General features: G+C 32.7%; 3 protein-coding genes and 2 pseudogenes across 11 annotated transcripts; all 5 read right to left on the bottom strand.

The window, feature by feature from the left end:
* Window positions 1–3,821: 3,821 nt before the first annotated feature.
* Window positions 3,822–10,763, bottom strand: LOC115968209 (annotated as a pseudogene). Its single transcript, XR_004086702.1, has 6 exons — window positions 10,602–10,763; window positions 7,907–7,975; window positions 7,728–7,807; window positions 4,605–4,749; window positions 4,391–4,521; window positions 3,822–4,279 (listed from the first exon to the last, which is right to left on the bottom strand). The product of XR_004086702.1 is annotated as a probable caffeoyl-CoA O-methyltransferase At4g26220 (transcript).
* A 2,042-nt stretch (window positions 10,764–12,805) lies between these two features.
* Window positions 12,806–17,555, bottom strand: LOC115976159 (probable caffeoyl-CoA O-methyltransferase At4g26220). Of its 2 annotated transcripts, XM_031097300.1 has the most exons (7): window positions 17,313–17,555; window positions 15,702–15,952; window positions 14,867–14,932; window positions 14,689–14,768; window positions 13,583–13,727; window positions 13,368–13,499; window positions 12,806–13,256 (listed from the first exon to the last, which is right to left on the bottom strand). In XM_031097300.1, exons 3-7 carry the CDS (start codon window positions 14,930–14,932, stop codon window positions 12,966–12,968), a joined length of 714 nt encoding a protein of 237 aa, XP_030953160.1. In that variant the 5' UTR covers window positions 15,702–15,952; window positions 17,313–17,555; the 3' UTR covers window positions 12,806–12,965. The 2 variants fall into 2 exon arrangements, with proteins under 2 accessions (XP_030953160.1, XP_030953161.1); XM_031097301.1 differs by lacking the exon at window positions 15,702–15,952.
* Window positions 17,556–19,297: 1,742 nt separating this feature from the next.
* On the bottom strand, window positions 19,298–27,618 carry LOC115976160 (annotated as a pseudogene).
* A 3,307-nt stretch (window positions 27,619–30,925) lies between these two features.
* Window positions 30,926–43,006, bottom strand: LOC115976158 (probable caffeoyl-CoA O-methyltransferase At4g26220). 7 transcript variants are annotated; one of them, XM_031097291.1, is made up of 7 exons: window positions 42,797–43,006; window positions 41,093–41,332; window positions 33,263–33,331; window positions 33,084–33,163; window positions 31,732–31,876; window positions 31,517–31,648; window positions 30,926–31,420 (listed from the first exon to the last, which is right to left on the bottom strand). In XM_031097291.1, the coding sequence occupies exons 2-7, from the start codon at window positions 41,144–41,146 to the stop codon at window positions 31,130–31,132; spliced, it is 771 nt and encodes a 256-aa protein (XP_030953151.1). In that variant the 5' UTR covers window positions 41,147–41,332; window positions 42,797–43,006; the 3' UTR covers window positions 30,926–31,129. The 7 variants fall into 7 exon arrangements, with proteins under 7 accessions (XP_030953151.1, XP_030953155.1, XP_030953154.1 ...); XM_031097295.1 differs by lacking the exon at window positions 41,093–41,332 and adding an exon at window positions 34,278–34,615; XM_031097294.1 differs by lacking the exons at window positions 41,093–41,332; window positions 42,797–43,006 and adding exons at window positions 34,278–34,708; window positions 35,942–36,189.
* A 6,879-nt stretch (window positions 43,007–49,885) lies between these two features.
* On the bottom strand, window positions 49,886–56,487 carry LOC115976157. The gene is made up of 7 exons (XM_031097290.1): window positions 56,128–56,487; window positions 55,805–55,937; window positions 55,033–55,136; window positions 53,840–54,011; window positions 53,615–53,755; window positions 53,215–53,461; window positions 49,886–53,097 (listed from the first exon to the last, which is right to left on the bottom strand). Exons 1-7 carry the CDS (start codon window positions 56,157–56,159, stop codon window positions 50,144–50,146), a joined length of 3,783 nt encoding a protein of 1,260 aa, XP_030953150.1. The 5' UTR covers window positions 56,160–56,487; the 3' UTR covers window positions 49,886–50,143.
* Window positions 56,488–57,383: the final 896 nt, after the last annotated feature.

Below are 57,383 nucleotides of genomic sequence, written 5' to 3'. Positions count from 1 at the left end.
CATGTCAAATTTTGTGTTAATCGGATATTATTTACTATATAATCTAAAAGTTTATATTTTATACATAATTTTATATTACAAAAACTTGCAATTTAAAAAATTTATTGATGACATAGCTAGTGTTCTTTAATTTTCTTGAATTTTTGCAAGCATAAAGGATATAAGAAGAAAATGTAATCCAATGATGAGTTTGTTAAAATTCACCTCTAATAAAAAAAAATATTGAATAAGGTTGTAGTCTAAGGCTACAACTAATTTTGTAGCTAAATTTTGTCCCTTAATTTTTATTAAAAATTTTTACTATGATAATCTTAAATCCAAACCTATGTGTTTGGGTCTAAATCCCCAATTCAAATCCAAACCTAGAAATAAATCTAATCTTGCCTTTTGCAACCAAACAATCTCATTCTCCCACAACAATCAGATCTAGTCGCCCCCAACATTTCTGGCTTTTAAATCTCCAACACCATTCAAATTTAAAGAGATTGAAGCACAGGAAGAATGAAGGGAACCATTGGAATGAGACTGTCACGATACTATGAATGTCCTTCAACATTTCTTCCGTAATCTTCTATGAACAATATATATAAATATATATATATATATATATATATATATATATTAGTATTATGCCCGTGTGATGCACGGCTTAATCAAAAATCATGTGTAAATTAATGAAAAAAAAATATTTTAACTAAAATTAAATAGATAATAAAAATAAAGTAATATTTTACTCTATTTTTTTAAACAAAGTTACCTTTTACTTTTAGTTATATAATGAATGATTATTGTGTAAGATTAAGCTTTTATTAATGAATAAAAATCATATATAAGTACAAAATTAATTGAATGGAATATGGTAGATAATTATGCAACTAATATAAAAGGAGATGCCTAAAAAAATTATAAAGTGAGTTTGCATAATTAAAGCCCATATTTAAATGAAAAACCTTGAATTCAATAATTTAAAAAAAACATTTAAAGCATATTTAAGTGATAATCTCAATGTAATAGTTAAGAATTATGAACAACCCAAATTACTAAACATTAGAAAATAAAAGTAGATAAACTTACATAAGAATTGAATTTTTGTCTTTGAAAGTGAGGGAGGAGGCACCGAATTTCACCCTATCAAAACTAAATGTGTAGATATAAGCTTCAAGATATATATATATATATATATATTTTTTTTTTTTTTGGGGAGAAAAACTCAATACCAACAAAATTGGGAGTTTGCTTTTTGAAGCGATGATAGATACTTGGACGTTCAAAATATTAATAATAAAAATCATGAATCTGACCTTATTATTTATAGTGACCTGAAAATCTAAATATAAAAGTCATGGTATAATAAAACTATTATCCATAATCATTCCTATATTTATCCAACAAACAAAATTTCAACCACGGTAAACTTCAAAAAAAAAAAAAAAAGTTGATAAAAATTTGTTTCTATTTAAAACAATAAATTTAAGTTGTGAAGAAGTTGATATAAAAATCAAGTTGTTAATTTTAATTACAAATCTGTTATACCGTAAAAATCAAGTTGTTAACATTATTAGTTTTTTTTTTTTGTTATCCAAAAATTTGATACTTATCCAAAAAAATAAATTAAAGCAAAATATATTTGAAAAAAAAAAGTAGATAATAAATTTATTATCAATTCTCCCCGTGTGTATATCCTCCCAATGAATTTGGTTTTTATTTTTTAAATTCATGGCATTAGCTATACTTCTAGGTACACAATTACACATTTTAATATTTTATGCTTTGGATTTTTTTTTTTCTTTCTATCCTATTATTTTAGGCTTTGTTGATAATATTTAGATAGACGCAATTGTAAGTTGTAGTTGTATGGCACCAACCAACTAGATTTACTTCTCAAAGAAAAAACCCAAATAAATACATGTAGTGTAGTAATTAAACAATAAGAAAGTTGCTACTTTTTAAAAAAAAAAAAAAAAATTTATAATACACTACTCTAAAAAATAAGGATTAGATGAAGAATTTGGATTATAATACACTACACATAAAAAATAAGGATTAGATGGATTAGATGAAGAATTTGAATTGTAATAATCAAATTAAGTTTTTTTATTAACTTAGAAATTATAGGAGAAGAAAAATACTAAAATCTAAAAATCTATTTTTTCTTTTACAATTTGATAAAGTCACTTGGCACAATTACGGTTTTTAAGTCCAACTTTTAATTATTATTATTTTATGTATATATATATTTTTTATGTTTCTGGTACGGGATCAAGAGTCATTTTTAGAGAGATTGCCGAAATTTTGGTCAAAGAATTTCTGGCATAATTGAGATTCAAAGGAAACAACTCACAAAAACTCAAAAGCCGTGGATGACGATGACTTGATTTGATTGGTGTGGAAGAATGAGACTGTTTGGTGACAAAGACAAGATGAATGTGTTCGGTTAGAGTTGTAATTGCCAAATTTTTTTTTTAAAGAATTATTATTATTATTATTATTTTTTGTTGATAATTCGATAGTTGGGAGGAGGGTTTTGAATTTAGGATATTTTCGTTGGAAATATCAGGAAGTGTCAATTAGTTGCGTTGACATTAAATTGTTTAATTGTAATTTTTTTTATAGATACAATAAAATTTCAACTTATGGTAACCAAACCGCTCTGTAATGATTGGTCTTTATCAATTGATTTCGGTGTAGGCAGAATTTATACCCACTATTAATTGAGATGTCTTATTGGGTCATCTCTTAAAAAAAATGTCACTACATTGATCAGTTATATATAATTATATATAGACAAGAAAACAATCGGAGCTAGACAAAGAGAGTAAACCAGACTTGGAGATGTTTTGTACCACTAGTTGCTCTTGTGGATTCATAGAAATGAGACTCTCATGGGATTTCGAGAATTGTGTTCCTCCCCAGATGTTTTGGTTCGGAAAGTAGCTGATTTCAAGATTCAATTCTTGGAACTGAATGATGGAAACATTATAGGGTTGCATAATATGTTTCAAAACTGTGTAAAGCTCTGTACTAGGGCTACTCTTGGGTTGGTAGTTCTGCTATAGGGCTGCAACTTTTCTATGGTAGGACTAGGATGGCGGAATCCACCTCCATCCATTTTTCTTTGAGTTTTTCGTACTCAGGTTGTACAGGTAATATATAGTTTCTGTTGGTGCAAAAATGCTACAACATTTTCTCTTTCAATAAAATCATCTATTGATTTTTTTTTTTTTTTTGAGCAAAAATAAAAAAATCTTAAGTTTCACTGTGCAGGCCATTATATAAATAGAGATGGCTCATTTTCGCTTATATATATATATATTAGTTTAAGGATAATGGAAGATCTCTTCTAATATTAAGTTTCCTAAAAAAACACATGAAACCTAGGACAATTGTTAATAAATCTCGTGTTAATTATTTTCATAAATCATAAGAAGTAGTTAATATAAACAAGGGTCATGTTAACGGATGCGTTCAAGATAATTGCTAATAAACCGTATTAGGAAGGGTTTTACATAACTTTTTTAGGAAATATAAAAAGTTGTCTACAAAATTAATTGATTTATTATTTTTCATAAAATATTTCTAAAAATGGTTCTTAAATCAAAGTCCTTATGTCATTTTTTAACATTTCCCTATAAATCAAACCTAGGTTGTATATTTTGTTAAAACACTTATTATTATTTTATTTAAAGAAGTTGATAAAAACAAATACGTTGTTTTTATCTAAAAAAATTGCTACAATTTAGTGTAATCACTTGGCATAATCACGACTTGTATATATGCCCAAATTTTATTATATAGTATATAATATGACGTTCTTGCGACAAAATTAACCAGAGTATATTCAAAGTCTCTTACAAAATAGTCCAATTCTTTAGCAGTTGTTATTGAACAAAGACTGATGACAAATCATGGTCCAGTTTTTATTTCTGATTTCAACTGGTTCACAGAAAGCCTTGTCTGCACACATTTTTAGTCACAACTGAGTGAATATTTAGCAAATTCACCTGCAGATCAGGACGCCATCACCCACTGAAGCATGAGATATTTCAACACGAGGGTCAGCAGAGATGGAGTTATTGAACTCAATGGTAGATTGCCTCCCAGCTCTTTTCTTTTCTGGAACATCCTCTTCAGGCAAAGCAACATATCCTCCCCACAGTGTGTTATCGTAGATAATTATCCCTCCAACATTAACCAATCTCATCATCCTCTCATGGTAATTCCAATAATTAACTTTGTCAGCATCAACAAAAGCAAAGTCAAAACTCCCTTCATTCTTTGGCTGCAATGTGACATATATAGAGTAAAACATTCTAATTCTTGAAAAGTGATCACGAAAACTAGAACATTTTTTTGGTGAAACTTAGAAAGTGCAACCACTAATAAAGCTTACATCTTGTAGCAGTTCATTAAGAATTGGTAAAGCTCGTGACTCGATAAAGTTAATTTTGTGCTCAACCCCGCTTTTTGTATAATTGGCAATCCTATCTCATATTTTGTTCGATCAACATCTATGGCTGTAATCTGCAATTAGGCATTACAAGGCATAAGGATTTTGCCAAGACAATGTATTTAACATACATACTGATCATGAATGGTTTGCATACCTTGCCATCATCAGGAATTGTAAGGGCCGTGAGGAGAAGAGAGTATCCTGTAAAGACCCCAATTTCAATTGTCTTCTTTGCATTCACTATCTTCAAGAACATGGCAATTAGCTGACCTGCATCTGGTGATGTACCAAAGTATGCCCTGGACAAGATATTTGTCACTCAACCTGTTAGAAGTAATCGCGTGAAAGTATAGCCCAGAGTCAATGAAACCATGGAAGTTCAAGTAAGTTTAAAGAAAAGAACCTTCTAGGACGGTTCATAGTTTTCCAATACCCCTACATACTTCTTTATTTACATATATACCGGGTGTGATTCATTTTTTAATAACCATTAACCATATTTGAACCTAGTATTTAGTAACCAATCTCATAATTACATCACTTATTCACTTTTTAAGGAATTTATTTTTATACTCTAAAAATAATTAATTTAAATCAGATAGTATACATATATATATATATATATATATATATGGTGCATAAGCCTGAAACGGTGCATTGGAACACATCCACATTGAAATTTTCCGTTCCCCTAGTCAACCCTAAACGCCTTTTGGTACGGAATTCAAAATCTTGATTAGAATATATATATATATATATATATATATGGTGCATAAGCCTGAAACGGTGCATTGGAACACATCCACATTGAAATTTTCCGTTCCCCTAGTCAACCCTAAACGCCTTTTGGTACGGAATTCAAAATCTTGATTAGAACCATAAAATAAGGGAATGAAGTAGTTGTAGCAGAAAGTTTGCTCAATCATCTCTATTTAGTTGCAGTTGCGACAGATTATGGAGAGATCTGAATTATTCAACAAGTTCACCATGTCTCCATTGCACAGAGAAGGAGAGAACTTACAAGCTCATGCAAAGGCCATCCATAAAAGGCATTGTGGCAATGGAGGATCACAAAAGACTGGTAATACGTACAAAAGGAGGAAAACTATTGGCTTGTTTGGAAGTTAAAAAAAGGAAGGGGAGTAGAGTAGAAGGAGGGAGAGTAATCCAATTATCCTGTTTGGAAGTTTTTTAAAGGAGGAGGGGGAGAGATTTGGAGGGGTTTCAGCTACCTCTAACCCCTCATTTTTAATTCCTCCAAATTGGAGAGATTTGGAGGGAGAGTAGAGTAGATATATTATTAACTAAATAAATTTCCTAATTTATCCTTTCTAAATTAATAAAATTATAACAAATAATTTTTGTTTGTTTCTTGAGAAAATTTAAGATTATGAAAAACTAAATTGCTAATAAATAGTACTTCACAATTCACACCTTTTGTAGTTGTACATTCGCACCAATAGTCGGCACCGGAACTCTGCATAGAAACCAGCCGGTCGCGCCTCGAACTCACCGTTGGCGACATCTTGTTTGTATTCCGGCGAGGACTAGGCCTCGATCTGAAGCTCGAAGGTGGCGATTCGTTTCTACCGTGACTAATGCGGCTCGTCGGAGACCTTGCTGGCTTCATTACGACGATCGAAGACTTGCCGTTCCGATCGTAAACGAAGTTCTGGTGGCCCATTTGGTTTTTAGCATTCTTCGAATGCAAAAGGCCTTTGAGTTGCAAAGCTTCAAGAATATGCTTCAAAGTCTCCAAATCTTTGGACGGTTCTTCAATCCCTCGCATCGATTCGACGACAAAAATGCACCGTTTGTCGGCGCCGGAACTCTGCATAGAAACCGGCCGTTGATTGAGGGCACAAGACGGTGGCGTCGATGCCGTGGCGGACGTGACGTTGGGACTTTTGTTTGACCGGTTCGGGTTGTGCTTGCTTGACTCTTTTTTTTGGGTAAAGGTGGTTGCTTGACTTGCTCTGAAGCTTCTTGAAAATTTTTCATAAATTAAAAAAATTTTATTTTTATTTTTATCATAATTTTTTTAGGTAATAAAAATTATTTTATAATAATTAATAGTAGTTTTATATTTTTATTAGTGATAAATTTTATTAGTTGTAAGTTCATTTTTAAATAGGGGTAAATTTGTCTATTTTAATCATTTCTTCTCTTCTCCTTTCTAATTTTTAAAACATCTAAACAAGGGGAAGTACTAATTACCTCCTTCCCCCTTACTAATTTTAAAAGCATCCAAACAAGGTGGAGGGAAACTATTCTACTCTACTCTCCTCCCCACCACTCTCCTCCCCTCTACTCCCCCTCTACTCTCCTCCCTCCCTAAACTTCCAAACAGGCCATATAGTTCCAAAAGGATTGCCAAGTCATTGAGGCTAAAAAGTAAAAAATATGTCTTAGAAGGATGGACAAGTATGAAGTATTGTCACAAAAAACAAAAAAAAACAAAAACAAAAAGTTCCAACAAATGTACCTTTATGTCATTCATCAAGGAAAATTAATTCATGTCGGAGGTTGATCGAATCCAAAAAAGACAACATGTAAGAAACCAAAGAAAGGTACCTCGAGGCGAGAGAAGACAAAAGAACCATGAGGAAAAGAGTGTCTTTTTAGAGGGGACGAATGTTATGAGTCTAATTTATTTTAGTTAGTATTGGGTAAATAATGACAGATATGTTTTATTGGTTCCCTCGGAAAAACTAATCAAGATTCATCCTAATCCAAATGGAAGTTAGTATTTATCTTTTATCCAAATGGAAGTATGTTCCTTATAAATTTAGATGTTGACAATAAGTATAGTCATGATTTTTTAAGTTATAAATTGTTAGTTAGTTTAACTGAGAGGACTAGACTCTCAAAATAGTTAATTATATTGAATTTGGAGTTCTTTAGCAACCAATAAAAAATTGTATCCCTTGTGACATTGTTTGTACAGATGCAAGGAAAAGTTGAAAGTCCATTACTTCATATCAATAATGCTTTCAAACAATCTCTAATGGTCCGATTGGATTGAGGGAGAAGGAGGGGGAGTAGAGTAGAGTAGAGTAAAGTAGATTTGGCACAAAATTTACTTATTTTTAGCCAATTTTACTCTACTCCCCTCCACTCTCCCTCCTTCCTTCCTCTATCCAAACAAGCCATAAATGATTTTGATGTGAATCATGTGAAGACAAAAGAAAATGAAGAGAGAGAGAGAGAGAGAGAGAGAGAGAGAGAGAGAGATATTTGGTGGTTTAGCGTAGTTTAAGATAGAAAGAACTATTACAATGGTTGGGTTGCAGTAGCTTTCCTCAGCTCCTTAAGAGGCTCTGGTTCTCGTGGGTACACACTAGTGGCCAGGATGTACTGCTAGATTAATGAAAAATTAGATTGAACGTCATTGACTTAAAAAGAGAGAAAACAACTAAACTCAAGAAAAAATGTCAAGAAGATAATAGACAGTACCTCATATAACTCCTCACTCTGCAAAATTAAAGGGTTTGTCAGATTTCCTTGCTTTTTTGTGTTCTCCATCTATATCCATGTGCACAAGAAATTATGACATTTCTCTAAGCCTTCGTTTGGGAGGAGGGAATGGAATGAAATGGAAATTAATGAAAAAAATAATTTTATAATATTCTTCACTTCCCTTTTTTGAGAGTTTTAATTGAGGGAATGAAAAGTCCATTCCATTGTTTGAGAGTTGGATTTAACGGGTAAAAGGAAACACTCATTCCTCTTTTTTCCTTTAAAATCTCAAATTTTCATTCCCCCGAAATTGGAAGGAATGAGAGAGAATAGAATTAGATTTAATGAATTTTTTACTAAAACTCTTAAAATACTCCTATATATTCAACCATTTATTTTAAAATAGAGGTCTAATAGTAATATTATTATAAAATGAATTCATTTCATTCCTTCTATTTTACCCCCAAACAAGATTACTTACATTTCATTTAATTTCATTCATTTCCATTCCTTTATTTTAAAACATCCAATCAAGGTTACGTAATTCCATTTCATTCCATTCCTTTCCCTTACTTAAATACATTCCATTCAATTTCATTTCATTCTATTCCATTTTATTCACTTATGAACTCCCAAACAAAGCTTTAGGAAAAAAAGTTGCTAGTATAATAACTTTTCTCAAAGGTGTTTAAATTTTTTTTTGCTAAAACTTGTCTACTATAGTACTCCACATTCATGCTAAGAGAAGACACACACATATGACAAATCATAGTCTCTTAATTATGAGAAAGATTTTGGTTTGGGTTTTTTCAAAATTTCAAAATTTTCTTCTTTGTATGAATTTTCAAAATTTTTTTTTTAGTTTTTTTTTAAACAGTGTCATTTTGGAGGTTGGAGGACTGAAATAATCAAATTTATTTATTTTTCCTAGGACACTTTGTGAGAGCTATAGCCACCTTGACGTACTAGCAAGGGGAACAAGTTCAACAAAAGTCACAATAAAGGAAGTTCATTGGGTTTGTGTTTTGCCTATAGTTGATGGTTTGAGCCCAACTCACAAAGTTATAGGACTTGATTGAATTCTGAGCAAAGTTAAGAGGTACAATTTGTAATCTAGCCAAAAAAATTACCAAGCATCTCATAGTCTAATGGCATGTTTGGTTAGGTTGTGTATTAGTGTCGGTTTGTTTCAACATTTTCAACCCAAAAAGCTCGTTTTGAAAAAAGCTGGAGTGGAAAGCCCGTTTGGTTTAGCATAAAACGCAACTTTTTGGAAAAAGTTGTGTTTTGGGCCAAGGCTGAGAACACACAAGCCATTATGGAGCTCTGGAGTTCCATTTTAGAAAAGTCCATGCGCGTTCTCAGCTATCCGTTGGACTCTTCGAGCAATTACCAAATTACCTTTCAATAAATCATGTTAATTTCCTCAGTTCTCACGCTTGTCCCTCATTCCTCTCATCTCATCTCTCTGCTCTGTCTTTTGCCCTAAAGCTCACTCACGCCTCTCATCTCTGGTCTCTACTTTGCCTTCTCCGTGCTGCTACAAACACAGCACCACCTAACTATCACCAGTCTACCACCACAACCCATTTCAACATTTGATAATCCAAACACAAAATCAAACCAAAAATAACTCAAAATCAACACAAAAGTACAAAACAACTGAGAATCAACTCAAACCCATCCCAAACCCAACTCAAAATCAACCCAAAACAAAATCAAACCCAAAATCCACAGAAAATCAACTCAAAATTAAACCATTAATTGAAAACCCATAACCCAAACCCAAAATCAAAATCAAATACAAACCCAATGGTGGCAGAGACTTAAGGGATCTGAGAATTAAGGAGAGAGATGAAGGATTTCCTTATGTTTCAATCCTTCATCTTCATCATCATCATCATCATCTTCTCTCTTCGCTTTCGAACTGTCCCAAAAAAAAAGCACTATTTAAGAGATAAATTACCAAAAAGGACAATATATATATATCATTTTGAGGGGATAAAAACAAAGGACTTGTCTCTTCATATCCTTTACCCAAATGTATACATTGTCCTTTGTTTTTATCCTTTACCCAAAGTGTATATCATGCCTTGTCAAAATAAAAAGTATGATAAATCATTGTTGACAAAAATTCACTCATGTCTATTCCACTGTCTTACTGCATTCCAGTTCTTTTTCCTTCCATTTATATATTAAACACTTAGATTTTTTCAAATTCAAGTTTTAAACTTTAACAAAATATAATTAAAAAAAGGACACCATAGAGAAAAATAAACAAGAAAACAATTGAAGAAAAGTCCCAAAACGATAAATTTTTTATAATTTGACAAAAATATCGAATTTCTTTTCCATTTTTTTTCCTTCTTTGTTCCTTTGAGGTAGCATGTTTTTTTTGGTTTTATTTTTTTATTTTTTTATTTTTTGTTTCCTGAACCAGCTCTTTGAACAAGGCCAGAAGCCAAAACAGAAATTAAAAAAAAAAAAAAAAGTTCATACTATGCTCCATCAAAGTCCCTTCTAAAAATCCTTTTCGCTTCGATTCATTCATCCTCAACCTCTCTCTCTCTCTCACTCTCTGTACATTTACTTATTCGCTAACTACCACAATTTAAAGAAAAAAAAAAAAAAACCAAAGACCCAGTTTTTTTTTTTTTTTTCATCTCCTTCACAACTAATCGATCCTACTAACTCCGATTCTCTTCACAACCACTTCCCTAAACCCATCTTCACCTCTCATACCCATACCCATGTTCATACCCATACAAATCCCAGACCCAGCTCCAGTTTGCTCCTTTAACCCGGTCATATAACTCCTCACTTCCTTCTTTATCATCTCCTGCATCACCGCCATTAACTTAGCACTCAATTATATAGGAAAGAATGGATATAATATAATAAATAAATGAATGAAGCAATCAAACACTTTGGTTTCTTGAACACAAGACCATGTGAGAGAGGGAGAGAAGATGAAGATGATGATGGATAGAGAGTTAATGCTGTTTTATATTTTTCTATTTTTAATAAGAAGAATTAATGACTTAGTTACTAATTTTTAGGGAACAATAAATACATGATTATAAGTGTTTTTTCACTTTTAGATCTAATACAAATCAATGGTCCAAAAAAATGTTTACACCATGTGTAACTTGAACCCATATATATATATATATGTGTGTGTGTGTGTGTGTGTAGGTATTAATTTTAGCAATTTTGTTCCATAAATTTACACTTTGCCCCCTCAATAATATCATTAATTCTTTTGAGAGTAATGCTATAGTAACAAAATTTTCTACAATATTTTTACAAACCGTTAAGTTAGCAAATTCTTATTAGTTCACATCTGAGACTACTACTCAAATCACTTTTTTACATAACAATAACTACTAACCACATCAGCAATTTATAAAAACGTTTGTAACTCTAGCATTTTCATCATTTTAAAGACTAAAAATTTATTTATAGATATAAAATCTAAAACAAAATATACAAGCCCAGAAAATTAGCCTAGCAATAAAAATTACCAATTGCAAAAATAAAAATAAAAATAAAAATTAAGCTTAGTCAACCAATTTTACTCAAAACAAACAACTCGGCCATTAAAAGAAATTTTAACCAACTAATTTTATCCTTACCTAGCAGTACACATTAAAGACACACACCAAAAAAAAAAAAAAACCCTCACAGCTAAACAGCAAATTTAGAAGCCAAAACCAGTCAATAGCAAAACCACCCCCCTAATTCCAAGTCCTGGCTACGTCCCTATCTCCACCCCTCTATGTCTTTGAAGACTTTAGGACGATAGAAATTATTTCGTTAATTAACATCCCATTGAGCAGTCTTTTTTTTTTTTTTTTTTTTTTTAAATATCACTTTGGGAAAATTATCTATTTGTTCCCATACCTTTTAAATGTGTTGATATTGTGTCAAAAAAATGATCCTTAAAGTGATAAATGAAAAATGCTATCCTATTTCTCAAGAAAAAATAATAAAAAACTAACTTGATTAACAGCTAAAATAAAATATTAGTTTCATTTCATGTAAATTTCCACCTGCACTGCCATGTTACGATTGCCTAAATGAAATAAAACCTTGCTTAGTGAGTAAGCTCACGTGCAAACACATGAGGTTTAATTTGGGATCAAAATCCCTCACAAAAGTAGTACGATGTTACTAGTGACTGGACTGCTTCACTTTCTTCAATTATGAAAGAAATTCATTTATTGTCATAACTTAATGACATATATATATGCAATTGTGAGTGGTGGAGAAAAAATATGATCAATGGTTCATCAATCATAGTCACACATGTCATCAAATATGAAAAGTTGTGGCAATTGGCAAAGTGTGTGGTATAGAATAACTGCTTTTATATGAGTCCACTATTGAGACTATTTTATTGTGTATCAATAATAGCTTGACACATTAATTGAGTCATGAGTGTAAAATTTGATGTATCCCTAGATTTATAGAAAATATTTTAGTTTTTCATCATGTATATTTAGCACAAGGAATAGAAAAGTGAAATGATAGATATTAAATTACTATTATGCCCTTATTGCAATTTGAAACAATAAGGTAATGAGGGTAATTTTTTTAATTTCATTATTCATGGTCACTTCTCAAGTTGAAAGGAAACAAATTGGTGGGCGGGTGAAAAATCACCGATCACTATTTTATTTCCAACCAAAAGATAGATAATATTAATTACTCTCTCTCTCTCCAGATTGTAATTTTGTTTATGTTTTTTCTTTTAATTTATTCTTTATCATTTGGGTGTAAAGTATATAGACTGTATATTTAATTAACTAAAAAGGAAATTGGATTTGCAAAATTTTAATTATTTGGTCTTCGATTGAACAGAAGAATCAAAATTCATGCAAACTTAAAGGGATGAAAACAATAAAAAAAAAATTGTCCTTCCGACAAAACCAGAGCACATTTTCCCTAAACATTCCTATGAAATAGTCTGGTCCTTAAGAAATTCATAATAAGCACTCGTGCTTGTAGGGATGAAAAGATTTATTAATGAGTTCAACTAGTTGTCTAGAAATACTTAGCAAATTCGCCTGCAGATCAGAACGCCATCACCCACTGAAGCATGAGATATTTCAACACGTGAGTCAGAAGAAATGGAGTTATTAAACTCAACGGTTGACTGCCTCCCGGCTCTTTTCTTTTCTGGAACATCCTCTTCAGGTAAAGCAACATATCCTCCCCACAGTGTGTTATCATAGATAATTATCCCTCCAACCTTAACCAATTTTGTCATCCTCTCATGGTAATTCCAATAATTAACTTTGTCAGCATCAACAAAAGCAAAGTCAAAACTCCCTTCATTCTTTGGCTGCAATGTAACATATATAGAGTTAAACATTCCAATTCTTGAAAAGTGATCATGAAAACTAGAACATTTTTCTGGTGAAACTTAAAAGGAGCAAGCACTACTAAAGCTTACATCTTGTAGCAATTCATCAAGAACGGGTAAAGCTTGTGACTCGATAAAGTTAATCTTGTGCTCAACCCCTGCTTTTTGTATAATTGGCAATCCTATCTCATATTTTGTTCGATCAACATCTATGGCTGTAATCTGCAATTAGGCATTACAAGGCATAAGGATTTTGCCAAGACAATGTATTTAACATACATATTGATCATGAATGATTTGCATACCTTGCCATCATCAGGAATTGTAAGGGCCGTGAGAAGAAGAGAGTATCCTGTAAAAACCCCAATTTCAATTGTCTTCTTTGCATTCACCATCTTCAGGAACATGGCAATTAGCTGACCTGCATCTGGTGATGTACCAAAGTATGCCCTGGACAAGATATTTGTCACTCAACCTGTTAGAAGCAATCACATGAAAGTATAGCCCAGAGTTCCCACTATCTTTTTTTGGGTACAAATGGAAATATTATAGATTAGCTACAAATTAGTCCAGTATAGAAAAATGGTCCACTAGTGACAAATGGTCCACTAGTCTCACTTAGAGATTTGGACTCCCTCAAAATAGTCCATTATCAAATTTGGAGGTCTTGATTTCCTCGAAACAACATATTAACACTAGGTATGGAGCCAAAGTTTTGAATTTCATTCCATTTTGGCCAGAATTTTTCATTCCGGTGGACAACCCAGTGCTTTCGGCTCATGCTCACTAATATCCTCGATGGGGTTGGGTGCACAACTATAACTCATCCGGATCTCCTGCTCCCGTAAGCCTAGGCCCAACGGGTAGAGTTTCACTATAGTCACGCCTAGGTGGAAGACGCCAACTTCGGTTGCTCCCCTCTACCCATTTTTCATTCATTTAAAAAAAAAATGATAAATATGTTTTATTGATTCAAATAAATTAGTGTGGATTAGTATGAATCATGATTAGTTTACTGAGGGATTATAGGAAGTTAGTATTTATCTTATATCCAAATGAAAGTATTTCTATAAATTTTGATGTTGACAATAAATGAAGTATAGTCATGATTTTCTAAGTTACAAATTGTTAATTAGTCTAACTTGGAGGTCTAGACTCCCAAAATAGTTAATTATATTAAATTTGGAAGTTTTAATTCCCTCGGAGCAACCAAAAAAAAAAATTTGTATCTATTGTGGCATTGTTGGTACAAATGCAAGGAAAAGTTGAAAGTCCATCACTTCATGTCAATAATGCTTTTAAACAATCTCTAAATGATTTTGATCTGAACCATGTGAACAAAAGAAAATGATGAGAGAGAGAGAGAGCAATTTGGTGGTTTAGTGTAGTTTATGATAGAAAGAACCATTACAATGGTTGGGATGCAGTAGCTTTCCTCAGCTCCTTAAGAGGCTCTGGTTCTCGTGGGTACACACTTGTGGCCAATATGTACTGCAGATTAATAAAAAATTAGATTGAACGTCATTGACTTAAAAAGAAACAAAACAGCTAAACTCAAGAAAAAATGTCAAGAAGATAATAGACAGTACCTCATATAACTCACTCTGCAAAATCAAAGGGTTTGCCAGGTTTCCTTGCTTTTTTGTGTTCTCCATCTATATGCAAGTGCGCAAGAAATTATGACATTCCTCAAAGAAAAAAAGTTGCTAGTATAATAACTTTCCTCGATGGTATTTTCAAATTTTTTTTTTATCAAACTTGTCTACTATAGTACTGCACATTCATTCTAAGAGAAGACACACATATGACAAATCATAGTCTCTCAATTAAGTATACTCGAAGGTATAATTACCGTTCCAACATGTCATACACTTTAAGAAAGTGATCTGTCAGAGACTTCTGAATATCCATGCTTTAACACGGTAAAGAACTAACCAAACCAAAGCCCTGAACCTGAATCACTGATATTTTACTTTGCTCTTAATTTCAACGACTTCCTTATGTTTCTTCAATATGGATTCGGTTCCACCATTATGATTTGTCAAATCTCAATTACGTATGCAGATGATTCGTGACCTCCCAATTTGAAAGAGTTTCCCACTCAAGATATTTACATCTCTAATTTTTACCACTAATGCCAATTTTATGGTAATCACTAATCACAAAATGTAAATCCCAATTGTGTACAAGATTAGCCAATTGACATTAGCATGCATGGATAAACATTAAATAAAGCAAAACCGCGTAAGATCACAATAACCCACAAGACAACAAAGTGTTTACGAGGAGGAAAACCCGAGTATTAGGTGGAAAAATCTTTCTGAGGCATCACAATATCAAATGATCCACTAAAAAAAAATGGTTGTAGCATATCTTACATACAAAGTCCTTTAAGTAAAGAAGTAAAAAATATATATTCAATACCTCCAAGCTCCTGCTAGCAACCGATTTCTCGAGTCCTTTCTCTACTCTAGTCACGAAATCTACAATTGAGCCTCCAATTGCAAACTCCAATGCGTCCCAAGTGAATTGACACAAAAACTCGAAAGGTTGGTTTGTGTGAAAGATTTGATCTCCTCTCAAGAATTAGGCAATGGTGAGAGCAAGAAGATGAGACTTTGGGGTAACAAATTTGTGGGAAATGGAGCTTATATAGGTGGGCAAAAAGGTTGTATCTGTAGAAAAAAAAAGGTAAATGAATTGTCGGGTTCAGTGATGTACATCAATTCACAACTTCAATTTCAGCCCATGATCTTTTCACCTCACCAACTTAATACAAATAAATTTGCACAAACAAATGGAAATTTAGACCAATAAGATACAAATAAGTTTGACGTGGAATTAACCAACAATTATAGACCTTACACAATGGTGCTCATGACAAGTCGTAAGTGCGCCTAAAAGGCCATAGTAAGTTCTTGAAAAAGAACATCGTTATAATTATATTACTAGTAGACCCAAAAATTTTGATATAACTATTTTTAATGGAGTATAATTAAAATAGTATATTAGAGCATTCCGGTTATGCAAAAAAAAAAAAAAAAACAAAAAAAAATATACATTTTATTTCACTAAAACCCATTTTCTCTATTTTACAATGCACTGTACATCTATTCTATATTTTATAATATATCACATTAAAATAATCTTACTTTAATGCTACAATGGGAGAGAGAAGAGAGAAAGTGAGACAAGAGAGGAGGCTGAACATAAAAAGAGGAATAAAAAGAAATTTGCATGTTACAATGCTTATGTATATTTGCTTAAGCACTATAGCAAGTTGTAAATTTTTTCGCATTTTAGCCCAATGGATGGTGTCTTTTGTGCATTTTTGGTAAATAGTGTTATATATTAAGCACTCCAGCAAGTTGTTAATATATCATTTATTTTGGCCCAAAAATTTTAAAAATTTAAATGAGACATATGGTGCAAAATTGAGAATCCCATTAAAATCTAATTGGATTTTATTTGAACTTTACCTCTTAATATATATATATATATATATATATATATATATATTTTACCATTGAGCACATTACAAATTATAGTAGAAAATCTATCATGTATCCGATACATGTATTTATTTTCTCACATGAAGGTGAGTTTCACAAGTATGGGGTCCACTCATATATGAGAGCCTGAGAGGGTAGATACATGCAACCAATAAATGTAATACCATGTCCAAATGATTAGTCACCCCATTATGTATCCTTGAAAGTAAAAGCTACCGATTATAAAATAAAATTAAAAAGTAAAAGTTACCGTGCCTACACATCAATCTCAATCAAAAAATCCCCAAGAAAAAGAGAAACGGCATACCCAAACGACGAGACATTTTTAACTATACTGTATATCAGATTATAAAGCTACAAGTGCAACAAAAACGTGGTGTCAAGAGACTTCTGAATATTCATCCTTCAACACATAGTGAAGAACTTAGAACTAACCAAACCACAAAGCCCTTAAAATTTAGCACCCCCCCCAAAAAAAAAAAAAAAAAAACCATGCAAATAAAATGAAGAGAAGGAGGCATACCTTGTAACTTCTGGCTTGGGGAAAAGAAGAAGAAAATATTTGAAGCTTTGAATTGTTAGGAGTCTATTGTTTCAACAACTTCCTATTGTTTCTTCAATACAAACTCAGTTCCACCATGAAAGCTCTCTTATAGACTTTGTTTTAGACTTTTAGTCAAGGGCCTCTCGCAAGCTTTGGCAATTTTCAACTTTCGACTATAATAAAATTCCCTTGCATAAGGCTTCCTCAGTCCTTTCCTCTAGTTTTTTTATTTGATTTTATTTATTTTTATGTTTTTCATAAGAATATTTCCAAGCCAATGTCGTCAAAAGCGTCGGTGACAAGTATTTTTTTTTTTTGGAAATGGTACGCATAGTACAGCCAGCTCACGTATGCTACCTTGACAAGTAACAAGTAAACAAGATTAATTCCCAAAGGAAAACTATTTTTTTGTTCTTCTCGTTGGCTGCCAACCATTTTAATATGTCAAACTTCAAATAACGTAAGCAGATGGAATAACAAATCCATTCGGTGCTCAAGAATAAGTCGTAAGTCACTCAAAGGGTATAAAAGTTCGTCAAAACGACAATTGTTGTTATTATTATTAATATATTATTGTTATTAAATTCTTGGAAGGACAATTATTAAATTACATGAAAGATATATTAAGCTACAGTAGCACTAAACAGGCTTGCATTTCTGCAAATAAAGACAATAGTGAGTTTGACAGCATCTAATCCCTCAACATGATCCTGTCCATTGCTGAACTAAAAGTTTACGATAAACTTGAACCTGGTTATTTACGATAAATCTAATAACACAAAATTTTCACAACACTTTTTCATAACTTAATGTGATTGGTTTAATAAAAATGATGTTCATAATTGATCCACATGTAAAGATGATGTTTATCCAATCAAAAGACATCTCTAGTAGGGGTGGCAAATGGACAGGTTGGGTAATAAATGGGTTAGGTGTATAATTACCCAACCCATTTAATTAGTAATCTATCCATTTAACCCAATATGACCCAAATACTTCTAAAACTACTTGAATACCCTCTTACTTCAAAATACCCGTAAATACCTAAAATGACCCAAATACTCCTACACTTCCAAAATTACCAATATATCCTTGGACATCCAAAATTATCCCCAAAACCACTAAAATGACCAAAATATCCATGAAACCTCTAAATGACAAAAATACCTCCAATATCTCTAAAATCACCAAATATGCTAAAAAACCACTAAAATGACCATAATATCCCCAAAATCTCTAAAATGAGGAAAATACACATGAAACCTATAAAATGACTCAAATACCCCCGATATCTCTAAAATCACCAAATATACTCAAAAACCACTGAAATGACCAAAATACTCCAAAATTTATAAAATGACCAAAATACCCCCAAATCTAAGTTTCACTATGCAGGCCATTATATAAATAGAGATGGCTCATTTTCGCTTATATATATACATATATATATATATATATATATTAGTTTAAGGATAATGGAAGATCTCTTCTAATATTAAGTTTCCTAAAAAAACACATGAAACCTAGGACAATTGTTAATAAATCTCTTGTGTTAATTATTTTCATAAATCATAAGAAGTAGTTAATATAAACAAGGGTCATGTTAACGGATGCCTTCAAGACAATTGCTAATAAACCATATTAGCAAGGGTTTTACATAACTTTTATAGGAAATATAAAAAGTTGTCAACAAAATTAATTGATTTATTATTTTTCCATAAAATATTTCTAAAAATGGTTCTTAAATCAAAGTCCTTATGTCATTTTTTAACATTTCCCTATAAACAAAAGCTATGTTGTATATTTTGTTAAAACACTTATTATTATTTTATTTAAAGAAGTTGATAAAAACAAATATGTTGTTTTTATTTAAAAAAATTGCTGCAATTTAGTGTAGCCACTTGGCAGAATCACGACTTGTATAATATATGCCCAAATTTTATTATATAGTATATAATACGACGTTCTTGCGACAAAATTAACCAGAGTATATTCAAAGTCTCTTACAAAATATTCCAATTCTTTAGCAGTTGTTATTGAACAAAGATTGATGACAAATCATGGTCCAGTTTTTATTTCTGATTTCAACTGGTTCACAGAAAGCCTTGTCTGCACACATTTTTAGTCACAACTGAGTGAATATTTAGCAAATTCGCCTGCAGATCAGGACGCCATCACCCACTGAAGCATGAGATATTTCAACACGAGGTCAGCAGAGATGGAGTTATTGAACTCAATGGTAGATTGCCTCCCAGCTCTTTTCTTTTCTGGAACATCCTCTTCAGGCAAAGCAACATATCCTCCCCACAGTGTGTTATCGTAGATAATTATCCCTCCAACCTTAACCAATCTCATCATCCTCTCATGGTAATTCCAATAATTAACTTTGTCAGCATCAACAAAAGCAAAGTCAAAACTCCCTTCATTCTTTGGCTGCAATGTGACATATATAGAGTAAAACATTCTAATTCTTGAAGAGTGATCACGAAAACTAGAACATTTTTTTGGTGAAACTTAGAAAGTGCAACCACTACTAAAGCTTACATCTTGTAGCAGTTCATTAAGAATTGGTAAAGCTCGTGACTCGATAAAGTTAATTTTGTGCTCAACCCCGCTTTTTGTATAATTGGCAATCCTATCTCATATTTTGTTCGATCAACATCTATGGCTGTAATCTGCAATTAGGCATTACAAGGCATAAGGATTTTGCCAAGACAATGTATTTAACATACATACTGATCATGAATGATTTGCATACCTTGCCATCATCAGGAATTGTAAGGGCCGTGAGGAGAAGAGAGTATCCTGTAAAAACCCCAATTTCAATTGTCTTCTTTGCATTCACTATCTTCAAGAACATGGCAATTAGCTGACCTGCATCTGGTGATGTACCAAAGTATGCCCTGGACAAGATATTTGTCACTCAACCTGTTAGAAGTAATCGCGTGAAAGTATAGCCCAGAGTCAATGAAACCATGGAAGTTCAAGTAAGTTTTAAAGAAAAGAACCTTCTAGGACGGTTCATAGTTTTCCAATACCCCTACATACTTCTTTATTTACATATATACCGGGTGTAATTCATTTTTTAATAACCATTAACCATATTTGACTTAGTATTTAGTAACCAATCTCATAATTACATCACTTATTCACTTTTTAAGGAATTTATTTTTATACTCTAAAAATAATTAATTTAAATCAGATAGTATATATATATATATATATATATATGGTGCATAAGCCTGAAACGGTGCATTGGAACACATCCACATTGAAATTTTCGGTTCCCCTAGTCAACCCTAAACGCCTTTTGGAACGGAATTCAAAATCTTGATTAGAACCATGAAATAAGGGAATGAAGTAGTTGTAGCAGAAAGTTTGCTCAATCATCTCTATTTAGTTGCAGTTGCGACAGATTATGGAGAGATCTGAATTATTCAACAAGTTCAACATGTCTCCATTGCACAGAGAAGGAGAGAACTTACAAGCTCATGCAAAGGCCAACCATAAAAGGCATTGTGGCAATGGAGGATCACAAAAGACTGGTAATTAATACGTACAAAAGGAGGAAAACTATAGTTCCAAAATGATTGCCATGTCATTGCGGCTAAAAAGTAAAAAAAAATGTCTTAAAAGGATGGACAAGTATCGTCACAAAAAATAAAAAACAAAAAAAACAAAAAGTTCCAACAAACATACCTTTATGTCATTCACCAAGGAAAATTAGATTCATGTCATCTTAAAATAAAAGGAATGAGGAATTCAAGAAAGGGAGGTTGATCGAATCCAAAAAAGACAACATGTAAGAAACCAAAGAAAGGTACCTCGAGGCGAGAGAAGACAAAAGAACCATGAGGAAAAGAGTGTCTTTTTAGAGGGGACGAATGTTATGAGTCTAATTTATTTTAGTTAGTATTGGGTAAATAATGACAGATATGTTTTATTGGTTCCCTTGGTAAAACTAATCAAGATTCATCCTAATCCAAATGGAAGTTAGTATTTATCTTTTATCCAAATGGAAGTATGTTCCTTATAAATTTAGATGTTGACAATAAGGGCACGTTTGGTAGACTGTAATAGGCACTCTAATGTAACAGCTATTCTTATGGTTTAGTTATTCAATAATTTGGTTATGTTTTTATTACAAGGAATAGTCACTCCTTATGCATAACTATTCTTTAAAATGAGGAATAACTATTCCTCTCTAAAAGAGTTGTAATAGCTATTCCTTAGTGGATTTAATAATTTCTAACATTTATATATTTCCAAATAAATAAACTTTCCATATCTACCTAACAATTATAGAAATAAAAAATCATAAAAAAATAGCTCATCTCTCTAAAATTTAAAAGATATTATTTTTTAGGAAATATAATTGTATAAATGAGATATTTCCTAAAATAGATCATAAGTTCTATTCTAATATTACAACTTACAACCAAACTAATGAATATGTTTAGTTATTACATTACAATACATTTTATTCCTGGTAATAAAGATTACCATTCTTATTGCAATCCACATTCAGTGTACCAAACATACCCTAAGTATAGTCATGATTTTTTGAGTTATAAATTGTTAGTTAGTTTAACTCAGAGGACTAGACTCTCAAAATAGTTAATTATATCGATTTTGGAGTTCTTTAGCAACCAACAAAAAATTGTATCCCTTGTGACATTGTTTGTACAAATGCAAGGAAAAGTTGAAAGTCCATTACTTCATATCAATAATGTTTTCAAACAATCTCTAATGGTCCGTTTAGATTGAGGGAGAAAGAGGGGGAGTAGAATAGAGTAGTTATAGTAGATTTGGCACAAAATTAACTTATTTTTAGCCAACATTACTCTACTCCCCTCCACTCTCCCTCCTTCCTCCTTCTATCCAAACAGGCCATAAATGATTTTGATGTGAATCGTGTGAAGACAAAAGAAAATGAAGAGAGAGAGAGAGAGAGAGAGAGATATTTGGTGGTTTAGTGTAGTTTAAGATAGAAAGAACTATTACAATGGTTGGGTTGCAATAGCTTTCCTCAACTCCTTAAGAGGCTCTGGTTCTCGTGGGTACACACTAGTGGCCAGAATGTACTGCCAGATTAATGAAAAATTAGATTGAACGTCATTGACTTAAAAAGAAACAAAACAGCTAAACTCAAGAAAAAATGTCAAGTACCTTCTTTTGTCAAAAAAAAAAAAAATGTCAAGAAGATAATAGACAGTACCTCATATAACTCCTCACTCTGCAAAATTAAAGGGTTTGCCAGATTTCCTTGCTTTTTTCTGTTCTCCATCTATATGCATGTGCACAAGAAATTATGACATTTCTCTAAACCTTCGTTTGGGAGGAGGGAATGGAATGAAATGGAAATGAAATTAATGAAAAAAAATTAATTTTATAATATTCTTCACTTCTCTTATTTGAGAGTTTTAATGGAGGGAATGAAAACTCCATTACATTGTTCGGGAGTTAGATTTAATGGATAAAAGGGAACACTCATTCTTTTTTTCTCCTTTAAAACTTCAAATTTTCATTCCCCCGAAATTGGAAGGAATGAGAGAGAATTGAATTAGATTTAATGAATTTTTTACTAAAACTCTCAAAATACCCCCATATATTCAACCATTTATTTTAAAATATGAGTCTAATAGTAATATTGTTATAAAATAAATTCATTCCATTCTCTCTATTTTACTCCCAAACAAGATTACTTACATTTCATTCATTTTCATTCCTTTATTTTTTACTTAATTCCATTTCATTCTATTCTTTTCCCTTACGTAAATACATTCCATTCAATTTCATTTCCTTCTAATCATTTTATTTCATTCCATTTTATTCTCTTATGAACTCCCAAACAAAGCCTTAGGAAAAAAGTTGCTAGTATAATAACTTCTCTCAAAGGTATTTAATTTTTTCTTTTTTTGCTAAAACTTGTCTACTATAGTACTCCACATTCATGCTAAGAGAAGACACACATATGACAAATCATAGTCTCTTAATTATGAGAAAGATTTTGGTTCGGATTTCTTCAAAATTTCAAAATTTTCTTCTTTGTATGAATTTTCAAATTTTTTTTTTTAAACAGTGTCATTTTGGAGGTTGGAGGACTGAAATAATCAAATTTATTTATTTTTCCTAGGATAGTTTGTTAGAGCTATAGCCACCTTGACGTACTAGCAAGGGGAACAGGTTCAAATAAAGTCACAATAAAGGAAGTTCATTGGGTTTGTGTTTTGCCTATAGTTGATGGTTTGAGCCCAACTCACAAAGTTATAGGACTTGATTGAATTCTGAGCAATGTTAAAAGGTGCAATTTGTAATTTAGCCAAAAAAAAAACTAGGCATCTCATAGTCTAATGGCATGTTTGGTTAGGTTGTGTATAAGACGGGTTGGATTATGGTTGTGGTATTTTTCAACCCAACTCAATTTCTCTTGTTTTAGAAATCTTTAACCCATAGCAACTTTAAAAACTGAACCTTAGTCATAGTGATCGAATTAAATTGGGTTAGGTTGTCACATCGAGACCCACTTTTCTAGACCTAAAACAAGAAGGATATCATTCAAATATTTAAGTTAATCATTGAATAGTCTTTTTAATTTTCTTTTATTTATAAGTGATTATTTATTATAATTTACATAATTCAAATTTCATCAAAACTAAATCTCAATAATCAAAATAAATAAATAAATAAATAAATGTAAAATTCATATATTCTTTAAATGGTAAAATTCAAAAGTCTCCCCGGATTTGGGTCTATTGCAAACTAACCCCTATATTATCAATTTTGTATTATAACCTCCAAGGTTTAAGAATTATCCAAAATGACCTCTTCATCCTAATTTCATTAACTATAATTGATAGAATATTGTCATTCGCTATGCACATATTATTTTTAAAACATTGTTGGTTTGTTGTGATGGGTGTATGAATTTGTGTAGAGCTTTGTCGTTATATTTAGAAGATGGATTGAGAAAAATAAATGAATTAATGATATATTGACAAACCAATTTTTTTCTTCTTTCACAATTGAAACCTATGCAATATGAAGTTTTGAAAAAATATTTTCAAAACCAATTTTTAACCTTTTTTTTTTTTTTTTTTTTTTAATGTGAACCAAATAGTCCCAATGATATGAAAATTTCCTAACTCCAATATATATCTTCTTCTTTTTTTAAGTTATAATGGTCTTGAAAAGGCTAAGAAAACAACAGTAGAAGGAGATATACTTTACCAATTAATTAAGTGTAAACATATGTTGTTGGTCTAGTGGCTATAGTTCTTAATGTCTCATGAGATTCACAAGGCTATGAGTTTAAAACCTCTAGATACATATTTAGACCTTGAGATTCTTTTCCCTAATTATTTCGTGTGCGCTAAGACATGAGTACTGTACACATTTTAGAGAATAGTCAGGTACTCGAAAAAATATAAATACCCTCATTAAAAAAAAAAAAAAATTAGAGATGGTAGGAATTAAGGGAAAAAAGAGAACTAAAAAGATAAATTACCAAGCTGGTTTTTTTTTTTTTTTTGTTCACATTAAAACCTATATAAAAATATGCTTTGAAAAGAAAAATATTCAAAACCACTTTTCACCCTTTTTGGAAACATAAATATTCTAAAAATGGTGAACTAAACAGACCCAGTAGAGAGTAGTATAAAAGATTCCTAACTCTAATATTTTTAAAGAAAAAGAAAAATAGAAGTGGTCTTGAAAAGGCTAAGAAAATTAACCATGTAGATGTAGAAGGAGATTTCTTTTACCAATTCCCACGAGATGGATGGGATCTTTCATACTCATAGACCTTGATACGTAACTTGGCTTTTTGAAACTATCTCATAACATGGGAATAGTCATTATTATTCTAAAACAATCTCATTATATTCTGGTTTCTCACTCATGATTAAAACAATAACAATATTTATTATAAAAAAAAAAACATGTTGACGATCCAAATGATTTGAGTGCTTGAGAAGAATATAAAATTTTATTAAAAATTTAAATTTGGCAACAGAGATGGATGGAAATTACCCGGATCGAGGAAATGGTTGAGGACTCACCCTGAGTCTGAGTTCCAGCACCAGCAAAAAATGAAATTGATTCAAGTACCATTCTGGAACCACACATTTATGATATATCTGTAAAACCAAAAACAATATCAAAAAAAAAAAAAAAAAAAAAAGTACCCAAATCATTGTAACAAAACAGTAAGGTGTGTCTCAGTGTGTGTCCCCACTCCACCTAGTGACAGACCCAATCCTTTGTGTGTTAAAAATATTTAATATTTTCAAAAGAAAAAATAATGAATTAATTTCATATTGAAAAAATAAGCGTGAGTTAAAGAGATTTAAAATATGTGCTGTGTAAACCTTCTCCCATCTCCCATCTCTCCGTGTGTGTTAAAAATACTTAGTATTCTAAAAAAAAAAAAATTTAGTATGTATATATATGAGATGGGTTTAAGTTACAGTATAATTTCATAAGAGTTACATATTTTTTGGATCATTGATTTGTATTAGATCTAAGGGTAAAAAAAAATCCCATGATCATGTCATTATTGTTCCCTAGAAATTAGTAATTAAGTCATTAACTCTTATTAAAAATAAAAAAAAAATAGCATTAACGCTCTACTCTCCATCATCCGCATTAACTCGGTGAATGTTATCTATTTAAGCATCACATTCACTGACCCAATTTGACATAGCCCTGGCCACAAACGATTGACTAAAAAAATCATTATACTCCTTGATTAAAATTACACATCGACAAGCGTGATATGATCTACCATTGCTAGCCATTAACTTGCCTTTGTACACATGACATGAGCAGTAACTGACAATTGATGGTTTTTGTTTTTGGGTCAAGGTTAGGTCCAATGTCTAGTAGTACTAAACCCGTTGAGATGATGACATGTGTCTACTTTTGAACACGTGTGATTATCTGACCGGGTCCAGTGCACTGGATGCATTAGACCTATACCAAGTCCTTTGTTTTTATCCTTTACCCAAAGTATATATCATGCCTTGTCAAAATAAAAAGTATGATAAATCATTGTTGACAAAAATTCACTCATGTCTATTCCACTGTCTTACTGCATTCCACTTCTTTTTCCTTCCATTTATATATTAAACGCTTAGATTTTTTCAAATTCAAGTTTTAAACATTAACAAAATATAATTAAAAAATGACACCATAGAGAAAAATAAACAAGAAAACCATTGAAGAAAAGTCCCAAAACGATAAATTTTTTATAATTTGACAAAAATATCGAATTTCTTTTCCATTTTTTTTTCCTTCTTTGTTCCTTTGTGGCAGCATGTTTTTTTTTGTTTCCTAAACCAGCTCTCTGAACAAGGCCAGAAGCCAAAACAGAAATTTTTTTTTTAAAAAAGTTCATATTATGCTCCATCAAAGTCCCTTCTAAAAATCCTTTTTGCTACGATTCATTCATCCTCAACCTCTCTCTCTCTCTCTGTACATTTACTTATTCGCTAACTACCACAATTTAAAGAAAAAAAAAAAAAAACCCCATTTTTTTTTCATCTCCTTCACAACTAATCGATCCTACTAAGTGTGCGTTTGTTTGCACTTTTAGGAGCTCAAAAAGCCCATATTACAAAAAGCTGGAAGAAAATTGCGTTTGGTTCAACCCAAAACGCAACTTTTTGAAAGTTGCGTTTTGGGCATAGGCCAAAAATGCGGTTTAAACGTGGAAAATTTATGGACCTCAGGAGGTCCATAAATCAAAACTCGCACTGTGCGTTTGATGGGTTACCGTTGGCTGATGATGAAATTATGAAAATACCCATGAAATTAATCAGTTCTCTCAACGCTTGAACCTCACGCCCCTCATCTCATCTCTCTGCTCTCTATTTGCACGAAGCTCTCTCACGCCTCCCATCTCTTCTCTTTGCTCTGCCCTCTCCGTGAGAAATCAACCCAAAGAACAGAGAAATCATAACCAACCCATACCCATGAGAGATCAACCCAAAGAACACACAGAAAAATCATTACCCAAAACACAAACCACAATCCAAAACTACAGAAATCAAATAGCACAAATAAGTCCACAAACCCAAGATTTATTAGACCAAAAGAGACAGAACACTAAAAACAAAAATAGCGATACCCAAACCCACAGCCAAACAACCATAAACACGCAGAAAGACAGAAAGAAAGAAGAAAAAGAGGAAGACGAAGAAAGACAAAGCAGAGAGACTTACCACGAGTTTTCTCAAGCTCTTCGGCTCTCTCAATTCCACGAGTTTTCTCGTGGGTATGGGTTGTTTTGATTTCTCTGTTCTTTGGTTGATTCAAGTAATTGAGAGAGCCAGAGAGCTTCTGGAATCAAGTGGAAAAAAAAAAAATTGAGAGAGCCGGAGAGCTTCTGGAATCATCAAGTGGAAGTAAAGGAAAAAAAAAAAGAGAGGAAAGAATGAGGAGCTTCTGGAAAGTGGAACTGTGGAAGTAAAGAAAAAGAAAAAGGAGAGGATGTGGACAATGTATACGTGTGTGGTGGACAAAATACAAGAGACAAAAAAGAAAAAAAAAAAAAAAGGAAAAGGAAACATATGGATGAAAGAAAGGCAAAGAATAAGAAATCACAATTTAAAAATATTACCACAATATTTTTACAATATTTTCACAATAAATTTTAAGTAATTAGCTAATATTGATGAGTAAAAATATAATTTCAGTAATGGGTTCAAATTAGAATTAGTAACAACTTTTCATATAAGATTTTGTTATGATTTTTGTGAAAATATTGCAAAAAATATTGTGGATGTAACACTTTTTATTGAAAAATATAATTGTTGAGAATGAATAGAAAAAGAAAAAATAAATATTAAAAAAGAATAAATATGATTACAAAATAAAAATTAAAAAAGTGGATAGGCAAAAGATAAAGGTCACTGTTGATTGTCCAAACAGCACAAAAATTTTTCTAACCTGCTGGAGACGCTCTTATATATACATTATCCTTTTTGGTAATTTATCCCTCAAACTGCCACTTTTATAAGTGCTAGCCAAACACTCAGTTTTTTCAAAAAACACTTTTTAACAGTTTTTACCAAATACTCAACTTTTTGAAAATGCACTTTTTCATTATTCACTTTTTGAAAACTCCACTTTTTCATTATGCACTTTTACAAAAAGCTGAACCAAACTCACCCTACTCCGATTCTCTTCACAGCCACTTCCCTAAACCCATCTTCACCTCTCATACCCATACTCATACCCATACCTATACCCATATTCATACCCATACAAATCCTAGACCCAGCTCCAATTTGCTCCTTTAACACGGCCATATAGCTCCTCACTTCCTTCTTTATCATCTCCTGCATCACCGCTATTAACTCAGCACTCAATTATATAGGAAAGAATGGATATAATATAATAAATAAATGAACGAAGCAATCAAACACTCTTGTTTCCTGAACACAAGACCATGTGAGAGAGGGAGAGAAGATGAAGATGATGATGGACAGAGAGTAATGCTGTTTTTTATTTTTCTATTTTTAATAAGAAGAATTAATGACTTAGTTACTAATTTTTAGGGAACAATGAATACATGATTATAAGTGTTTTTTCACCGTTAGATCTAATACAAATCAATGGTCCAAAAAATGTGTACACCATGTGTAACTTGAACCCATCTATATATACATATAGGTATTAATTTTAGCAATTTTGTTTCATAAATTTACACTTTGCCCCCTCAACAATATCATTAATTATTTTGAGAGTAATGCTATAGTAACAAAATTTTCTACAAAATTTTTACAAACCATTACGTTAGCAAATTCTTATTAGTTCGCACTTGTTTTTTCACCGTTAGATTTAATACAAATCAATGGTCCAAAAAATGTGTACACCATGTGTAACTTGAACCCATCTATATATACATATAGGTATTAATTTTAGCAATTTTGTTTCATAAATTTACACTTTGCCCTCTCAACAATATCATTAATTCTTTTGAGAGTAATGCTATAGTAACAAAATTTCTACAATATTTTTACAAACCATTAAGTTAGCAAATTCTTATTAGTTCGCATCTGAGACTACTACTCAAATCACTTTTTTACATAACAATAACTACTAACCGCATCAGCAATTTATAAAAACGTTTGTAACTCTAGCATTTTCTTCATTTTAAAGACTAAAAATTTATTTATAGATATAAAATCTAAAACAAAATATACAAACCCAGAAAATTAGCCTAGCAATAAAAATTACCAATTGCAAAAATAAAAATAAAAATTAAGATCAGTCAACCAATTTTACTCAAAACAAACAACCCAGCCATTAAAAAAAATTTTTAACCAACTAATTTTATCCTTACCTAGCAGTACGCATCAAAGACACACACCAAAAAAAAAAAAAAACTCACAACTAAACAGCAAATTTAGAAGCCAAAACCACAGCACACAGTCAGTAGCAAAACCACCCCCCCTAATTTCAAGTCCTGGCTATGTCCTTGTCTCCACTCCTCTATGTCTTTGAAGACTTTAGGATGATAGAAATTATTTTGTTAATTAACATCCCATTGAGCAGTCCTTTTTATTTTTTATTTTTTATTTTTTTTGAGATTAATATCAATTTGGGAAAATTATCTACTTGTTCCCATACCTTTTAAATGTGTTGATATTGTGTCAAAAAAATGATCCTTAAAGTGATAAATGAAAAATGCTAACCTATTTCTCAAGAAAAAAAAAAAAAACTGACTTGATTAACAGTCAAAATAAAACATTAGTTTCATTTCATGTAAATTGCCACCTGCACTGCCATGTTACGATAGCCTAAATGAAATAAAAACTTGCTTAGTAAGTAAGCTCACATGCAAACACATGAGGTTTAATTTGGGATCAAAATCCCTCACAAAAGTAGTACGATGTTACTGGTGATTGGACTGCTTCACTTTCTTCAATTATGAAAGAAATTCATTTATTGTCCTAACTTAATGATATATATATATATATATGCAATTGTGAGTGGTGGAGATAAAATACAATCAATGGTTCATCAATCATAGTCACACATGTCATCAAATATGAAAAGTTGTGGCAATTGGCAAAGTGTGTGATATAGAATAATTGCTTTTATATGAGTCCACTATTGAGACTATTTTATTGTGTATCAATCATAGCTTGACACATTAGTTGAGTCATGAGTGTAAAATTTGGTGTATCCCTAGATTTATAGAAAATATTTTACTTTTTCATCATGTATATTTAGCACAAGGAATAGAAAGTGAAATGATAGATATTGAATTACTATTATGCCCTAATTGCAATTTGAAACAATAAGGTAATGAGGGTAATTTTTTGATTTCATTATTCATGGTCACTTCTCAAGTTGAAAGGAAACAAATTGGTGGGCGGGTGAAAAATCACCGATCACTATTTTCTTTCCAACCAAAATATAGATAATATTAATTCCTCTCTCTCTCTCTCCAGATTGTAATTTTGTTTATGTTTTTTCTTTTAATTTATTCTTTATCATTTGGGTGTAAAGTATATAGATTGTATATTTAATTAACTAAAAAGGAAATTGGATGTGCAAAATTTTAATTATTTGGTCTTCGATTGAGCAGAAGAATCAAAATTCATGCAAACTTAAAGGGACGAAAACAATTAAGAAAAAAAAATTGTCCTCCCGACAAAACCAGAGCACATTTTCCCTAAACATTCCTATGAAATAGTCTGGTCCTTAAGAAATTCATAATAAGCACTCGTGCTTGTAGAGATGAAAAGATTTATTAATGAGTTCAACTAGTTGTCTAGAAATACTTAGCAAATTCGCCTGCAGATCAGAACGCCATCACCCACTGAAGCATGAGATATTTCAACACGTGAGTCAGAAGAAATGGAGTTATTAAACTCAATGGTAGACTGCCTCCAAGCTCTTTTCTTTTCTGGAACATCCTCTTCAGGTAAAACAACATATCCTCCCCACAGTGTGTTATCATAGATAATTATCCCTCCAACCTTAACCAATTTCGTCATTCTCTCATGGTAATTCCAATAATTAACTTTGTCAGCATCAACAAAAGCAAAGTCAAAACTCCCTTCATTCTTTGGCTGCAATGTAACATATATAGAGTTAAACATTCCCATTCTTGAAAAGTGATCATGAAAACTAGAAACTTAAAAGGAGCAAGCACTACTAAAGCTTACATCTTGTAGCAGTTCATCAAGAACGGGTAAAGCTCGTGACTCGATAAAGTTAATTTTGTGCTCAACCCCCGCTTTTTGTATAATTGGCAATCCTATCTCATATTTTGTTCGATCAACATCTATGGCTGTAATCTGCAATTAGGCATTACAAGGCATAAGGATTTTGCCAAGACAATGTATTTAACATACATACTGATCATGAATGATTTGCATACCTTGCCATCATCAGGAATTGTAAGGGCCGTGAGGAGAAGAGAGTATCCTGTAAAAACCCCAATTTCAATTGTCTTCTTTGCATTCACTATCTTCAAGAACATGGCAATTAGCTGACCTGCATCTGGTGATGTACCAAAGTATGCCCTGGACAAGATATTTTTCACTCAACCTGTTAGAAGCAATCACATGAAAGTATAGCCCAGAGTTCCCACTATCTTTTTTTTGGGTACAAATGGAAATATTATAAATTAGCAACAAATTAGTCCAGTATAGAAAAGCTCGACTTTATCAAAAGCTAGCAAAGTAACCGACACTAGCCGTGGGGAATCAAAAGTAGCAAAGTCTAGTACTCAAGAGTCCCCAATAATAAAGATATGTTTTATTGGTTCAAATAAAATAGTTTGGGTTCTTATTAGTTAGATTTTTTTTAATTAGGATTAATTCTAATTGAAGTTAGTATTTATTTTTTATCCAATTGAAATTTTGCCATGTATAAATTCATATGCTGACAAAAAATAAAGTATGATTTCCCAATTGACAAATGATCCGCTAGTCTCACTTAGAGATTTGGACGCCCTCAAAATAGTCAATTTATCAAATTTGGAGGTCTTGATTTCCTCGAAACAACATATTAACACTAGGTATTTGAGCCAAAGTTTTGAATATCATTCCATTTTAGCCGGAATTTTTCATTTCGGTGGACAACCCAGTGCTCTCGGCTCATGCTCACTAGCGTCCTCGATGGGGTTGGGTGCACATCTATGACTTATCCAAATCCCCTGCTCCTGTAAGCCTAGGCCCAGCGGGTAGAGTGTTACTACAGTCACGCCTAGGTAGAAGATATCGACTCAGGTCACTCCCCTCTACCCATTTTTCATTCATTTAAAAAAAATGATAAATATGTTTTATTGATTCAATAAATTAGTGTGGATTAGTATGAATCATGATTAGTTTACTGAGGGATTATAGGAAGTTAGTATTTATCTTTTATCCAAATGAAAGTATTTCTATAAATTTTGATGTTGATAATAAATGAGGTATAGTCATGATTTTCTAAGTTACAAATTGTTAGTTAGTCTAACTTGGAGGTCTAGACTCCCAAAATAGTTAATTATATCAAATTTGGAAGTTTTAATTCCATTGGAGCAACCAAAAAAAATTGTATCCAATGTGACATTTTTGGTACAAATGCAAGGAAAAGTTGAAACTCCATCACTTCATGTCAAAAATGCTTTTAAACAATCTCTAAATGATTTTGATGTGAACCATGTGAAGACAAAAGAAAATGATGAGAGAGAGAGAGAGGGCAATTTGGTGGTTTAGTGTAGTTTAAGATAGAAAGAACTATTACAATGGTTGGGTTGCAGTAGCTTTCCTCAGCTCCTTAAGAGGCTCTGGTTCTCGTGGGTACACACTAGTGGCCAATATGTACTGCCAGATTAATAAAAAATTAGATTGAACGTCATTGACTTAAAAAGAAAGAAAACAGCTAAACTCAAGAAAAAATGTCAAGAAGATAATAGACAGTACCTCATATAACTCCTCACTCTGCAAAATCAAAGGGTTTGCCAGGTTTCCTTGCTTTTTTGTGTTCTCCATCTATATGCAAGGGCGCAAGAAATTATGACATTCCTCAAAGAAAAAAAAGTTGCCAGTATAATAACTTTCCTCAATGGTATTTTCAAATATATATATATATATATATATATTTTTGGCTCAAACTTGTCTACTACATTACTGCACATTCATTCTAAGAGAAGACACACACATGACAAATCATAGTCTCTCAATTAAGTATACTTAAAAGTATAGGGGTATTTAAACAACGGTTTTTGTTTATTAAACAATACAACACGTATTTCCACAATACTTTTTTATCTATACGTATTTTCAAAAAACTTAAATAACATTATTAGAACAACATTATTAAATGGGCCCATAATTACCGTCCCAACATATCAATCTCAATCACAAAATTTCCAAGAAAGGGAAAAACAACAAACACTCAAGATAAGACAAAACGTGGCGTCAAGAAACAGAACATACGGAAACAAAAAGAAAATAAAACGTGTCATACACTTTAAGAAAGTGATCTGTCAGAGACTTCCGAATATCCATGCTTTAACACAGTAAAGAACTAACCAAACCAAAGCCCTGAAACTGAATCACGGATATTTTACTTACTCTGCTCTTAATTTCAACGACTTCCTCATGTTTCTTCAATATGGACTCGGTTCCACCATTATGATTTGTCAAATCTCAATTACGTATGCAGATGATTCGTGACCACCCAATTTGAAAGAGTTGCCCACTCAAGATATTTAGATCCCTAATGTTTACCACTAATGCCAATTTTATGGTAATCACTAATCACAAAATGTAAATCCCAATTGTGTACAAGATACAAGGAGGAAAACCCGAGCATTAGGCGGAAAAATCTTTCTAAGGCATCACAATATCAAACGATCCACTAAAAAAAATGGTTGTAGTATATCTTACATACAAAGTCCTTTAAGTAAAGAAGTAAAAAATATATATATAATACCTCCAAGCTCCTGCTAGCAACCGATTTCTCGAGTCCTTTCTCTCCTCTAGTCACGAAATCTACAATTGAGCCTCCAATTGCAAACTCCAAGTCTCTTCGGCTGTTTTGTAGTGGCTCCAATGCGTCCAAGAGAATTGACACAAAAACTCAAAAGGTTGGTTTGTGTGATAGATTTGATCTCCTCTCAAGAATTTGGCAATGGTGAGAGCAAGAAGATAGAGAGATTGATTTGGGTTTTGCTCTAAAGTTATGGGTTCTCTCAAAAATTTTCAAATGAGACTTTTGGGTAACAAATTTGTGGGAAATGGAGCTTATATAGGTGGGCAAAAAGGTTGTATCTGTAGACAAAAACGTAACTGAATTGTCTCAGGTTCAGTGAAGTATGTCAATTCACACTTCAATTTCAGCACATGATCTTTTCACCTCACCAACTTAATACAAATAAATTTGCACAAACAAATGGAAATTTAGACCAATAAGATACAAATAAGTTTGACATGGAATTAACCAACAATTATAGAGGCCTTACACAATGGTGCTCATGATAAGTCGTAAGTGCCACTAAAAAGCCATAGTAACTTCTTGAAAAAGAACATCGTTATAATTATATTACTAGTAGACCCAAAAATTTTGATATAACTATTTTTAATGGAGTATAATTAAAATAGTATATTAGAGCATTCTGGTTATGCAAAAAATAGGAAAAAAATATACATTTTATTTCACTAAAGCCCCATTTTATCTATTTTACAACTCACTATACATCTATTTTATAGTTTACAATATATCACATTAAAATAATCTTACTTTAATGCTATTATGGGAGAGAGAAGAGAGAAAGTGAGACAAGAGAGGAGACTGAACATAAAAGAGGAATAAAAAGAAATTTACATGTTGCTACAATGCTTATGTATATTAGCTTAAGCACCATAGCAAGTTGTAAATTTTTTTGCATTTTAGTCCAATGGATGGTGTCTTTTGTGCATTTTTGGTAAATAGTGTTATATATTAAGCACTATAGCAAGTTGTTAATGTATCATTTATTTTGGCCCAAAAATTTTAAAAATTTAAATGAGACACATGGTGCAAAATTGAGAATCTAATTAAAATTTAATTGGATTTTCTCTGGACTTTTCCTCTTAATATATATATATAGATTTTACCATATGAGCACATTACAAGTTATAGGAGAAAATCTGTCATGTATCTGATACTTGTATTTATTCTCTCACATGAAGGCGAGTCTCACAAGTATGGGGTCCACTCATATGTGAGAGCCTAAGAGGGTAGATATATGCAACCGATAAATGTAATACCATGTCCCAATTATTAGTCTCCCAATTATGTATCCTTGAAAGTAAAAGCTACCGATTATAAAATAAAATAAAAAAGTAAAAGTTACCGTGCCTACACATCAATCTCAATCATAAAATCCCCCAGAAAAAAGAGAAACAGCATGCATACCCAAACGTCGAGACATTTTTAACTATACTGGCAATCCCAATATCAGATTATAAAGCTACAAGTGCAACAAAAACGTGGTGTCAAGAGACTTCTGAATATTCATCCTTTAACACACAGTGAAGAACTAGCCAGACCACAAAGCCCTTAAAATTTAGCCCCCCCAAAAAAAACCATACAAATAAAATGAAGAGGAGGCATACCTTGTAACTTCTGGCTTGGGGAAAAGAAGAAGAAGAAGAAGAAAATATTTGAAGCTTTGAATTGTTAGGAGTCTATTGTTTCAACAACTTCCTATTGTTTCTTCAATACAAACTCAGTTCCACCATGAAAGCTCTCTTATAGACTTTGTTTTAGACTTTTAGTCAAGGGCCTCTCGCAAGCTTTGGCAATTTTCAACTTTCGACTATAATAAAATTCCCTTGCATAAGGCTTCCTCAGTCCTTTCCTCTAGTTTTTTTATTTGATTTTATTTATTTTTATGTTTTTCATAAGAATATTTCCAAGCCAATGTCGTCAAAAGCGTCGGTGACAAGTATTTTTTTTTTTTGGAAATGGTACGCATAGTACAGCCAGCTCACGTATGCTACCTTGACAAGTAACAAGTAAACAAGATTAATTCCCAAAGGAAAACTATTTTTTTGTTCTTCTCGTTGGCTGCCAACCATTTTAATATGTCAAACTTCAAATAACGTAAGCAGATGGAATAACAAATCCATTCGGTGCTCAAGAATAAGTCGTAAGTCACTCAAAGGGTATAAAAGTTCGTCAAAACGACAATTGTTGTTATTATTATTAATATATTATTGTTATTAAATTCTTGGAAGGACAATTATTAAATTACATGAAAGATATATTAAGCTACAGTAGCACTAAACAGGCTTGCATTTCTGCAAATAAAGACAATAGTGAGTTTGACAGCATCTAATCCCTCAACATGATCCTGTCCATTGCTGAACTAAAAGTTTACGATAAACTTGAACATGGTTATTTACGATGAATCTAATAACACAAAATTTTCACAACACTTTTTCATAACTTAATGTGATTGGTTTAATAAAAATGATGTTCATAATTGATCCATGTAAAGATGATGTTTATCCAATCAAAAGACATCTCCAGTAGGGGTGGCAAATGGACGGGTTTGGTCATAAATGAGTTAGGTGTATAATTATCCAACTCATTTAATTAGTAACCTATCCATTTAATCCAATATGACCAAAATACTTCTAAAATTACTTGAATACCCTCTTACTTCAAAATACCCGTAAATACCTAAAATGACCCAAATACTCTTACACTTCCAAAATTACCAATATACCCTTGGACATTCAAAATTATCCCCAAAACCACTAAAATGAGCAAAATATCCCCAAAACTTCTGAAACGAGCAAAATATCCATGAAACCTCTAAATGACCAAAATACCTCCAATATCTCTAAAATCACCAAATATGCTCAAAAACCACTAAAATGACCATAATATCCCCAAAATCTCTAAAATAAGGAAAATACACATGAAACCTATAAAATGACTCAAATACCGCCGATATCTCTAAAATCACCAAATATACTCAAAAACCACTGAAATGACCAAAATACTCCAAAATTTATAAAATGACCAAAATACCCCCCAAAACCTCTAAAATTACCAAAATACCCCCAAATCTAAAAAATGACCGAAATACACCCTAAACCTAAAAAATGATTTTTTTTTTTTTTTTTTTGCCATTTAGCATCATTTTAGCAACAATTTCGTTAGTTAGCATGTTTTTGAAACATTTTAGCAAACTAACATCTCGAGTTTTTTGAACTCAATTTCAATTGACGAAATCGAGTCTCACGCACTCAATTTTGATCCTCTAGAAGGCTAATGTGGAAATTTTTATACACCTAGAACTCGAGTCTCATGCACTCAATTTAGTTTTACTGATCTAAGAAGCAAACAAGAAGAGCAAAGAAGAAGAATGAAGCAAAAAGAAGGAGAAGAAGAAGAAAGAGGGAAAAGAAGAAAAGGAAGAAGAAGAAGAGACCCACCCCATGAAGTCACTTGCAAAACCAAACCCACCCACAACAAAACCAAATCCACCCCTCTATTGCCATCTCTACCTGCAAAACCAAACCCACCTACAAAAAAATCTTTCTTTCTTCTTCTCTGTGTTCTCTAAATCCAAAGCCTAAATTGAGTGTATTAGACTCGAGATCCACATGTACAAAAAATCCTCATCAGCCTCTAGCAGAGCATAAATCGAGTGTATTAGACTCAATTTCTTTAGTTGAAATCGAGTTTAACAAACTCGAGACATTAGTTTGCTAAAATGTTTCAAAAACATGATAACTAACGAAATTGTTGGTAAAATAATGCTAAATGGAAAAAAAAAAAAAAAAAATCCCCTAAAAAATGATCAAAATACCCCAAAACTTGAAAATGACCAAAATACCCCTGAAACTTAAAAACTACCAAAATACCCCCCCCCCAAACCTATAAAATGACAAAAATGCCCCTAAAACCTATAAGATGACTGAAATACACCCTAAACCTAAAAAATTGCCAAAATACCCCTAAACCTTTAAAATGACCAAATATGCTCAAAACATCTAAAATGATATATATATATATATATATAAAAAAAAAAAAAAAAAGGAACCCGAAGCCTCAAAAATTACTAAAACTTCCCCAAAACCTATAAAATGATCAAAATTCCCCTAAACCTTCAAAATGACTAAAATACACCCAAAACCTCTAAAATGACAAAAAATAATCTAAAACCTCAAAAATTACCAAAATACGGGAAAACTTTCTTTCTTTTTTTGGAATACTTTTAGCTAAAAAAAAAATAAGTTACTCTAAATATGCCTACCCTAGTTGGAAAATCAGTTTGGAACCAAATCTTTTCTCCCATATAAATTTGCTGTAGATGAGTTTTGCTTCATATAACGATAAATCTACCTTCACAAACCTGAAACCATTTGATTACTTGTATTACCTAATAACTGGTTATATCTTATGTTGAAAAATAAATGGTTTTACCAAGAAAAAAATTTTAAAGGAAATTTATTTGGAGTAAACATAAATGTATTTCATCCAGGGTCCCGAAAACAATGTAGATCGACGTAAGAAATGATGGTGTACTTTGGTGATGCCTCGTATTGGTACTTTTCTAGAAAATTAATGCACTTTCAAAGTGGTAAGGAAACCTATACTGGCCATCAAAGAGGATCTGCTACTAAAATTGGTAAGAAAACAAGACGAGTAACATTTAGGGTATAAGCACAAATGTGCTTAACCATTTCCTTGGGTCATGAAAAATCTTATCAGACCTAATAATTGCGTAACACTATTCTACAGTTACTGCAAATAATAAGCTCCTAAAAAATATCGAGGAACAACAAAGTGTAATACGAGGGAAAAATCTATTACATTTTGCATTTTGCTAAAGCGAATTGCCACACTTATAAGTTAGTGCAAAATCAATCAAATTTTACAATCAAAGGGAAAAATCGATCGAGTATGACTGATATATGAACAAGAAGATAGCTCCTCACCATTACAATAACCCTTCAGTGTAATTAAACTTTACATGCAATCAATTGGGAAAAGGTCTAGAAATTTATTATAATGAAAATACAGCTTCAAAAAATAATAATAATGATGATGAAAATACAGGCCTCCCTTCCTTGGGTTTCATTTTTTGTGAAAATACTAGGCTAAATATATTTTAGGTTTTGGGGGTATTTTGGTCATTTTATTTAGGTTTATGGGGTATTTTGGTCATTTTCAAGTTTCGAGGGTATTTTAGGTATTTTTTTTTAAGTTTCGAGGGTATTTTAATCATTTTTTTTAGTTTTCAAAGGCATTTTGGTCATTTTTTTAGGTTTAGGGGATATTTTGGTCATTTTTAGGTTTCAGGGATATTTCAATAATTTTATAGGCTTAGGGGGGTATTTTGGTAATTTTAAGTTTCAGAGGTATTTCGGTCATTTTTTTGTTTTGTTTTGGGGGGTATTTTGGTCATTTTTTAGGTTTTGGGGGTATTTCGGTCATTTTCTAGGTTTCAAAGGTATTTCGGTATTTTTTTTTAGGTATACGGGGTATTTTGATAATTTCTAAGTTTTAGGGGTATTTTGGTCATTTTATAGGTTTCGGGAGTATTACAGTCATTTTTTAGGTTTAAGGAGGGTATTTTGGTCATTTTTTAGGTTTCGGGGATATTTCGATCATTTTTTAGGTTTAGGGGGTATTTTGGTCATTTTTAGGTTTCATGAACATTTCGGTCATTTTTTAGGTTTTGGGGCATTTTGGTCATTTTTTAAGTTTTAGGGATATTTTAGTCATTTTTTAGGTTTAGGGGGTATTTTAGTAATTTTTAGGCTTCTAGGGGTATTTTGGTTGTTTTTTAAGTTTCGGGAATATTTCGGTCATTTTTTAGAAATTTATATTATTTGTTGTTTATTTAAATTTTAGATGAGTTTTAGTGAATATTAGTAGGTTTATCCATTAAGACCCATATAATTAAATAACTTAGCGGGTCTTTACCCATTTAACCCAAATGTTTAAATGGGTTGGGTTAAGACTTATCTAAATTAGGTGGGTAATGAATAGGTTTATGAATATGGATAAAAATTGACATCCCTAATCTCCAGTACTTTAAAACATCAGGCCTGCCTTTCTTTGGATGTCTAAGAGCACCTAAAAATTAAACAGACATTGTACTGGAGAAATGTAAGCCAGTTACAAGTTAGAATGACATGCATAAACTAGGGAGGTTCACATTCTTACCATTTTGATCTTTAAAGTCAACCAAGAGAAAACAATTCATTACGCTACAAGATCGTTCAAACCAATGTAACCTTATATTTTTATGGTACAAAAAAGAATGACAAAAATATATATATTAATTGACATGACTCGTTTTGGACAAGGAAACTATAATCTTACACATCCTATAAGGCTATAACCAACAAAGCTATTTGGGTTCTCGGATCAAAAATGTAATTACAAACATACACATTGTAAAAGAGTTTCCCACTGAAGATATTTAGATCTCTAATTTTTACCACTAATGCCAATTTTATGGTAATCACTAATCACAAAATGTAAATCCCAATTCTGTACAAGATTAGCCAATTGACATTAGCATGCATGGATAAACATTAAATAAAGCAAAACCACGTAAAATCACAATAACCCACAAGACAACAAAGTGTTTACGAGAAGGAAAACCCGAGTATTAGGCGGAAAAATCTTTCTGAGGCATCACAATATCAAACGATACACTAAAAAAAAAATGGTTGTAGTATATCTTACATACAAAGTCCTTTAAGTAAAGAAGTAAAAAAAAATATATTCAATACCTCCAAGCTCCTGCTAGCAACTGATTTCTCGAGTCCTTTCTCTACTCTAGTCATGAAATCTACAATTGAGCCTCCAATTGCAAACTCCAACGCGTCCCAAGTGAATTGACACAAAAACTCGAAAGGTTGGTTTGTGTGTTGCTCTAAAGTTATGGGTTCTCTCAAAAAATTTCAGATGAGACTTTGGGGTAACAAATTTGTGGGAAATGGAGCTTATATCGGTGGGCAAAAAGGTTGTATCTGTAGAAAAAAAAAAAACGTAACTGAATTGTCTCAGGTTCAGTGAAGTAAATCAATTCACAACTTCAATTTCAGCACATGATCGTTTCACCTCACCAACTTAATACAAATAAATTTGCACAAACAAATGGAAATTTAGACCAATAAGATACAAATAAGTTTGACGTGGAATTAACCAACAATTATAGACCTTACACAATGGTGCTCATGACAAGTCGTAAGTGCCACTAAAAAGCCATAGTTAGTTCTTGAAAAAGAACATCGTTATAATTATATTACTAGTTGACCCAAAAATTTTGATATAACTATTTTTAATGGAGTATAATTAAAATAGTATATTAGAGCATTCCGGTTATGCAAAAAATAGAAAAAATATACATTTTATTTCACTTAAAAACCCATTTTATCTATTTTACAATGCACTATACATCTGTTCTATGTTTTATAATATATCACATTAAAATAATCCTACTTTAATGCTATAATGGGAGAGAGAAGAGAGAAAGTGAGACAAGAGAGGAGGCTGAACATAAAAGAGGAATAAAAAGAAATTTACAGGTTGCTACAATGCTTATGTATATTTGCTTAAGCACTATAGCAAGTTGTAAATTTTTTTGCATTTTAGCCCAATGGATGGTGTCTTTTGTGCATTTTTGGTAAATAGTGTTATATATTAAGCACTATAGCAAATTGTTAATGTATCATTTATTTTGGCCCAAAAATTTTAAAAATTTAAACGAGATACATGGTGCAAAATTGAAAATCCGATTAAAATCTAATTGGATTTTCTCTGAATTTTACCTCTTAATATATATATATATATATATTTATAGATTTTACCATGTATATGAGATATATATATATATATATTTATTCTCTCACATGAAGGTGAGTCTCACAAGTGTGGGGTCCACTCATATGTGAGAGCTAAAGAGGGTGGATATATGCAACCAATAAATGCAATACCATGTCCAAATTATTAGGGCATGTTTGGTTAGTTATCTCTAACTAACATTTTCACATTTTAAACAATTTTATACATTTTTCAATATACTTTTTCACCAACACGTATATAAAAAACACTCAAATAATATTACTCAAACTAACTTACCAAACAGGCCCTAGTCTCCCAAATATGTATCCTTGAAAGTAAAAGCTACCGATTATAAAATAAAAAAAAATAAAGTAAAAGTTACCATGCCTACACATCAATCTCAATCACAAAATACCCAAGAAAAAGAGAAGCGGCATACCCAAACGACGAGACATTTTTAACTATGCTGGCAATCCTAATATCAGATTATAAAGCTACAAGTGCAACAAAAACGTGGTGTCAAGAGACTTCTGAATATTCATCCTTTAACACATAGTGAAGAACTTAGAACTAACCAAACCACAAAGCCCTTAAAATTTAGCCCCCCCAAAAAAAAACCGTGCAAATAAAATGAAGAGAAGGAGGCATACCTTGTAACTTCTGGCTTGGGGAAAAGAAGAAGAAAATATTTGAAGCTTTGAATTGTTAAGAGTCTATTGTTTCAACAACTTCCTATTGTTTCTTCAATACAAACTCAGTTCCACCATTAAAGCTCTCTTATAGACTTTGTTTTAGACTTTTAGTCAAGGGCCTCCCGCAAGCTTTGGCAATTTTCAACTTTCAGCTATAGTAATGTTCCCCTGCATAAGGCTTCCTCAGTCATTTCCTCTAGGTTTTTTATTTTATTTATTTTTATGTTTTTCATAAGAATATTTCCAAGCCAATGTCGTCAAAAGCGTCGGTGACAAGTATTTTTTTTTTTTGAAATGCTACGCATGGTACAGCTAGCTCACGTATGCTACTTTGACAAGTAACAAGTAAACAAGATTAATTGCCAAAGGAAAACTATTTTTTTGTTCTTCTCGTTGGCTGCCAACCATTTTAATATGTCAAACTTCAAATAACGTAAGCAGATGGAATAACCAATCCATTCAGTGCTCAAGAATCAGTCGTAAGTACTAAGTACCACTCAAAGGGTATAAAAGCTCGTCAAAAAATTGTTGTTATTATTATTAATATATTATTGTTATTAAATTCTTGGAAGGACAATTATTAAATTACATGAAAGATATATCACTAAACAGGCTTGCATTTCTGCAAATAAAGACAATAGCGAGTTTGACAGCATCTAATCCCTCAACATGATCCTGTCCATTGCTGAACTAAAAGTTTACGATAAACTCGAACATGGTTATTTACGATAAATCTAATAACACAAAATTTTCATAACACTTTTTCATAACTTAATGTGATTGGTTTAATAAAAATGATGTTCATAATTGATCCATGTAAAGATGATGTTTATCCAATCGAAGGACATCTCCAGTAGGGGTGGCAAATGGACGGGTTGGGTCATAAATAGGTTGGGTGTGTAATTACCCATTTATTCATTTATGACCCGTTTATATATAAATTAATTACCCATTACCCACCCAACCCATTTAATTAGTGTCGAGGGCGAAAAAGTTTTCCTTCCGACAAATGAGATTTATGTTGGGTTGGGGACTTAAACTGAAACTTGACGATGGGCTTGAAGCATGGCCCAAATGCTATCGATGAAGTTTTTGAAGAGTTTGCCCTCTTTTCATACCTTGGGCCTAGGATGGGACTGACAAGGGTTATGAGATGGCCCAAAAACACTTCCTACAGCAGACACGTCAGCACAATAAAAAGCATACTGCAATAAAGAAATAACTCATCAGTAAAATATTTTAGCAATAAAGTATCCCAACAGTAAAGTGAAACAGAGCAGAATAAACCTCCAGCCGTTAGATATTCTATAGTAACAGTCACGTCATAACCTTCAATAGTAAATGAATAAACAAATATCATAGGTTCTATTATAACAAGTAATGAGGAAACTTAGTGTGAGATGAAGGGAGAAAGAGAGATTCCAACTAGCACAGCAAGATCATTATGATGTCAGGACATGCTCATGAATACAGTATATGTAGTGAGTAGTGAGGATCATTTGTGGGTAGTATGAGTAGTGAGAGAGAGTGTTTAGTAAAGCTGTTGGAGCTTTCTACTAGAGATAGATGAGTGTTTATAGATAGAGGTATGAGGGGTATTTATGAGCTAGGAGCTAGAGAACTTAGTTTCTAAGCTTGAAGCTAAGAACTTAGTGACTCAGAACTTTGCCAAAGCTTAGAGAAGGCCAAACAGAGAAATTAAGGAAGAACTCTTATCTATTAGTGTATCTCTTAGTGAGTGTTGAAGTGTTAATGGAGAGTTCCATTTATAGTTGAGTTTGAGGGGGTAATTAGCAAATAATTTCTGTTAAATCATCCTTAATCTTCAGAAAATCCATAGAGAATCATTCCTAGGATTTGGCCAAGAGTAGTAAGCTCAGCTTTAGGATGTTCTTTGTTGTTTTGGGTAATGACAACTGGAGTTCTGACCTAGCATTGAATGCTGATTGGCCTTAGCTGATGGGATTAAAGCATGCATTAGGCTAATGATCTTGGTTATGCTGCTACTAGAATCATAACTCCCTAGGGCAAATTGCATCATCCTAAGCCAGGTATCAATCTTGGAGCCCTTTGTTGGGAACTCTGCTGGAGATCTCTTTGGTGCCCTCCAAACCACATTTCCCTAAGTTTCCCCATTTGGGGTTCATATGCTTGGCCCATGTACCAAAGAGTTCATGTTTTTGGCATGAAAATGAACTGATTTCCAGTTGTTCCAAAAGCTCTCACCACCTGGTTATGGCTGCCCTTAGTCCTTGACCGCATGAGTTGGAGAAGAAAGGAAAGACAGCTGGTTAAAGCTTCTCAGCCTTATGTCATGTCATCCCAGCTTTGTATCACATGAGAAATGATGGAATTCAACTTGGCAAGGAAGGGTTTAACCCTTGCTGGACATGTGTCCTCTTCTGATCTAATTGGACAAGCTAGAACTGATGGCGATGAGCCCCAGCTGTCAGGTTGTGCTGAAGCTTCACTGGACAGCTCACGTGAGCTTTAGCTGTTGGGATTTGTATGTGAGTTGGGCTGGCTCAGTTGGGTTTTGTAGTTGAGCTTCTTTGGGCTTAGTTAACCCTACAAAAATGAATAGTTTTGCCATGGGTGATATACATAGGCTTTTATATATTTTGTAAGAGAAGTATTTTTTTGAGGGATGAGTAATTATATTTCCCATGAATTAAAGACTTTAGTATATGTAAAATAGGTGCCAAAACAATATTGGGCTTTGTAAAATAGGTGCCAAAATAGCATTTGGGTTTTGTAAAATAAATGCCAAAATAATATTGGGTTTTGTAAAATAGGTGCAAAATAATATTTGAGTTTTGTAAAATAGGTGTCAAAATAATATTGGGCTTTATAAAATAGGTGTCAAAATATCATTTGGGCTTTGTGAAATTAGGTGCCAAAATAATATTGGGACCTTGTAAGATTTTGCAAAAATATTGCCGTATAGCAACGGACTTTAGAGGTGCCATGTAGCAACGGGTTTTTAAAGTGTCGTGTAGCAACGGCTTTTAGAGATGCTATCTAGCAACGGACTTTTAAAGTGCCGTGTAACAACGGACTTTTAGAGGTGCCATGTAGCAACAGGCTTTTAGAGGGTTTTGTTGGGCTTTTTGGGTTTTGCCCACATGGTAAATGAGTTTGGGCTTTTTATAGAGATGGTATAATTTTGTGGCCCACTATAGTAATGGTATGGTGAGTATTTGTGTGAGTCCAAAATAATTTATGAGGCTTGTATAGAGAGTATTTGTGGGAAATATTTATGTGGGCTCAAGATGGTTTATGAGCTTGTGTGGGTATTTTTTAGTGAGTGGGCTAATGAAATTAGAGTCCTAAAATTTGTACCTCAACAATTAGTAACCCATCCATTTAACCTAATATGACCAAAATACTTCTAAAACTACTTGAATACCCTCTGACTTCAAAATACCCTTAAATACCTAAAATGACCCAAATACCCCTACACTTCCAAAATTACTAATATACCCTTGGACATCCAAAATTATCCCCAAAACCATTAAAATGACCAAAATATCCCCAAAACTTCCAAAATAAGCAAAATACCCATGAAACCTCTAAAATGACCAAAATATCTCTAAAACCTCTAAAATGAGCAAAATACCCATGAAATCTCTAAAATGACCAAAATACCTCCATTATCTCTAAAATCACCAAATATGCTCAAACACCACTAAAATGACCATAATATCCCCAAAATCTCTAAAATGAGCAAAATACACATAAAACCTCTAAAATGACTAAAATACCTCTGATATCTCTAAAATCACCAAATATACTCAAAAACCACTAAAATGACCAAAATACCCCCCCCCCAAAAAAAAATCTAAAAATGACCGAAATACACCCTAAACCTAAAAAATGACTGAAATACACCCTAAACCTAAAAAAGGATTTTTTTTTTTTTTTTTTTTTACCATTTAGCATTATTTTAGCAACAATTTCGTTAGTTAACACGTTTTTGAAACATTTTAGCAAACAACATCTCGAATTTTTTGAACTCAATTTCAATTGACAAAATCAAGTCTCACGCACTCGATTTTGATGCTCTAGAAGGCTGATGTGGGAATTTTTATACACCTAGAACTCGAGTCTCACGCACTCGATTTAATTTTACTGATCTAAGAAGCAAACAAGAAGAACAAAGAAGAAGAAAGAAGGAAAAGAAGAAGAGGAAGAAGAAGAAGAGACCCACCCCATGAAGTCACTTGCAAAACCAAACCCACCCACAGCAAAACCAAATCCACCCCTTTGTTACCATCTCTACCTGCAAAACCAAACCCACCTGCAAAAAAAATATTTCTTTCTTCTTCTTTGTTTTCTCTAAATCCAAAGCCTAAATCAAGTGTATTAGACTCGAGATCCACATGTATAAAAAATCCACATTAGCCTCTGGTAGAGCATAAATCAAGTGCATTAAACTCGATTTCCTTAGTTGAAATCGAGTCTAACAAACTCGAGACGTTAGTTTGCTAAAATGTTTCAAAAACATACTAACTAATGAAATTGTTGCTAAAATAATGCTAAATGGGGAAAAAAAAATTCCCTAAAAAATGACCGAAATACCCCCAAAACCTAAAATGACCAAAATACTCCGGAAACTTGAAAATTGACCAAAATACCCCCCAAAACTTAAAAACTACCAAAATACTCCCACCCCCGGGAAACCTAGAAAATGACCGAAATACCCCCCGAAACTTATAAAATGACAAAAATGCCCCTAAAACCTATAAGATAACTGAAATACACCCTAAACCTAAAAAATGGCCAAAATACCCTCAAACCTATAAAATGACCAAAATAACCCTAAACCTTTAAAATGACCAAATACGCTCAAAACCTCTAAAATGATTATAAAAAAATAATAATAATAAATATAAAAACCCAAAACCTCAAAAATTACCAAAACTTCCCCGAAACCTATAAAATGATCAAAATACCCCTAAACCTTCAAAATGACCAAAATACACCCAAAACCTCTAAAATGACAAAAAATAACCCGAAACCTCAAAAATTACCGAAATATAGGAAATCTTTCTCTCTCTTTTTTGGAATAATTTTAGCTAAAAAAAAAAAAATTAAGTTACTCTAAATATCCCTACCCTAGTTGGAAAGTCAGTTTGGAACCAATTCTTTTCTCCCATATAAATTTGCTGTAGATGAGTTTTGCTTCATATAACGATAAATCTACCTTCACAAACCTGAAACCATTTGATTACTTGTATTACCTAATAACTGATTATATCTTATGCTGAAAAATAAATGGTTTTACCAAGAAATTTTTTTTAAAGGAAATGTATTTGGAGTAAACATAAATGTACTTCATCCAGGGTCCCAAAAACAATGTAGATCGATGTAAGAAATGATGGTGTACTTTGGTGATGCCTTGTATTGGTACTTTTCTAGAAAATGAATGCACTTTCAAAGTGGTAAGGAAACCTGTACTGGCCATCAAAGAGGATATGCTACTAAAATTGGTAAGAAAACAAGAAGAGTAACATTTAGGGTATAAGCACAAATGTGCTTAACCATTTCCTTGGGTCATGAAAAATCTTATCAGACCTAATAATTGCGTGACACCTTTCTACAATTACTGCAAAGAATAAGCTCCTAAAAAATATCAAGGAACAACAAAGTGTAATACGAGGGCAAAATATATTACATTTTGCATTTTGCTAAAGCGAATTGCCACACTTATAAGTTAGTGCAAAATCAATCAAATTTTACAATCAAAGGGGAAAATCGATCGAGTATGACTGATATATGAACAAGAAGATAGCTCTTCACCATTACAATAACCCTTTAGCGTAATTAAACTTTACATGCAATCAATTGGGATAAGGTCTAGAAATTTATTATAATGAAAATACAGCTTCAAAAAATAATAATGATGATGATGAAAATACAAGCCTCATCCCTTCCTTGGGTTTCATTTTTTGTGAAAATACTAGGCTAAATATATTTTAGGTTTTAGGGGTATTTCGATCATCTTTTTTAGGTTTATGGGGTATTTTGGTCATTTTTAAGTTTCAAGGGTATTTTAGTTATTTTTTAAGTTTCAGGAGTATTTTAATCATTTTTTAGCTTTCAGAGGCATTTTGGTCATTTTTTAGGTTTAGGGGATATTTTGGTCATTTTTAGGTTTCGAGGGTATTTCGGTAATTTTGTAGGTTTATGGGGGGGGTATTTTGGTAATTTTAATTTCTAGGGGTATTTCGGTCATTTTTGAGGTTTTGGGTATTTTGGTCATTTTTGAGGTTTTGGGGGTATTTCGGTCATTTTTAAGGTTTCGGAGGCATTTCAGTCATTTATTAAGTTTAGCGGATATTTTGGTAATTTTATAGATTTCAGGGTTATTTCGGTATTTTTTTAGGTTTCAGGAGTATTTTGGTCATTTTATAGGTTTCGGGGGTATTTCAGTCATTTTATAGGTTTTAGAGATATTTCGATCATTTTTTAAGTTTAGGGGTATTTTGGTAATTTTTAAGTTTTAGGGGTAATTCGGTCATTTTTTAGGTTTTGGGGATATTTTGGTAATTTTTAAGCTTCTAGGGGTATTTTGGTTGTTTTTTAGGTTTCGGGACAATTTCAATCATTTTTAGAAATTTATAGTTTGTTATTTATTTAAATTTTAGATGGGTTTTAGTGGGTATTAGTAGGTTTATCTATTAAGACCCATATAATTAAATAACTTAATGGGTCTTTATCCATTTAACCCAAATGTTTAAATGAGTTAAGTTAAGACTTAACCAAATTAAATGAGTTTACGGATATGGATAAATATTGCAACCAAATTAGATGAGTTTACGGATATGAATAAATATTGCCACCCCTAATCTCCAGTACTTTAAAACATCAGCCTGCCTTTCTTTGGATGTCTAAGAGCACCTAAAAATTAAATATAAATTGTACTGGACAAAAGTAAGCCAGTTACAAATTAGAATGACATGCATAAACGAGGGAGGTTCACATTCTTACAATTTTGATCTTTAAAGTCAACCAAGAGAAAACAATTCATTACGCTACAAGATCGTTCAAACCAATGTAACCTTATATTTTTATGGTACAAAAAAGAATATAAGAATGACCAAAAAAAAATATATTAACTGACATGACTCGTTTTGGACAAGGAAACTATAATCTTACTCATCCTATAAGGCTATAACAAACAAAGCTATTTGGGTTCTCGGATCAAAAATGTAATTACAAACATACTCATTGTAAAAGTATAACAACCCACAATAATCATGTACCAGTACCTATATTCTATGTGGTAAGTAACTCAATTTATTACCGACTCTGTCGGAGAGACTGGAAGTGTGCACTTATGGCATCATAGTCAGGAAGCTTTGGGTGAACATGACTACCCTTTTCCTTAGATGGAGTTTCTGCACTTGAACTTGGAGACCGTGGAATTTCAACTGAGGTTGATCTCTCCGGAAGAGAACCGGATGAATGGTTTCCTGTAGATGACTTCAGACTTTCCCCACGCAAGGACCTCTTGGATTCTGGCATTGGCTTAAAGGCTACCTTCTCTGTTGACCGACGCTGCTTAGCACTTCCCAAGCTATCTAAGCTCTTGGTCTGAGATGAGGGCTTTGTTGGAGCTTCACTAGCATACGAGCTCCTTGAAGAGGCTTTCCTTTCAGTGCTAACAGATGTTAATATCTCTGGAAGAGATCCAGATGAATTATTCCTTGCGGATGACTTTAAACTTTCCTCATACAAGGACCTCCTGGATTCTGGCATTGGCTTGGAAGCTGCCTGCTCAGTTGACTGACGCAGCTCAACATTTCCCAAGTGTTCTGAGCTCTTCGTCTGAGATGAAGGCTTTGTTAGAGCATCACTAGCATAGGAGCTCCTTGAAGGGGCTTTCCTTTCGGTGCTAACTGAAGTTAATATCTCTGGAAGTGAACCAGATGACTGTTTCCTTGTGGATGACTTTAAACTTTCCTCATGCAAGGACCTCTTGGATTCTGGCATTGGCTTAGAAGCTGCCTGCTCTGTTGACTGACGCTGCTCATCACTTCCCCAGTGATCTGAGCTCTTAGTCTGAGATGAGGGCTTTGTTAGAGATTCTCTAGCATATGAGCTCCTTGAATAGGCTTTCCCTTCCACTCCATAGTCAGGAGTCAATGATTCCTCAGGAATATCTGTAGCCTTAGAATAAGAACTTCTACTGGTACTTGAAGAAGGGGCTTTGGTCCTCCGCGACAATCCAGTAATTGGTCGAGCATTGCTAGAGGAAACCTGTTTAGGAAGATCTTCCTCAGAATCACTAGTATCTGCACCAAAATATTTAATTGGGACCCTTGAGCTTGAGTTTTTATTTACTTTAGTGCCTGCTTTCTGACTGTATGGCTCTCGGCTACTGCTAATAGTTTGTTGTGAGAGCTCCTCCTTCGAATCATCATTATCAGAATCAGAAGATGAGACCAAGACTGTTGAGTATGGTTCTTTACTTTGTTTTAAAATCACCTTCTGATTGTGTGGCTCTTCATTGCCAACATCATAACTAACTGAAGTCCTGCCCATTACAGAAGAAGAGGATTGCTCGATTTTGGAAAAAGTATCATCTGATGGTTGTTTGAGTGATGAGCCACTGCCTGATGGACTCCTAGAATAAGGTGGATGCCTGAAACCCTTATTTCGAAGGCCTCCTTTCAACTTTCCAAAGTTCAACTGACTACCACTATCTAGACTAGATTCTTTCAGAAGTTCATCATCTTTCCTAGCATCAGTTAACTGTGGCGTGTGGTCATTGTACTTGATGCTCAAGTCTGATTCTGATTTCTTATCTCTTGGAGATGGCACGTCACCATAACCAAACTTTTTCTCAGATACAATACTAAATTTATTTCCTTGGTTTGTATCAAAGCGTACTTCCATGGGGTCTGAATCAACTGAAGAGGTTGGTAACCATGGCTTTCTGTTAGATGCCACATTTTCCTTCTCTACAGATGAAGATCCTGTTAACCCATGACTTGCACTCTGGTTCAGATCAGAATTTCTGTCGTAAACATTCTGTTCACGATGATATATATCAGAGTCCATACTCCCAACAAGCTTTGATTTGTCTAGATCCTCTTCACCATCAGAACTTGGGCCCTCTGAATCATCATAAGTTACATGTGACAGATCATGTGGCTGTGAAGGAGCTGTAGAACTTGTCAAACTTTCAGAAAAAACCACAGAAGAAGAAGGCTGCTCACTGAAAGAATGTGATTGAAAAATAGAATCTCCCAAGGACTCACCAATGTTTCTCCTGGGGCTCCAAGCATTTGTATTTTCGAACAGATTTACAGGTGATTTTCTACCTGGTGATGAAAAAAACAAACTAGATTCTTGCCTTGTGAACTCATTCTCTTCATCAAATTTGTAGTTATTATCACCAGAACCATATCCATCAAAAACTACAGCAGCATTGTCATAAGAAGTCGTCTCCTCATTATTCGTGCCGATGTTCACTTCATCAATAACAGGAGAGTCCTGATCAGCATCATTCCCTAACATTTGGTGGTTCAAATTCAAAATATCAATGTGTTCATCACTAGAAGTGCTTGAATGAGAGGAAGCTCTGCTTGATTGTTTTCTGATTCTTAAATCTCCAACATAATCAATTTTTTCAGATTTCATACCATCATTCAGGTCACTAACAAATTCTACCTTATTATTACTGGATTGTTTCTTCACACTCACTTCACCTACAGAGTCACTGTTCTCTAGTTCAGATGAGTTCCTTTGAGTATATCTATCTGTCTTTCGGGAAACATTAACCAATGGGTTATTATCAACGGAAGCTGACCAGGTAGATTTCTCAGTGTTCTTATGATCATCCCTGTAAAACCTGTCAGCTGCTCCTGCCAAATTATCTTGTTCAGTATGATCAACTTGAACATCTTGCTTCCAAGAATTTCTTCTAGGAGAGGCATTACTAATTGGACCTTTGGCAAGATGTCCACCTTGCAACTTTGACTCCGCATATTTTTGAGACCCTTCACGGCTTAGACCATAAGCAGAAGACTTTGGTGATTCCATAGAATATTGCCCAGTGAACTTTTCACGACTTGAAAGTTCGGCAGCTGCTCTGGCAGCCATGCTTGCACGCTCTGCAGATTCAGCAGCTGCCTGTGCAGCAGCAGTAGCATCTTTAAATTCCATATTCCAATTCTGCCTACTCGAAGAAAAAGCATTACTATCCCCAGAATATGACTGCCTAAATTCTTTCTCTTCACTTCCAGTTCCTACAAGAAAAATGATCCCATAAATCCACCTTTAGAAAAAGTATATATTAAAAGTTTCCACTATGTAAGACCTTAAAGAGTAAGCATTTACAATCTTCAAATGAATACTTCACATACCTGAAGATCCTGCTTCTGCATTAAAGGTGCCAAATGTTGTTGCCTTATTGGCACTGACATCTGCAGAATTAAAATTTTGGGAGTGAGGCGATCTTGAATTGTGGAAGTTTCCAGATACATCATGCTTTGCTTCATGTTTAGGTGAAACTTGAACATTAGGAGGTCCCCTGTAATCATGATTAGGTGGAGCTTGGACGTGAGGTTCCACATACGTTTTACTGGCCTTCTCGAAAGTGTTTGGTCCACTCTGCTCAAATATATGGAAATGACATTAACAAAGAAACCATATAAACAATGACACGCATTTATAGATTACTCCTCACCCTCAAATTAGCTATATGCTTTATGAAAATCTCACACCAAGCAATGTATGGACCAATTAGATATGATTTAAACTTACCAGCAAATCCTCATTAGACTTTGTATCTTTCTCTTGCAATGAGTTAGGATCCCATTTGAAGTTATGTTCCTCAGCAATTGCACTCAAGATTTTGATCTTGGTCTGGCTATCAGGTGCTTTGGCAGATAACTTCTCAACCAACTGAATTGGAAAACATTAAAAATAAGCATTGATCTCTGACAGAGATTATGTTATTATCTGCGATTTCAACATATGCAAACTTACCATACGGCCTACACCACAATCTGGACGTAATTCAACAGCAGCAGAGACAAATTCTTTTCCATATTTAGCCGTAAAATGTTTGCGGACGTCCATGAGCTCAGGAATGTCCGCACACCTTGGAGATGCAAATATTACACTTGCAACTGCTTCCTTCAGATCAATGGGGCAGTTTCTGGAAAAATATGAAATATATCAACACAATGCAAGCTCTCAGAATGATCTCCTTACGTAAAGTCAATATAAACCTCTATACATGGAACCCTTCACAGTTAAGATCATAATGTTGCAAGTTACAAATTCTGATAGCTTTTGGAGACGGCTGTCAACATAATTTAAACTATTATACTAAATCAAACAGTGGAGCACCTACAAGACTGCAATTCATGTCTCACTCAGCAGGACTGAAGCTAAGCCGTATCAGTGTGTGGACACCATAGAGCCACATGATTGACAGGAATTTAAATGACATCAGACATTTTCCCAAGAAAGGGCTGTCTTTCTTTATTGCTTCTAACTTTATTGCAAAGTTATGATCTACCACATTGAAACACGTGTCTCTGGCTAGGGGTTTTGATTTTGTTGATTGGTGCATTATTTGTTGTTGTTGTGAGGAGACTATGGATCATTTGCAGCTTCATTGTGAGAAGGCTCATTGATTGTGGAGCTTTGCTTTAGATCTTTTGGGATTTGTGAATCTTACCAAGAATGGTTCCAGATGTTCTTTTTGGTTGGTGGAATTGGTTGGGGAAGTAGTAGTCTAACATTTGGAATTTAGTTCCGTTGTGCTTAATGTGGTGTATTAGGAGGGAGCGTAATTGGCGGACTTTTGAGGACATGGACAGTTCCGAAGACCAGTTGCTTGCTTCTTTTAGTGGTTCTATGTTTGGCTGGTCTTAGGCTTGGAGACTCGCATCTAGTGAATCTCTCCATTTGTTCCTTTGTTCTCTCCTTTTTTGTAATTAATTTTCTACTTTGTTTTTTTCTCTTCCTCTTAATTTTTAGACTGCTTTGTGCTTTTTATGCATAAAGCAGCTTTTTGAATATACATCTTTCTTACTTATAAAAAAAAAAGGGAATTAAAAAAGGAAATGTTTTTACCTACACACACTAATATTGTTTGGTGTACATAATTATGCATGCTAGCAAGAGTGCTATAAATCAACATAACTAGTAACTTTTACAAATTCACATACTTTTGTGACTCAATGATTGGTAAGCGTGCTGCAATGAGTTCGCAGTATATTTCAATAAGTTCAAATGCTGCCATTGTCTTCTCCTCCCTGACAACATGTTCAACCTGAGACAGAGAATTAAAAACATAAGTTAGAAGAAAGAGAAGTCAAAGATAGGGAAACAGGAAGGGGAGGGGAGCATACGGTTTCAACACACATTAATACCTTAACAAAGTATAAAAATCAAAGACACAGATACAATTTACCTTTAAGGTAAGAAGTCATATGCAAAATTCCAGAGCATGAAGTTAAATCTTTGCTAATTTGCTACTCAACCGTATAAAAAGTCAAAATTGATGGCTGCAAGTTTACCACTTAAAAAAAAATTATAATATTTCATATCCACAATAAAAATCCTCATATCAATTGAAAATCATCCGAGCCCATTTTTTTTTTTTTTCCAAATTTTTCCATCATTCACTTATCATTGAATGGTGGAACATTTCCCATTGCATAATTCCACATGGGTTATTAAAATTACCGATGCCACTAAGTTACACATGCATTCAGTGAGTCTTAGACACAGTTGACTATACGCGCACAAGCTAAATAGCTTGATTATTGATTCCACGCTATTGATAACAACAATATCCATACCAATTGTACTCAATCGAAAAGAACCAAATGACAAGTAAAATCATAACAAGCACAACAGAATGATTAAAAAGTGATCAAAACCTAAATGGAAACTCAAAAAAACCAATAAAAACAACAAGGATCTTGAATAACATACACGAATCATAGCAGTCCGTTCCTGCCCAGACTCTAGCAATTGAGCCACATCCCTTTTCAACTGCTTCACCTGTGCATCCTTCTTATTCTTCAACAGCTTTATCCGCGACGCCGCAAGCTTCAACGCTGTTTTGCTGAATACCAAAAAACCAAAAACAATCCAAATTTCAACAAAATTCTCATATCCAATTCCATCAATCAAACAGTAAAATCCGAAATTCCTCTTAATCGCTTAAAACAAAGGCAAATAATAAAGAATCTGATTTCTCGGAAACCAAACAGAGTCTGAAAATTAGCGCCAAAAAAAAAAAAGTCATAGATTACCATTTCGCGGGCTTGAAACTCCTATGTAGCATAGTTGTTCAAAATTTGTGACGAAAAAAAAAAAAAAGAGGTTTCAGATCGTTGGAGTTGCAGAGCAAAATTAGGGCTTTCTGAAAGAGACTGATATGTGATTTTGAATTTTCTGATTTTTTTTTAATTCCAATAATATGGAATTTAAATCAAAGAAGAAGAAGAAGAAGAAGAAGAGAGAATCTTAGGGACGAAGAAGAACATGTGAAAATGAAAGCGAAGGGAATTATTACGCGGAATATTAGTAACTAATACGTGTGGAAAAAGATATATATGAAAAATTTTAAATTAAAGCGATTTTTTGTTTTGTTTTTTTTGGGAAAAAAAAAAATGAAAGCGAGTTTTTAATTGGGAGTTCCGTAGTCAAGGATGGAACCCAGCAGTTTCAACAAACAAGACTTTGGTACATGGAAGGTGCAGGGAAGGAACTAATTCTGAAGTTGACTTTTCTATTTTGACTAAATTACCCTTTTTAATGTATTCTTTTTCTTTTTCTTTTTCTTTTTTTTATTTTTATGAATGGTTTTCTTTTTAGGAAATGTGAAGTAACGCCAGATATTTTTAGAAATTTTTTTATGAAAACACAGATTATTTTATTGTCAGATTTTTTATATTTTTCATGAAAGTAAATAATTTTTTTAAAATAATTTATTAATAAATATTTTACAAAAATGTAAGATTCACAATATTTTCACAACAAATTATAAGTGATAAGTTATTGTTAGTTCTAATTTGAATATACAACTTAAATTACTTTTTTTTTACTTATTTGTAACAATCAATAACAACTTACCCCTTATAATTTGTTGTGAAAGTGTTGTAAGCATAACATTTCTTAATATTTTAAAAGCACCCTGCAACTTTTTTTTTTTCCAAAATATAAAAAATTCTTCTTTGTGTCCTATTTGTTGGCCTAACTTGGACTTATCACAATATCATGCGAACTAAAAATTTTATTAGCAAATTATTAAGTAGTTTTTCTTTATATATATTCTAGCCTCATCACACGTGCTCTGTACTTGCGATGAGACTTTTTATTATTATTTTGAGTTTAATATAATTTTTCAATTTAAATGTATCTATTGTTAGTGAGTTTACACAAAAATGAATTTTTAAGAAACTAAAAGTTAGGATTTAAAAATAAATAAACTGCTAGATTTAGCGTATGCCAATTTTTAAGGAAAAAAAAAGTATTAAATATGCATGAAATATATTCAAATAGAAAG

The sequence above is a fragment of the Quercus lobata genome, chromosome 2 (genome assembly GCF_001633185.2).
Source record: "Quercus lobata isolate SW786 chromosome 2, ValleyOak3.0 Primary Assembly, whole genome shotgun sequence".
In the NCBI taxonomy this organism is placed as follows: domain Eukaryota; kingdom Viridiplantae; phylum Streptophyta; class Magnoliopsida; order Fagales; family Fagaceae; genus Quercus; species Quercus lobata.
This window is presented reverse-complemented; position numbering and strand designations above follow the sequence as displayed.

Excerpts from the sequence above, each read along its gene's own strand:
- LOC115976157 (XM_031097290.1), bottom strand. The coding sequence starts at position 56,159 with ATGCTACATAGGAGTTTCAAGCCCGCGAAATG. Across the intron at positions 53,462-53,614 it reads AGTCTAATGAGGATTTGCTG|AGTGGACCAAACACTTTCGA; the intron begins GTAAGTTTAAAT and ends ATATTTGAGCAG. Across the intron at positions 53,098-53,214 it reads TGCAGAAGCAGGATCTTCAG|GAACTGGAAGTGAAGAGAAA; the intron begins GTATGTGAAGTA and ends TTTTTCTTGTAG.
- LOC115976158 (XM_031097291.1), bottom strand. The coding sequence starts at position 41,146 with ATGACTAGAGTAGAGAAAGGACTCGAGAAATCAGTTGCTAGCAGGAGC. Across the intron at positions 33,164-33,262 it reads AGAGTGAGGAGTTATATGAG|TACATATTGGCCACTAGTGT; the intron begins GTACTGTCTATT and ends TTAATCTGGCAG. Across the intron at positions 31,877-33,083 it reads GCTACTGCAACCCAACCATT|GGCATACTTTGGTACATCAC; the intron begins GTAATAGTTCTT and ends TATCTTGTCCAG.
- LOC115976159 (XM_031097300.1), bottom strand. The coding sequence starts at position 14,932 with ATGGAGAACACAAAAAAGCAAGGAAACCTGGCAAACCCTTTGATTTTG. Across the intron at positions 13,500-13,582 it reads CAATTCCTGATGATGGCAAG|ATTACAGCCATAGATGTTGA; the intron begins GTATGCAAATCA and ends GCCTAATTGCAG. Across the intron at positions 13,257-13,367 it reads TTGATGAATTGCTACAAGAT|CCAAAGAATGAAGGGAGTTT; the intron begins GTAAGCTTTAGT and ends GTTACATTGCAG.